Consider the following 72,089-nt stretch of genomic DNA (forward strand, 5'->3'; position numbering starts at 1 on the left):
ACATAAACCCACATAAAAGTCACTCAGGAATTCCAAGACTTTAATAAGGTCCTGGAGTTCACTCAAACATGTTCAGAATAACAGAAAACAAAAATGTCCAACAGCTTTTGAACTTTTTCAGGATGCGATTGTTTAAGAGAGAATCTGCAGAGCGCACGTCTGGCCAGACAAGTGCACAAACAAAGTGCGACACCAAACCACTGCAATCTTGTTATTGGAAATGCTCTCGAAAATCATCAGAGGTTTGCAGGCTTCCTCACATATCACACACTCACCGACGTTTCCTGCCTGGCCTGAGAAACATGCCGCAGCAGGTATCCGGGTTATCCTCCGAGGAACAGTGACCTGAGGAGGAAAGGGAAGAAGAAGTCCTGCTCAGGAGCAGATCAGGATGTCCCTCTGAAACATGATGAGTGGAAGCCGTCCTGCAGGCACAACACAACACACACACACACTACAACACCTCTACTCTTAAGTGTCAGGGTTTGACTCATCATGAGAGTAAAAACTGCTAAATTACTGTAGTTCTTTCGAAATGCCTCCTCATATAACGCAATGTAACAAACATAATGCATTCATTTGCGTCTCATAGCAATGTATACAGGTTTCCATTTAGTTAGTTAGATAGTTAGTTAGATAGTTAGTTGGATAGCTGGTAACTTTTATTCCAAAAAATTTGGGACACTATGCAAAATGTAAATACATTATGCCTACAGTATTTGCAAATATCATAAATCCATATTCTATGCACAATAAAAGCAAAAAAACCTTATAAAATATTTAAACTTTATTTATATACAGTATCTGTATATAAGTAAGTGTACCCCTCACCCCTCACCTCACATTTCAGTAACTATTTAAGTGTATCTTCTCAAGAGATAAAACTATAGAAATGAAAGGTGGATATATTTTAGAGTATCAGTGTGCAGCTGATTTACTGTCCTCTGAAAATAACTCAACATTCAGCCATTAATGTCTAAATAAATAACTAAAGTGAGTCCACCCTCAGTGATAACAGCTGTACGTGGTGTAAACGTGCACAGCTGCATGTTCTATTCATCATGTTCATGTTTTTGACAGAACCATACAAATGTGTGTATCTTGTAATAAAGCAGTTAAAATCTGGTGCTTTGAGTTCAATTCTCTCAAACTGACCACTGGATGTTCAACATGCACCTCATGGTAAAGAGTCTCTGAGGATTTGAGAATTAGAATTGTTGATCCCAACAAAGAGCTGAGACTGTAAGAAGATCAGTATCACCCTGAACCTGAGGTACAGTACAGTGTTCAGGTCCATACAGAGGTTTTCCATGAAGGGTTCCACTCGGAACAGACCACACAAAGGTCCATCAGAGAATCCTCGTGCTGTGCATCAGGTGCCAAAAAAAAAAAAAAAAAGTATATATATATATATACACACATACATATAGACATACACGTATATATATACAGTAATCCCCCGCTTTACTGCGGTTTGAATTTTAAGCCCCTGGTTTATTATGGAATTGCCTTTGCCACATAACTAATTTGTTTGGCTGATTTTCCCTTATAGGGAATTGTGTTTATGTATGAGTTTTATGTTGAAATAATGAAATGTATTAATAAAAATATAATTATTAATTATAAACAAAGTAAAATGTTAATACAGTACAGTACTGTATACATAAATTGGCTGAGGAAATGTAACATTTTAAGGAAAAAAATAGTTATTTCCATGTGTGTGTGTGTATACAGTACAGACCAAAAGTTTGGACACACCTTCTCATTCAAAGAGTTTTCTTTATTTTCATGACTATGAAAATTGTAGAGTCACACTGAAGGCATCAAGGGCTATTTGACCAAGAAGGAGAGTGATGGGGTGCTGCGCCAGATGACCTGGCCTCCACAGTCACCGGACCTGAACCCAATCGAGATGGTTTAGGGGTGAGCTGGACCGCAGAGTGAAGGCAAAAGGGCCAACAAGTGCCAAGCATCTCTCGGGGAACTCCTTCAAGACTGTTGGAAGACCATTTTTTGAAGAACCTAGAATATGACATTTTTCAGTTGTTTCACACTTTTTTGTTATGTATATAATTCCATATATAATTCCACATGTGTTCATTCATAGTTTTGATGCCTTCAGTGTGAATCTACAATTTTCATGGTCATGAAAATAAAGAAAACTCTTTGAATGAGAAGGTGTGTCCAAACCTTTGGTCTGTACTGTATATATATAGATATATATGACTTTATATGGCTTTATTTCTTTCCTTAAAATAGTACATTTCCTCAGTTTAAACATTCAATGTTGAATGTGTTATATTATGAATAAAACATGTTTTAACAAATCTTAAAAAAAAAATTCAAAACAAAAGATTGCATTCGTTTTCATTTACATTTTGCATAGTGTCCCAACTATTTTGGGAATTAAAGTTGTACCAGGATAAAACTCTCTTTTGAGATCAAATATCTTAAAAAAAAAAAAAAATAGGGTATAGAACAATGGGGTTGTTTGAGGTCCTTGTAGTTGAGTTAATTTTTTTATTCACTATTAAAAATCATTTTCTTTGGGCTTTCATATGTTTCTGAGCTCACACACACACACACACAAAAAAACAGTACATTTGTTATCCATTTCATTTAACTATAAAAAGTCTAGTAATAATTAAACTCTTATACCACCAAATATGATCAGTGCCCTAAAGTGCAAAATATTTCCAATTTAACACAATTTCTAACATCCAGTTCTAACCTCGAGGCGAAAGGGAATTTCAGTGGTGATCTTTTCTGAGGAAGAAATGTATAATAATATGATTCGAACAATAGCAACATATTCAGAGATCACATGCTATCTAGCAGAACATAGTGCAAGGTAGGGCAGGATGAGGCAGGATGGGGCAAGATTTTGTGCATGGTATAACACTGTAGGTACAGGACGTGTCAGATTTCGATTTTCTGTCACACTCGTTGCTTTTTAAAAGTGATCCATATAAACTTTTCAGCGTGAAGCCAGAAAGTTGATCCTCTGATGGATTATATGCTGATGCTTGATGGTTATTTTTTTGAAATTACTCAAAGTCAAACAATGAGATGGCAAGAAATAAGTCATAAATGAGGCGTCATTTTAATATTTAATATTTTGAGTAAAACATTTTTTCAACATAATTATTTCATTTGCTTTTTTCTAAAAAACAAACAAACAAAAACCCCACACACACACACACAAAAATCCAGAAGTAAGTTCTAGCATGGTTTAACTCACTCAACTCAAATTAAACTCAACGAGCTGAGTAAAGTCCTTGGAAAGGATGGAAAGCAAATAAAGAGGTAGCAAGCCACATACAGATTTATAAATAAAACAGCACTGGTGTGAGCTCTATTGTAACTCCAGAGGCTTAGCATCATAAGATCATGCTAAAGCTAAACTGTACTTTCGAATTTACGATTTAAATCTATATCTTAGGTCAATTTCACACTTTGGTCAATTTTCCCAGCTCCCCAAATACCTTTAAAATGTATGTATGAGCTACTTTTGGACTCCTAGATTAGCAAGTACAATCATTTTAGCCACACTGCAGTGCATGTTTTACTAATCGTGTTCTATTCATTCGTTAGCTAGCTCAGGTTTGGTGCTACGTGTTTCCTAGTTGCTTAGAAACAGTGCTCTCAAGACTTTCTCCAGTTGAGTGGTGAGCGTATCCTGTTTGTTGGAGCTGTGATAGATAACTGCAGTTCATCAAGGTTGCAGTGGTCAGCGGAGGAGACGGAGAGAAGAAAGCGTTTATATGTTCTTGTGAAACAAGAATGAACGACTCGTGTGGGGTTGCACTGTGAAAGAAAACCCCCACTTCGCTCGCAGTTATTTGTCTGCAATAACACACACTGTGTGTCCAAGATACACCAAGATTCATCTCCACTTCAAAGAAAATATTAAATCAGTGAACAAGAAGAACCTGATTGATTATGCAAAGCTGTGTGTGAAGACAATCGTGCATTGGAAAGATTTAATGAAATATTGTGTCGATTTTGGGCGTAGACTTTATATTCGTATCAAGTCTGAAAATCATGTTTATTAGCCAAACCTACATTATTGTACATGAGGATCGGCAGCTACACTCAACCAAATCTTTGATCTGTAAAGCCCTGATACTAGCGTTAAACCTCTGATTAGCAGCAGAAGCCGATAGGATCGAAATACTTGCTGTTTTCAGTGGTGTCAGTGGTTTTAGGCTGATATAATACTAGCTAAAACTAGCCGAAATGATTAGCTGCACTGCACGAGAGCCACTCAAGTGTGTGCTTGTTTATTTTGAGCAGGATTACGCAGTGTATTCAATGTGCTCCGGGAAGTGCTAAATGTACAGACGCCGCAATGTTCTTTACGTAATACATTTGCGTCTAAAACAATTCCTTTTCAGTGAATCAGCTGTTGAGTTTTAGACTTTTTTCAGTAGGTTGGAAGGCTCTACACGTTACACTCAAAGAGATGACATGCATTGTCTAGCGGTTGAGTGTTGAGTATTTATAGCAGGAAAAAAAAAACACCAGTCTAACACGTGAACGTGTGTCTCTGTAGTTTTGTGGCCTTGAGAGTCTCCTTCGAGGGCCCTGAGGAAACGTGAACACTTCGGCTCCGCGTTACGAGGGCACAGCGCCTCTTCAAACGACAATACCTCACTTCCTGTTATTGAAGCCTGCGTTGCTCACCGCGCGCCGAGAGAAGACTACGTGCGGAAAGCAGAGCTGAAAACAACACGAGTGACTCCAGGAAATGCCAAAAATATTTCCATACACTTATACACACACCTCAGTCTGGAAGAAGAAGAAAAGATAAGCCTTGAGTGCAGTTTACACCCTGCAATAATAATAATAATAATAATAATAATAATAATAATAATAATAATAAACTGAATATTTATATACACAGATATGGAATAATTGTGTCAGGAGTTTAAGCTCAGCTAGAGGATAAAAATTACATAATAAAACAAAAAAAAATCTAAAATATTGTAATCCAACAGAGGGATCATTAAAAAAAAAATTATAAATAATACATTTAGATATAATAAAATGAGTAATTAATTATACCATGAGTAATAAGGTTTTAATTGGGATTTTTAAATCTTTACATTTATTTAATGATCTTGCACTGTATATTTTGTGTGTCTTGTGATGTTGTCTGACTCGCACTTACTTTGTTTTACTAAAATTAGCTGTAGGTCAGAGAAAAGCATTTTTTTGCACTCCTTTGTGGCCTATTTTTTGCTCTCTGTTTTAGTCCGGACGTGAGTCTGTGGTACTTTTCAACACAGCCTCTGAGGTGTGTGTGTGTGTGTGTGTGTGTGTGTGTGTGAGAGCTGTGGAGAATTCCCAGTTTTTTGTGTGTAACTGTAGGTGAAGTTAAGATAAGATACACCTTTATTCATCCCACAGTGGGGAAATTTCTTAACTTAAATTATTAAGTTTCTCCTCACATTATTACCATCTGAAAATAAAAATGATCTGCTCTGCCTGATGTGAAAGACCAACATCGGGCCTATCAGTAAGGTGTACCTAATCACATAGTTCTCTGACACACCAGACTTCCTCATACAATACCACAACTCCTCTCTCAGCACCCTGTCATACGCTTTCTCTAAATCCACAAACACACAATGCAACTTCTTCTGACCTTCTCTATACTTCTTCATAAACATTCTCAAAGCAAATAATAATGCTCACAGATGATCACCTCTTCTCTCAGCCTGGCTTCCACTACTCTTTCCCATAACTTCATGGTGTAACTGATCAACTTTATTCCCCTGTAGTTACTGCAGGTCTGCACATCTCCCTTATGCTTAAAAACCGGTACCAACACAATCATTCTCCATTCCTCAGGCATTTTCTCAACTTACAAAATCTTGTTAAACAATCTTGTTAAAAACTCCACTGCATCTCTCCTAAACAACCGACTTTCCACTCTTCATCCTTTCAATCGCTGCTCTCCTTACCAATCCTATCCACTTCTTGCTTCACCATCTCCACACCATCCAACCTTCTCTCTCTCTCATTTTCCTCGTTCATCAGCTGCTCAAAATACTCCCTCCACCTTCACAATACACTCGCTAGTCAAAACATTTCCATCTCCATCCTTTATTGCTCTAACTATCCTTCACAGCTTGGGACAAAAACTAAACAAAATAAAAAAATACATATAATATATATATCCACACACACACACACACACACACACACACACACACACACACACACACACACACACACACACACATACGTCACCTCCATTAACTCCAATTAACGGTTTACCTCTTGTGCGCCCCCTCGCGGCTCTGTACTGCATTACACCACAGGAGAACGGGTAAGGAAGTGGGCGTGGCTTGCATTAGACCGGCTCGCGTGCGTGAGAGTTTTCCCTGAACTCCAGACTGAATAACGGGGGAGAAACAAAAAGCAGAAACTTTCTCTCTCCTAAAAGAAAGAGGAACAAAACCCGGAGCCGCTTCTATAAAGGTGAGTCTTTTATTGTCATTACCGTTTAACGGCAATGTTGGGTTTATTTCACTCTTGTCACAAATAAAACAACTTCAATTCGCAACGTTTCCCCTGCGTCAGACTGTGATCGGAAACGCTTGAAGCAAACATCTACTTACTGGTAGTCGGTTTCCATGGATACGCTCTTAACGATAGAAACGTCGATGTGCGACATTAACAGCGGTAACCATAGGGACGCTTTACGGCAGTAATGTGCTATAGGCATTTAATCAGTGATAATTATGTTTGTTTTTTTTCCCTTTAAAACATCGAGAATTAATCTTATTTTTCTCTATATATTCATGAAATTAGTCCATTAGTTCCTTATTAATCACGTGCATGTTTATATGTTTATTGATGTAAAATTTATTCATTTAGCAAAATGTTTTTTTTTTTTTTTTTTTTTTTAAGAGAAATACAAATAATTAAAGCAAAAGAAATTATAAAACGTTATCAGCAAAAGCAGACCACACACACACACACACACACACACACACACACACACACACACGTTCAAACTGACCACAGGTCTATGATCAGTATAAATATAAGAATATATAATAATATCCAAAAATCAAACAATCGCTGAACCAAGTCATCTTATCAAACACTTTATCCACGTGATCCAGTAGGAACTTTGACAGAACAATCCAAACATTGTTAGGGGTAGAAAAAGAGAACCGAGGCATCTTCTATGGTCACTGGCCAAAATGAGCCCCATGAGATTTCCCCTCTTTTAACGCCGCCTCCTTTTCTGCCCTGCCAGGAAGCGTCAAGGCTGGACGTGTGTGATTAGCGCCTGAAACACAACCAAACACACTCCTTTCTCTCTCTCTCACTCACACACACGTGCTTACACTCTCAAACACGCACAAAGCTGGAACCCGTGCGGTCCTCAGGTGCCGGCTGATAGAGGGATAAACTCCAGAGCGACTCTGCTTCCAGACATGAAGACCTTCAGCACGTTTTTGGCTTTGCTGATGATCTTCAGTGCTGCTGCAGCTTCAGGTAACACCGCCGTCCCGTCCTGTTTCGATCTGAGATGCAAGAATTCAAGTGCTTACACATTTATATCTAATCTCCTATTTTAAAAAATGCCTCTGGATGAAATTGGAAGCCTTCTGTCTAGGTTTCTTCAAAGACTGAAACCAAGAACTGTATGAGGTTCTAGGGTGAACTTCTGTTGGCTATTAGCTATCAAAAAAAAAATGTTTTAGAAATGACAGCTGTATTTATTTTTTGGTTTCGTGGTTATAGATATTAATGTTATAGAAGTGAAGATTCAGTCTCAAGAAGGGACACCTTAAATTCCTTGGAGAACGTTCTTCAGGGGGTTCATATATCAGCATGGTTCCTATAAGATTTCTGTTTGATATGGAACTGTACGGGTTCCTCACACACGGATGACTGAAGAACTGTTTTGGGATTTCTTTAATGATTTTATCTGATTGTGTGTTGTCATGAAAAGTTTTCTTTTTAATACTTGTAACGTTTGTTTTTCACGTTTGGTTTCGTTTTCTGTTCATATTTACACTTATTTGGGAAGAATTTAACATAATGTTTTGTATTTTCAACAACAACAACAACATTGAAAAAAAAAACCCAGAAAAAAGATATTACAGATATAAAAACCCCACAATCAGCAGTTAAACTGTAAAATAAAAGTAAATGAAAAGTTACTTTTGTTCTCGTGGAAGGAACAAGAACTCGATACTCCATAACCTGTCGATATTTCTGCATATTTCTTTCCATGTTGCTACCTGCAGGTTTACTTTCTTCATGTTTGTGGCTTTTATTTTGAAAATGAAATGCATTCTGGGACGAAATACTGACTATGGAATCTTCTGAAATACTAAATATTCATGTCCTGGTGCATGCTGTATTGTGTGCGTAAGAAGTGTTTGTCTAGAATTGAAACGAGTAACACGGTCTGGTGCTGAAGTGTGACGTCGTTTTTAATACGCCGATACGAGTCGTACCCTGTTAAGGTTTGAAGGTCAAATGAACGAAATCCGATTAGTCCACGTGAACGTATCACGTAAGGAAATCGTGTTGAATATGAGGAAGCCGTTGTTGTTATTAATACCTCTGCTGGCTGAAAGAACCCTCTATTCTTTCAACAGTGCGTGTGCATCACGCTATATTTTTTCAGGTTGGGATTCTTGAGCTCGAGCCAAACGGGGACATTGTTGCGTGCTTGGGAAAGAGCCGACATAAACCCGACGTTATCACGTAAACATGCTACGTGGAAAAATCTTTAGATCTCATGAACAACCTGGTGACATGCAAACTGCACAAAGACACCTGCTGTGATTGTACAGGGTGGTGAGATGAAGCGGAGTTACCGATGCTACTTCGCACATCTTATAAATCCTCTCGTTCCTCGCCGATTTTCCATAACCAACGTATTTATTGAAATATTTAGTTTCCAAAAAATCCGTTTCTATGTTTACGTTTCGTGATCTTGAACCCCTTCTGGACGTTCACTTCTGTTCTCACTATCAGCATTCCAAGTTTCTGAGAAATCACTCAGCATAAACACCACTGACACTGGAAACTCCTTCAATCACAATGAAAAGTCTCCTTACTAAAAAAAAAGATTTGACACGCCGCGTTCACATTCGATTCATTACTATAGAATTAGAAACGTAAAAGAACTAATGCATATATAAAATCCAGCGGTTATAGAAAACAAATTGAAGCCTTCTGACCAATCAGAGCGGAGAATTTGTCAACACCATGTGTTGGGCATAAATAAACAGTTCACTTATTCATTTTTTTGTTTGTTCTATAATTCTTACATTCTGTAAAGCTTCATTAAGACAGCATCATTGTGAAAAGCGCCACATACAGAAAAATCAAGGTACAGGAATGTACCTAAAAGAGTCCGAATGTTTTGTCGCTACAGCTGTACCTCAGCAGGGTTCAACAATGTACCTCTGAACATTGGTACATTTTTGCAACTATTAACAATTTTTTACTAATTTGATCAAATGTTATTTTAGAAGTACAAACAAGAAGGTGGTACAAACATGTACCAATGTTCAGAGGTGCATTGCTGTACCCTGCTAAGCATTTGTAGTTTTTTAGGTACATTCCTGTACCTTGATTTTTCTGTGTGTATAGAAATAAACTTGAATTGAATTATATAAAGGTTTATTGGTTTTAAATATTCAATGCGCATATCTTCTGTAGTTGTGTCTTAGCAGTACACACTGAAGGTCTGTGGTTAAATCTGACCAGCATGGGTTGTTGAGGAAGTGGCAAAGTATAGTGCTGACATAATGAGTTTATATCCGCTAATCAATGTTTTAATTGATTAATATATACCTGTACCCCTGATGCACTTGTTTGACCCCCTGCTGAGAAAACGTGTATGAGAGAAAAAGAAAGAGATGTGTGTGTGTGTGTGTGTGTGAGGGAGAGATAAAGTGAAAGAGAGATCCAGAGGGAGAATCAGCCTGTATATGAAGACAGAGAGAGAAAAAGAAGAAGAGCTGCAGTGGAGCCACAGGGAGCTATATCCTGAGGAAGAGCTAAGAGATCAGGGCGCCATTACATAACGACTGTAACGACTGGACCCAGCGGCCCAGCGGCGTCACCGGCCCACTCCAGCCCGCCGAGAAAGAGACGGAAAAAATAGGTCGCCAAGGAAGCAGACGGAAAGAGCCAGAGAGATGACAGACGTCTCCTCTGAAGTTAGACGGAAAAAAAGTCAAAAAACAAAATCAGAGAGAAAGACAGAGAAAATCCCCCTCCTGTAGACAAATAGAGCACTTCCTTTCTTTCTAAATGAGCCTGGCTGAGTCTGAGACAAATGACCCCATTCCCAATTGCCCTATATGACAAAGTTATTTTGCTCTAAAACTTCATTATCACACCTCCTCATTAAGCAAGAAGACCTGCTTCTAAATGCTCTAAAAACTTTCCACATTTTGAATATTCTACTGACTCAAATACCCAAATGTTTTTGGCCCAGTTGACCCAATATCCATGTACTAATATCCCTGGCCCTAATGCTCCAATGTAAAGGTCTCTGAACAAACACTCTAATTCAAACGCCTCCATTAAATACCCCATTACATTTCCATTTCCAAAGCCTCAGCCAATATCCCACTTCCACATTTGTCCTAAATGCACCTTTCCAGATGTCTCCAGCCCAAATGCCCCAACATAAATGTCCTGCAAATTGCCTCCAATTCAAAATGTCCCTGACCTAAATATTCCAACATTGCATTGCCCTAGGCCAAAAATTACCTGTGTCACTTTGTCCTTTGGCTCAGCCAAATGCCCCTAAGCTGATTGCCCTTGCCCCAAAAGGCCAAACCTCTGAAAACATACTCCAAAATCCTGCACCAAATATTCCATGTCAATAAGACCAAAAGCCAAACTCTAACTACCCCATTTGCACTGCAAATGCTCCCCAAATACACCTAACTGAATGTCTCTGGCAAAAATACCCCAGCTTAATTTAGCCAAATGCCCAGAGCTAATGCTCCTGATCCAAACTCATCAAGCTAAAAGTTCCACTCCAAATGTCCTTGGCCCGACTGTCTCAAATTAAATGCCTCTGAAAAAAGATTTTTTTTCCACACAAATGTCATTAGCCGAATTGTTTTTAATGAAATGCCACTAAGGCTGAATGTTAAATACCCTGCACCCAAATGCACCAGAATATATATTCATGCCCACCAAATGCCCCACACCAGCCAAATGGTTTCTTTGTAATGAGTCCTACATTACGAAAGGGAGGGCAGGACGCTAATTTTAGGATGGCTACATTAGCATATAGCACAAAGCTGTGTTTTTATCCCAGTGCCCAACTGCCCCGCCAGACAGGGTGGCAGGGAGACCCAATGACGCGACCTCGTGTCGCTTCTGGAGTCCGATTTTTATCTCCAAATTGCAATTAACAATCCCCATGTCTTTCCCTCCAGACTCCACTCGGCTGCCAATCCCCCTAACCCCCTCTCTTTTTCTCTTTCTCTCTTCACTTCAGCTGACCCTGTTTATGCTGTTTTTGTCTCTCTTCCTGTGTGTGACGCTTTTTTTTTTTAACCTCAGAGCTTTCTGTGTGGGCTGATGGAATATTTTCACATGGATTAAATGGAGCTTGTTGAAAATCTTCATCCGATTCTAAGTCCCATTCGATGCAACACATTAACAAGACACTTCTATAAAAAAGGAGAAGAAGATCAAAGCAGCGCTTGTGGAGATGTGTTAAATTCCCAGAGCGCTCCGTACTCGTAAGCAATGCCTGATTTTAATTAGGATTTTAGTGTCTTCAGTGTGGAGTTGAAATGCTTCAGCTCCACTGAACATACACTAAAGTCCCACATCTGGTCGAAAAAATAAAAAAGACCAATAAGGAACCTGGTATCACATATCAAGATTTCTGTGCTCTGATTAATCACGGTACGCTGTCATATGCCCGATATATTGTCTCGCTCCTACGCCAGACTTCCGAGAGCTGAATGGCTCATTAGCGCCAGGCTGAGATAAATCTCAGAGCCGCTGTTAGCACCAGAGCGGCGGCCGTCTGGACCGATAAGGATCGTCGCTTGCTGCATGAACCTCTGTAGTTCTCATTCTGTTGTTTTTTTGTGATTTTTTTTCTTTTCTTGAGAAAAGATATTAAGGCTTGAGAACGTTTAAGAGTGAGTTGTTGTTCCTCAGACTCCATTCTACATCTTAGAAACTCACTCAGTGTACACGCCACGTCTATCATTTATACAAGATTGTCTTATTGCAATGTAGTACAAATCCAATCCAGGAGGTTTCTTAAGATTTGACACCTTGCATACATGTAGGAAGTTAATTAGACACTTACTGGCTGAGATGATCCATTTCATTTCATCTTGAGAGCATGGAGAAAAAAAATATTTGTCAATGGAGCTACTTTGTTATAATTCAATAGAATTTTTTTGGATATAGGTTTCTATAATCGTAGTATATACTAGTGTAAGAAAAATAATATTAATATAGCTAAGATATATAAATAATAAATCATAATAATGAACATGTTTATAATATATGTTATAAAAATAAAGAATAAATTAGTTTATAATATATAAATAATAAATTAAACTAATACATATATTCATTGACACATGCTGGTGGTTGTAATTGTACCTGTTTTGCTTTAAACTTACTTGATGCAAAGTCCAAATTATAAATTTTCTCCTGGTAGCTCCATGGTTAAGGTGCTGGGTTCCTGACCGGTTTCTTAACCCTTTGTGCTTTACGGGTGCCGTATCATGGCTGACAAACTATTGTTGTAAATGTTTCAAAGTAATTATGGTGTTTCAAATTACGTAAATCATCAGGACACCAAACGGAACTTTTGCTATGTTTCCACACGGACGGTTTTAATTGCCGGATCTGTGCATCTCTGGGGATTTTGGTGCTTGGCGCATCAGTAAAACAAATGTTTAGTGAATAAACATAATATTTCAATTGAGTTTTTTCAAAATGTTTATATCTGAGTAAAGAAAGGACGTCGTGAATTAATGTGTGTTATGTTGAAGGTTTTAATTTCACCTTTTTTATATTTATTATATATTTTTATTTAAAATGGTCAGACAGAATCTATCTATCTATCAAACTTATTTTTAGATTAATTTATTTAAATAACTGATGCAAATCAGACAAAATGATGTTTAAACACATTAAATCTCATTCTAACACAGAGAAAGAAGCCTCAAATCTGAATGTGGTTTAACACACACCACTGTAACACACACCACAAGTTTATAGTAATGCGATATTTCACTAATGCAATATTATATGGTTTCTGTAGTAACAGTTTATTCACAGGAAAGACAAGCTGCTTAAACGGATTCGAAAGCACTTGTTCAAATGCAGTGTAGTGCTCAGTGAGGAGATGTTTGTCAAGGGCCTTGCTCATGGGTTGAGCAGTGACAGATTGGTGGTTCTGGGATTTAAACTTATGACCTTCCTACCAAAGTCCAACATCTTAACCACTGAGCTACTGCTTCCCCCTGAACGCTTAAACTCAAAAAAGAGGCTGATGAAGGAAAAGGCTGTAATGTAAATAAGAACAGGAACTGACTTTTTTTCAGCATGGAATGGTCATTTATGAATTAGAATTATGGTAGAAGAGGAACAAAATAATATTATTTCATAGAAAGTCATTGACGGTTACAGGATTTAAAGCCGATTAGTTCACCTTAGTGCGTTTCCTTTTATACAAATGAACACAAACCGGGTTTTTATCGAGTTTTTCTCATGGAAATGCTCCCGCTATTGATTTTGAATTAATTTGTTTGTATTCAATGCTTGGACTTGAATCTCCAGTGCGAAAAGTTCAGGAGCAAACTTTTAACACTGAAAATAAACATATCATTGTTGATGGACTACATCTGGAGTTATGTCCTGACTGTCCGGTTCCTGTGAGACAGCTGTTCTGCGTCACAATGAGGAACAGATTTTGGCTACACCACTGAGGTCAAAGGGAGCTTTTTGCAAATTCAGTGCAAATCATCACGGTGTTCGTTCCCTCCAATCATCCCTCACAAACTCGCACATAAATCTTCCTTTGGGTCAGAGTCATCAGTGGCGCCCGCTGCAGCGTTTGTCGCTTCCACGCGAAACATATGTTTGTGCACAGCGACATCAGCCTCGAATGATTAAGAGCACCAGCGCTTCCATCTGCTCGGCGGAACAAGCTAACAGCCTCGGCTAAACGAATCCTTCCTCCACGAGCCGTGGCGCTAATTAATGCAGCGAAGACGGATGAGCTCCCCGTGCGCGCCTCGCCTCGCCTCGCCACCACCACCACCGGCTCATCCTCATCCACTGATTCATTTGTAAACACTTAGCTTTCTGTTCATGCTGTTGTTCCTGACGATCTGTCATCGCCGTAAAAAGTGCACCATATGCCCTGAAGATGAGCAGAAACATCAAAGGGAGAAACGTTGTCGAGAAGCATGTTTGCGTTATTGGTTAAACATAATTAATCTCATAGTCAGTATGAAAGCGTTTGGCAAGAGGACTGTTCGGCGTTACCTTTAATTAAGGCTAATTATTCCACAGCAGTTTTGGGATTTTGGAATTTTTCAAGTCCCTTTTTTCTATGTATGTTAATACCATTTTTTTCTAAGTATGTTAATAAGCTTTAAGTTTACTGTGGTTACGGCTCCTTTACAGGAACATGTGTGGAGGACGACTTGCATAAACCAATTAAATAAAATGGTAGTGTTCATTTAAAGTTTATGGAAGGAGTCTCCAGTGTCGAGTGGTAAATATTTTACCTCAGGAAAGTTTTCAGGAGGGTTTTTTGTTGTCACATGTAACATGACAATGTTTATGTAAGGAGTCCTCAGCGTCAAAGCTCTGTAACAGTCGGAGGTGAAGCTATCACTTTAAGTTCTCCGACAGAGGAGGATGTAGGACGCTGTTCTTTGTGGTTTCACAGAAACTGCAACAAAGCCATTTAAGAATGAAAGATAGAGAAGTTTGGAAAGAAGTAGTGATCATTTCTTAGAAGTAATTTCTCTATGAACTCCAAAGTGGAACTGAAACTGTGCTGTCAAACTCTACATGCGTGGATCACATTTCCTGAATGCTAAGCATGGCTTGGTGCTTAAATTAAATGAAATTAACTTCTGTTTGCTCTCATAAAGATCTATACGTTTTGAAAATATGTATGATATTCTTGTAGTTGCTAATCTTATAATTTTACCTCCTCTTTTATTATTGTATTTCTATAAAATACAAAACCTGGACTTGGTGAACAGTGAACAGTAATACTTCATACAGACTGTTATAGTGATTATATGACTTTTTCAGCACAGGGGTTAAAGGTCACGGGACAGCTCAGGTCTCTGTGTGCCTCTGATAAGAGTTTGTTTGCCTTCCGGTGGATGGTTAGGCTGGGGCTGGCGGCCACAGAAGTACTGGGACAATAGGTGTGTGGAACGGAGGCAGGACTTTTCTTGCTCCCTCCCTTGTTCACTTGATCACTCCGTCCTCCCCTCACACAAACACATCTTAGTCTCTTTAGCCTTCTAACTTCTGGATATAATAGCATGCTGAAAGGTTCAGCAGGATCTAATCTACAAGCATTTACAGCCAGAAACATGTTTCCAATCTTTGCAGGGTAGCAATAGACATCTTCTGACATAATCCCTGACATGGCCACACATAAAGTGTTCAAATCAAATCATGCTGTGACCTTTACCCAAAGCTTGAGTAAATTTTGTGCATCTTTATACGTCGCAAATATTAAAAGTGAATTTTTTATTGTGTTTCCACTGTCAGAGTCAGAGCTAAAACTGTAACTTTTAGGACATAGGAGTTCTTTTCTTTGTCGCTCCCACATAAATAAGTTTCAATGAACCATTTATTCAGTATATACTCTATAATCTTTACTCTATAGTATATACTTTATAGTATACTCTGTAATATGTACTCTATAGTCTACACTCTATAGTATATACTTTATAGTATACTCTGTTATATGTACTCTATAGTTTACACTCTATAGTATATACTTTATAGTATACTCTGTTATATGTACTCTATAGTTTACACTCTATAGTATATACTTTATAGTATACTCTGTAATATGTACTCTATAGTCTACACTCTATAGTATATACTTTATAGTATACGCTGTAATATGTACTCTATAGTCTATACTCTGTACTCTACACTCTATAGTATATACTTTATAGTATACTCTGTAATATGTACTCTATAGTCTATACTCTGTACTCTACACTCTATAGTATATACTTTATAGAATACGCTGTAATATGTACTCTATAGTCTATACTCTGTACTCTACACTCTATAGTATATACTTTATAGAATACGCTGTAATATATACTCTGTAGTCTATACTCTGTAATATTCCAGGTTGCCTCTGATCTGCACTCTGTTTTTTGTACAATATATTATATATACTCTGTGCTATATTCTCTACACTCTATATTCTGTACTATATAGTCTGTACTCAACGCCCTGTACTTTATAATCGATACCTTACACTCTATTCACTATATGTCTATATAATCTACTATCTATACTCTTTATACCCTGTAGTCTATAGTAAATACTTTATTATTATAGTATTTATCATAGATTGCAGAATGTAAAATATATTCTGCAATCTATGATAAATACTCTACAGTCCACAATCTACACTCTATACCCTATGTTTGTCTCTATAGTCTATACTCTCAACGCTAACCTTTACAGTCTATAATCTATTCCCTATGATCTACAGTCAATTTCTTCTTCTCTAAAGTCTATACTTTATTTAGATTATTCCTTAGTCTATATTATATATTCAGTACTCTGTAGCAAATACTCTGTACTCTAAAATCTATAGTTTATACTCTCACTTACACTCTATACTCTATTATCTATACTTTATTCTGTATAGTATAGTTTACTGATCTTAACTAGAACCATTTTATGAAGCTTAGAACCCCTATGCATGTAAAGAACCCTTCTAGGGAATTTTTCTAAGCACGTTTTTTTTTTCTTGTAGTGGACTCATTTCATTCATCATTCACGGAGCATCTCATGAATTTCCTCATGGCCTGTAAACGTTAGAAGTTCAGTCTGTGTCACTTTGGCTCGATGGTGTATAACTAATAAAGCTTATCGTCAATAAACCAGAGCGTCAGCCACAACACTCACAGGCACGAGTTACACGGATTGATTAATGTACCGCACAGATAATTAGGTCCAAACGTTCGTATGCGTCCGTTGTAAGCATCTCGGTACACTCATCACAGCTTACTAACTATTCCTCTAATAATAAGCGTGCAGGAGAACCGGCGATCATACCGATGACAAATCGCTCCAAAGACATACCATGAAAATCGGAACACTAGGAAACAATAGCCGAGCGCCTGGTTTGAGGAGTGGCTCCGACTGTCTGACGAGACTCAATAAAGGAAGTCGCCGTTTCCAGGATGTAGATGTTCCCTGCCAGCGCAGGACGAGGTCTTTGCGGTTCAGTGCTTTTCTTTTTTTCCTTGTATTTTTGCTGACTGGAGGTCGAGTGCACCTCGGCTAAGCGAACTCGCAAAACAAGAAATGATTCTGCTTGATGTGGATTTTTAGGTTTCCGTTTTTTTGCAGCCACAGGTTGTGGGATTAGTTTTTTTCATCTTGCCACATATTTCAAACGTGAAAGTTTTATACCCAGGGCTCCGATTTAAGGGGCGATATCTTCTACCGATATTATTTTATAAAAAGGTTGATATGATTTAATATATCTTATAAATAAGGAAGGAGTACATGTTTTGTTATATTCTGTACTCTGTACTATATAGATAGATACAACTTTAGTGTAATTGCACAGTACAGATACACAGCAACGAAAATGCAGTTAAGCATCAACCAGAAGTGCAAATAGTAGCAATTGTGCAAACTGTAGGTAGATAAAAGAAGTGCAGATAAATATGGAAGTACTGTATAAATGTTATACACAGTGTATATACAGATAACATATACACATGTAGAATATAATCTAGGATATTCTATGAATTTACAATTATATACACTGTACTATTTACTTTAAAGTCTATACCATCTACCCTGTACTATATACTCAATACTTTGTTTTATATACTCAGTAATTGATATTGTGTACTTTTTACTGTATATTCTATACTCTTTATTTTATACTCTGTCCTCTATATTCTGTAGTAAATGCTCTGTAGTTTTTATTCTATATTCCAAACTTTATCCTATACCCAATAGTTAAATCCACACTCTGTACTTTGTTTTATTCGTGTCCTGGAGCTAATTTTGACCTCACTAAACGCTTCACAATGCACTGACACTGGAGACTCCTTTTATTAAGGTTACATAAATGTTATATGAATGTCACTGTATGGGAGGAGCAATAACATATTAGAACAGAAACAGATTACACTTCCTAATCATGGAAAAAAAATCATCAAGCTTCAGCAATGCAACAGTCATTTTGCATTTTCCACATAATGGGATGAAATTTATCACAATGGATGTGTGTGTGTGTGTGTGTGTGTGTGTGTGTGTGTGTGTGTGTTTGTGTATATGTAAGTGTGTATGTGTAAAAGCATCTATCAGACCTTTACGAATCTCTTTGCACTCCCTTACCCAGCATACGGGACTCCCTTATGAGTGTGTTTTGGCTCAGAGTGAGGTCTCGGGGTCAAACCGGAAGCTGACACATGGTCTTACTCTCTCTCTCACACACACACACACACACACACACACACACACACACACACACCCCGACCAAGGCACAAGCTCAAACCAAAAGAACACATCACAAAGTGCTCACAATGTTCAGTGACAGCTATGTTTTTTTTTTTTAGCCGTCGCTCCTGCTGATGAAAAATGAGACACGCTCCCGTAATTCCCAGCTGAATCCACGAGTGGATGGGAATCCTCAGCCCTGAGGCACAGTTTGCATGGGAAAGAGTCATTCGAGTTGCTGATAAAGTAGATTCTACCTCATTTAACACAGAAACGTTTAGCAGAGGCGTTTAGTGACATCGGCATTTCCGGGGGTCAGGTCCGTCGCTCAGCGTGGACGCAGCTGCATGTCTGATTCTGACGACTGATATATGACCGCATGGGGACTCACACAGCGGAGGCCAAGATAAACCCCCTCGCCATCACACGCCATTGACTTTTACAGAGGAATGAGGACTCGCTGTTAATGTTGCAGTAAACTCGCTATAGTATGTGGACTTTTTAGAACTGGGTGTGGTTTGGGTCTGGAATGTACAGGTAACAGTTAGTGGGCCGTGACATAACATAGCGCTTCCTGTCATGGTTGCAAATGTCCCGGCTTCCTTTTTTCCTCTTCTGCCTGCTGCTGGAGAATAAAAGTAACTCAGGCCTGGTATTGAAGTCAACCACATAGTAGACAGTTTATGTATGAATTTTGCACATTAGAAATTAATACTTAATAAACCCCGCCCACTGCATACAGTCTCTGCAGTTCTTTAATGTACTTTTAATGTGCTAATGCTTTTTTTTTTTATCAGTTTTGTTTTATTTTATAGTTTTGTCTTTATCTAAATGAAATATGGCAGTGTGTGTTGGATGAGAGAAGCTACACAACTCCCTCTCTCATTTATTTCTCTCCCTCTTTCTCTCTCTCGCCTTTATCTCACTGCACATCAGCCCTTTCCGGATGCCCTGTGCTTGTTGTAAAAGCATGAGGATGCAGTTTGCAGTTGAAAATAATAATTATATTGAAACTCTTACTCTAATACCTCGCAGAATAGGACCTATGTGATGTCCAGGCACGCAAACAGACACGGCTCGTCGTTTCAAAGAAATCAAGGTTGAACTCTTACCCATAAACCCCCTCTGTGCATCCTTACACAAATAAACGTCCGTGTATGAGTATAAATCAGCCTATAAATAAAAGTATCCTCCAAAAATTAACCAATGCTGTGAAAACAACAAATCTACTAAACATTTCCTCTATAAAAAAAAAAAATAATGTTTTTTTTTTTTGCGTAATTGCACTTATTTGCCTAATTGGGTACTAACAAGGCACAAAACTACACACTTACTAATTTTCCTCAGTTTTATTAAAAGCTAATTAAATTCTAGCAGCTAAATATTAAATATAAAAGGATTTTAAATCCTCGGGGAGCCAAAAGGATTGGGACACCTAAGTTTTCAATTTACATTGTATTTGGCAGACGTCCTTATCCAGAGCAACTTATAATTAATTTATTCATACATCTGTGCAGCTATGGGATTAAGGCCCTTGCTCAGGGGTCTATGAGTGTCAGCTTGGTGTGCGAACCCATAACCTTCAGATCCAAAGGCCAATGCCTTAACCACTACGCTACCACCCTCAATTGTATAAAAGGTCTTTGAATTTGGTTGCATTTAATTTTCCCTTAATTTTTACCAGGAGACCCAAACCTGTGTCCCTGTGCACAAATCCAACTCCATGAAGATCTGCTTTACATGGGTTGGAGTGGAACATCTCCAAAATCTAGTGGAACATCTACTTAGAAGAGTGGAGGGTATTATAAGGGCAAACACTAAATGTAAAATGGGATGGCATCATCCATGCATTTGTGTTTCTCCATCCTTTTAGAAGATTTGTATTATGTAGTCTACTCAATGCTCTATACTTTATATTTATAGAGGTTGCTAGCACCCTAATTGTACATCTTGGTGTCTTTGGGATGTGCTGTAACACCAACTCTGTGTGTGATTATTTCCCTATAACCTCAGCACACACTGTGTTTTATTCTTTTCATATCGACTAAGCATAAACCTTTGTGTGCTCTGAGCATATTCTGAAATTCCTGGTCATGGACTCTCCATCATGATGAAGAGAAAATGACTGTTTATAGTTGGACTGTAAGAAAAAAAGGAGAGGGAGACGTTGAGTCTGGACCAGCCTGCAAAAGCGTTCACGCCAAGACTTTTAAACAATGAAGACGGCTTGCTGCCGGTGCCACGGGGTTACACCTCAGCAGCCAATCGCTCCCTCCATCTTTCTTTTCAAACATGAACCGAACCTTGCTGCTGATTGGCTAGGAAATGACACCTGACCCGTCATTTCCCGAGGAAAGACTTAGTTTACTTCTGGGAAATATTCATTGACCAAGGCGCCAAATAAAGACTCGGATAAATCATCTGAAAGTCTCGGGAAAACAATATAAGATACACACTTGCCAATGCTACGTCAGGGGTTTATAGGAGATCGGAGTATCAGTGTCCCGCGGTTTTAATAAATCAGCAGACCTTGTGTGTGTGTGTGTGTGTGTGTGTGTGTGTGTGTGTGTGTGTGTGTGTGTGAGGGACCAATGACCTGCTAATTTAATGAGATTTAAAGTAGAAGTGTTTCTAAAAATGGAACAAAAAAGCAAAAAGATTTTGTAAAAGATTAAAACAGAATAAAAAAAAAGTATAAGGTCATGATATTAAAGAACAGAGATGAGCGGGTGTGAGCGGTGCACATTCCACACTAACCACCACATGATCTTAAAACAAGCAATTCTTTCTTGTCTTGTTTCAGATTGTGAGCTGAGGGACATTTACAGAGTCGAAAACGATGTCATCAACGTGGACGATAAAGGAGACTGTTGCTGGACCAATTTCGCTATGACGAACGGGACCAAAGTGCACATCCTCAATCTGATCTTAACTCCAGATGTAAGTCCAATATTCACATTCACAGTATAAACTCGTAACCATGGAAAATCCTGCTGTCAGTGTTATTAATGAAATAACGGCGTGATTGATGATTTTTAACAGTTAAGTATGAACTTTTGGAGACTTAATTTAATTTAACTGGTATTTTTTTTTTTTATATCCAAACACTTTCCTGTGAACCAACTGTTACTATATATATCAGAGCTGCTGTTATAGACAATTAATTAACACCTTCTGACCAATAAGATCACTTTGGTTAATTAAATATCAGAAACTGGATATAATGATACAAAATAACACAGGATCATTGCATGAACTTAAGTCTTGACCAGGGATTTATTGTTATTTCTGATCCATATATTTGGATTGTGATTTTTTTTTTATGCACCATTCTGCACCTGTTGAGTTTTTACCCTCAGTCAGATGAACTTGTTGCAGAAACGCAGGCAAAACCAGACAATGCAATTCATGTCGTGAGATATTTATGACCCAATTTATTCTCGATAAAATAGGAAAAGTGGGAAATGTGAAATATGACTAATCCCCTTCTGGAGAAACAGTCTGCTGACATGTACCACTATATCAGCCCTCGCCGTATAAATCAGACCCTACAGCAAAATTGAACCTAATTTCAAGCTCCCGAAAACCTTTAATCACGACTCAGAGCGAAATCCCAAACCTAATACCCTCCGTACGAATTTCTAAACAAACTCCAACTCGAGCGTTTGCTTAGACTGCTCCGCTCCTGAGGGGCCGACTTTGTTTTCTCAAAGCATGCCGGAGTCAGATTGATGCCAGATGACCAGCAGCACTGAGGCTCCCGTGGGGGCCGGAGGAAAACGTTCTGGACATCTCATCCGAGCGGCCACGAAAAATCTCCGACACATGCCAGGCGAGTGACAAACGGCTCCCAGAGGAAATTCTGCTTACATCGTGAGGGTGAGAAGGAGTCAGTTTGGGATCTCTACAGGGAGTCAGTACGCTTTTCCCATCAACAAGAGTGTGTGTCCAGGGTCAGAATCAGTGTTGTCTTTGTGCTCTCTGCCATGTTTACTAATGGCAAAGACAGGACGAGGACACAGAGTCCAACACCCTAAAAAGTTCACCGCTGTAAAATGCTTGGATTTTATCTGTTTGATTTCAAAAATGAATGCTGACTTTTACATTTGTCAAAACGAACAACAGGCTAAGGTTTCTTTTGCTCAAACTTCATCTACCCAAGCTGGGGCTTCTGCTCAAGATGAGGCTTTTCCTGGCAAAACTTGCTTCTTTTGCCCCAAAATATGTTTTCTTCCATCCAAATGTGGCTTGTTCTGCTTAAATGATCACTTAATTTTCCACCCTGAAGTTTGTTCCTGAGTTGAGGATTTTTCTGCTCAAGCTTAGATTGCATCTGCTCTTACCATATCTTGTTCTGCCCAACCCTTTCATGCAAACTGAGATCTCTGCTCAAGCTGAGGCTTCTTTCTTCCACCCATGAGCCCAAGCTAAGCCAATTTTGCTCAAATAATGAGCGTTGTTTTCATCTTGGGTCTTTTTCCCAATCTGAGGTTTTGTCTGCTTCTTCCATGACATCGTCTGCCCAAAACCAGGGCCTCTGCTATGCAAACTAAAACCTTTGCTCAAGTCAGCACCCCTTTTAAACAAACCATGGCTTCTTCCATAAAAATTTTCATGCAGTGTGGTTTCTTATGGGAAACTATTGGTTTGCTGCAGATCTGCAGGATTGTGCTGGATGTTATGCATTGTATCAGGTCCCAAAGGAATCATAGAAATAAAAATGTGAAACCACGTTTGTGAAATCAGTGACGTTTAAGATGGAAACAATATCTGTATCATGAGAAGTTTTGATCAGCAGTGGGAAAAACCACATTTAAGCAACCTTCTTACTTGTGTTCAGTTGAGAGAGAGAGATAGAGATAGATAGATAGAGAGAGAGAGAGAGAGAGAGAGAGAGAGAGAGAGAGTGAGAGAGGCCGGTGGGAGTGAAAACTCGAAACCCGTATGGTTTCAGTTTGGACCTTGCATAAGAGCTATATGCTTGGGTTAAAAACAAACACACACGCATGGGAACACAAAAGAGTTGGAGCATGTGTATCCTGTTCCCAAGTGATTCTGGCAGTGGTTTTGGATGCCAGGGTCATGATGTTTCAATCAGAACTGAGGAGAACTGATAATGTAACCTTGGGATTTTTGTGTTCTAACCACAATATCAGTTTCACAAGCAACATGGAATGAAATGAAAAATTAGTTGATTATTTTCCTTTTTTTGGAACAGTTGTGCAGTAAATTATAAGTTAGTGGTTTACACATGAAAAAATAAACCTAAGGGATGTTCTGTTCTCAGGTTTTTAGAGATCGCCTCAGGTCTGTCGAGATCACTTCAGGTCGGTAGAGATCAACACAGGTCTGTAAAGATCACCTCAGGTCTGTAGAGATCACCTCAGGTCTGTAGAGATCACCTCAGGTCTGTAGAGATCATCAGGTTTGTAGAGATCATCAGGTTTGTAGAGATTACTTCAGGTCTGTATAGATCACCTCAGGTTTGTAGAGATCACCTTAAGTTTGTAAAGATCACTTCAGGTTTTTAAAGATCACTTCAGGTTTGTAGAGATCGTCAGGTTTGTAGAGATCACTTCAGGTCTGTAGAGATCACCTCAGGTTTGTACGGATAACTTTAGGTTTGTAGAGATCACTTCAGGTTTGTAGAGATCACTTTGGGTTTTTAAAGATCATCTCAGGTTTGTAGAGATCACCTTAAGTTTGTAAAGATCACTTCGGGTTTGTAGAGATCACCTCAGGCTTGTAGCGATTACCTCAGGTTCCACCTGGTCTGAACTTGTTAAGAACACTTCTTAACAGCTACTCTATGCTTGTTTAAAAGTTGAAGGCATCGCATCATTTTAATGACTTGGTTCTTCGAATCTCGTTTATCAAAATGAACAAATCTTTTTTGTCATTTAGTTTTGTTTCATTTTGTTCCTTTGATCATAAATAATTGATAAAAAAGTAAAACATTTTTCAGTAAGCAGATCCCCAACACATCTACATACATGAATTTTGACCATAGTTCCAATAATTTAAATATGTATATTTAACTGCATAGTGTCTATGGGAGTCACGTGATAAAAGAACGAGCGACTCGGACTAGAAGATCGAGAAGTAAATTTCTCAATTCTGTTTCCTGTACATAACCTGTAATCTGTACCTGTCCCAATGAAGGAGGCATGGCCTTTGTACCTGCCAGTTAAAGAATCACTGGATTACATTGTGTAAAAACACCAGTGAATTTATTCATATCCATTGAATTACTGAATGCTTTAAATCAGATCATTGATCATATTTTGAGAATATGAAATCATTTCAGAAAGTTAGATGCTCTGTATGGAATGATAAGCTGAATGAACTCTCGCTTGCTTGTTTCTCAGAAGGAACGTGACACATCAAACCAGCATATGGAAAAGTTTTTGGAAGAGTGTGGGAGAAGAAGAAGAGGGAGATTAAGATGTTGCTGTGATCACTTTCAGTTTTATTAATGATGAGCTCGGGAATCGGTCAGAAGTAGCCAAAAAATTTGAACATGCTTAATCTTCAATAACACTTTAGTCACATTTATGACATATATTTGGGTTTATGCACATTGACAAGTGAAAGAGAGAGAGAGAGAGAGTGAGATAAGAGAAAGAAGCTTGAGCTAAAGGGCGGTGCTTTCAGACGTTCATTGATGTCATCGTTTGGCTCGGCGCCGAGACTGGAGCGGTGGAGCCGACTCGGCTTAGGGGGAGAACCAAAGAATAACGGGAAACAGTTATGCATCAGCAAAACCTTGGAAAAAACTGCACTCAAGAAAAAAAGGAAAAACAATCATATCTTGAAAGCACAGGAACAAAAATAGCAAGGGCGACTGCTCGGGCACTGGTAGGGACATTGTTCAATTTTGAGTGAAGTCAACTGAAGTACATAAAGAGGTACAAGTAGTCTGTACACTTTACTCTAAACAACATGGAGGTCTCTCTGTCTCTTTCTCTTTTTTTTTCTTTTTCCGTCTGGTGGTTTCCGTCCACTTTCGGATTTTTCCTGTAGTACAAAAACATAAATATAGACACACAGTTTAATTAATGAATAAATAGTGGTCTAGATCAACGTGAAGCTCAAGCATTGTAAAAAATAATATCCATTTGTGTTGTCGTGAATTGCATAACACAATTAGGCTGAGGACAATCTAGATTGTGTTATATTAAGAGTTTACAGAGCCTAAACCAAAATTGTTCTTCTCAGCCCATCTTTGAGGGCTTCTGGTCAGGCTGAGGGCTTGGGGTTTGCTCCTACTTTGGCTTTTTTGCTCAACACTTGAGCCTCTTCTATGCATACTGCACATAAAACCTCTTCTCAAGCTGAAGTTTCTGGGGTTTCTTTTATAATATTTTATCCAACAGTATGTAAAGAACGTTTGGATAAATCCTGGTCTCCAAGTGGACTTTCTGTCTGCATGGGGTCCTTGGTATTATGCGCACACTTTTCATCAACCTTATATTAATCTCACAAGAAGGACTAGATTTTGCCATCCTGTCTCATCCACACTTCACCTAGTTTGACAGTAAAAATTTAGACTCAAACTCAAGTCCAGGAGCTATGATATGATGATCATCAATGGTATCATTTCAGTTACAATATCGCTTCACTACTGTCCTAGGAATTCTGGTATCACTTGGGTATCCTTGAGCAGCTAGGGGTTAAAGTCTTTTCTCAAGTTAGATTTGAAAATACATTCTCAAAGACTGAAGAAACCATTATCCATCCAGTTGCAGAGCCACTCTTATTAGGCTCTGCCATTTCTAGGACTTGAATTTCCAGACCTTTGCTCAGGGGCATAATTTACTTGAGTGGCTGGTGACAGACATATGCAGTCTGGTGATAAATTGTAAATTAAGCTCTTTCTTTTGGTGGCCCAGTGAGGTTTGGTCTCTTGCCTTTACCCAGACATCCCAGATACTTAGAAATTTCCCTGGGCAAAACACAAAGGCTTAACTTTTTAAACTGGAATGGACAATTTGTCCCATTGTCAAGATTCTTGAGAATAAAAATCCAGTTCAGAATTATTTCAATCCAAGCTTGCACCAGTAAGCTCTTTAACCCTGGCCTTCTCGTATGGTAAAATCATGGTATGATTATTCTGTGATTTCAGAAGCCCCAATTCATTTGATGCAGCCAATCAGACAGTTTAGACACAGCCACACATTATATTATCCAGATTTGGCATATGTCACTGCTAATGTATAACCTGTCAGATCTTAAATTAAAAACCATGAACATTCTCTGCTGTAATTCCATGCAATTCAGACAAAAGCCGGATGTATTTGACCCCTGTCTTGGTTTACCTCGAGTTGCACTTCTTTTAATAAGCATTCTCTTACATGCTCTTTGTGTGAGTGATCCTTTCTTTCTTCATCCCATCTGGAATAAAAAAGCTTTCTGATCAAACGCGGAAATTATCTTTTGGAAAGGTTTTTTTTCCCCCCTTGTTTCTTTATTATGTACCCTTGGACATGTTTGACAACTTGGTTCCTGCGAGACTAATTAAATGTAAGGCAGCTTTCCAGCTCAGAGATAATTCTCAGCGCTCGCAGACGTGCCGTCTAAAATAAAAAATGTGGGCTTTCAAAAATGGAGGACCTCTGGGATCGTTTGACCAGGCATCAAACGTCGGCAGATGTCATGTCCTGATGAATTTATACACTCAGGTTTGTTGTCTGCCTTTAATTTCATGGATATTTACTAAATGCAAATCCGAACAAAATGCATGGAATATATAATTTTTATATTATATTATATTATATTATATTATATTATATTATATTATATGTAATAGATGTATATCCAAACATGCCAACAAAACAATATTGTTTTGAACGATATTTTATCGTTCCGATGTGTGTGGAGTGAAATCTGTGGTACTCTTTTTAGATTATGACGATTGTTTTCACATGAAGGAGGTAAAAACATGATTAAGAATGCTTTTATAGGAAAATAATCAATAATTGGGTGCTTTCATGCTGCCTGAAATGATTATTTTCCTATAACGGCACGTCCCAAAGTGTTTAAAAGTAACGCTATAGCTTCAACCTGATCTGTTAGAGCTGCTGTTTTAGAAAACGAACCAACCAATTAGAATCAAGGATTCAACCACACTGTGGTGCAATTAAGTACAAATCCACTGAATTTGATATGGAAAAAAAAAAAAGGTTTACACCGGCATACGAGTGCCTTGGGACACCATCTCGTGCAGCTGGTTTAATAAAAACCTCTGAGACACAATGAATATTTTCTCCAAATTTCGACGTGCATTGAGACAAGAAAGCCAAGAGCACAGATGTGAGGATTACAAACTAAAAAGTCCACTTTCAACAGCGATTCTCAGGATTAATTAGACTTGCAAATGGATGCAATTCCCTTATTAGCGTTCAAAGCCGAGCAAACCGAAGCAGCAGCGAGTTAATAAAGAAGATATGCACTGTACTTCCTGGGCAAAATTTTTGTAATATTAATACTGATAATAATACTAATAATAATAGTAACATTTTATTTATTATTTATGATATTGTCCATAATGAATAATTAGTCATCTGTTATACCGGCCAACACCTGAGGCATATGTATTTCATCCAATATGTATTTCACTTCTTTTCCAAAGCCAGTGCGAGTAATTCGTTCTCTAATCGCGGCCCACTAATATTTTGGTGGGGATCGGTGCAAATCCTGCCCCGGTTGAGCCCCGAAAAAAGATTACAGCGCCAGTCCAGATGGGAGTATTTACACTGCGGTTAGCGGAGATTAGGAGTGGATTTGGCAGGATAAAGTTTCAGGCTCCGTTTCGTCTCCAAAGCTGGAAGAAGGGAACTGATGAGGGATTCAGTTCACATTTACACACCAGCAGGAGAGAACATCTTTATAACACATGAGCGCTAATGAACTCACCAGCGCCCCCTGTGCCACTGCATGGCTCGCAAACTCATCCTGTTCCTGCAGTTATTGTATGAATATGCTAAAACGATTTCATCAAAAAGTGCAAAAGAATCTAAATAAAAACATTATAATATAGCAAAGGCTGAGTGATAGGCATGAAGACGACATTCACATCGGTTTATATTTATTTATATTTATATTCAGAGTATTTTCCTAAACTATCAAATTAATGAACTAAAAGCGTGGACCATAAATTCTTATGTCATATTTAATAAACTATTGTATTCACTGTGGTTTTTATGTAAGGAGATGTTTAGAAGAGTATCAGCATGTTTTGCAACAGTCAGTGGTTAAGCTGAATGTTTTCCAACATCTTCAAGATGCTTCTTTGTGGATTCATGGCGCGTGACAAGATAAATATTTTAGCCTATAAATTACAAGAGAGAAAAAAGACAGGGTGGAAGAATGTCCATTTATAGCTGCTATAATGTATATAAAGTAACATTAGATATACAGAGCCTGTGAAAAGTGTGGAAACACTAAGCCTTTTTTGGGGTTTGAGAGACACAAGCATGTTCCTTTCCTTTATGAAGATTTAATTTGACCAAACAAATCTATAAATGTACAGATGTTCCAGTTTATTTTCATTGAAAGATCCTCCTTTAGCATGAAGAACCGCTTTACACACTCCTGGTATCTGGACAGTTAGTTTCCCCAAAGATTTAGCTGAAATGCTTATTCACTAAAAATAGAAAGCTAGTTGGAGATTTCTTTCTTTCTTGTGATGCAGTTCATCTCAGAGCAGTTCAGTAGGATTGAGGTGCGGTGACTGGGCAGGTGGTTCTATGATAGATATCACTCCAGATGTCTGTTTGCTCTCTAAATAACTCTTACAGAACTCAGACGTGCGCGTCGGCTCATCGTCTTGTTGAAGTCGGTTCCAATGAGCCGCAGTCCAAATGTTACTGCATGGTGTTGAAGTGTGGAATTGGAGCCATTTTGGTTCACTTTCCTGGTCCAAATCAACCCCATTAAACCTCTATGTGTGAGTGTGGGGGTTCCTGTATATTTTAATGTGTTTAATAGAAGTTAATTCGAGTCAGAAGCATGTAGCGGATTAAAACAAACCAGCTGAACAGTTGTGTAGTTGTATTGTGTTAGCCAAGGCTAGACACTAGTGCAGATCTGTCTCTATGATGTGTCTATAAGGCTCCTCGTCTCGCATGAGAAACAACAAAATCGCAAAGAGGACGCCAAATGTTTATAACGCTTGTTTTTACTTCGCTTCCTAATCACGAGAGACTGGTCCTCTGGGAATTTCTGCCTCCTGGTCTCACACTGTGCCTCGTACCGCTGTGGATTAACGCTCAGGCCAGAATGTAAACATAATGCAAACGGCCTATGTTGAGGATGAAATCACAGTGCCGCATGAACTACAGCTCTACAGTTTCTGTAGCTTATAGCAATTAGCATTAGGTTAAGTTTATACACACATAAATATAGTGTCTTTGTTCTTAAAGTGGACCTCAGGTTCCCAAAAGTGATGGATAATATGTTTAAAATATTGTAGCATGATTTATTTAAAATATTGTAGCACGAAATGTTTCTTTGATACGGTAAAAAGAGGGGAAAAAATCCCTTAAAAATAAGTTTGAAATAAATTTGAGAAATCAGAAATGAATAAATGAAATCAGACAAATTAAAAAACATTTTTTCACAGCACTTGGTCTGTTTTTGAATGAATACATTATTATATTTATTTCACTTCGAATCTGCTGATTTTACAGATTTGTTGATTTGTATCACAAATAACTAAAAAATACATGATATTATTTAGTTATTCATATTTTATTACATGTTAATATATTATAAATAGATACGTATGTGTGATAAATATATAAATATTATGAATAAAAATTCTAAATAGCAATAAAAGCATTTTTTTTTTATCAGAATATCAAGAATGTCTTCACATCGCCCTAATTGTTACAGAAGTAAATAAATAAATAAATAAATAAATATGTATTTATTTGTTTAAAGTTCTTTTTACTATTTGAACTGAAAACTGATCTGGTATGATTTGGTTTGATGATGACACTCTTTCTTGCTTTATTACAGGCTGATTACGCCATGATGGAGGTGACTTTAGCCGATCCGTCCATCCTGATCATCACCTGCCCAAACACGAACGGCAAATCCGTCTACATCACTTTAAATCCACCAATTCGATGCTACTTTACGTAAGTGTGCGAGGAAGTTGTTCTGACACACACACACACACACACACACACACACACACACACACACACACACACAATTTTTCTTTATTCTTTCCTGTGAAGAATCTGTTATTATTTAAACGATTGTTCGTGTAATTTTCACTTATTTTTAGCTCTCAGTCACAGCGTTCCTCTTAATCACAGCCATGGAGATCTGCGTCTTCGTTTTATTGTCTCCATTCTGATTGTTTTATTTTCGAGGTCACGCTCGAGTTCACGCCGAGTCATGCGGCAGGAAGGAAGTCCAGCCAGCCAGAATTCTGGATTAGGACAGTCCGGCTCACGCCGTTTCCCCGTTATCAGTCTAGAGAGAATACATAACTGATAGAGAAAGCTTCTCTTCTTCCACTTCTCTTCTCCATTCTAATCTTCTCTCTCTCTCTCTCTCTCTCTCGCTCTCTCTCAATCCACTCCCTTAATTCTTTCATTGTGAGCTAATTTTTTTGTCTGTGCCATTTCCTGTCTTTCTCTTTCTGTCCACTGTGACTAAATAGATAAGTATGAAAAGGGCGAATCAATCACAAAAGTTTGTGCCCCCTAAGGACAGTATAAACAAGTCAAAGGTATAATCTAATAAAAACATCAGTTAGTTCAAGCATAGTTACTGGTTCTACACTGAATTAGTATTTTCGAATAACAGCATGTCTTGAAGTGTTTTGTGTGACTTCTCTTATAACACAGCAATTTGCCAGCAATTACAATTTGCAATTTGTTGCATTGTCACAATGTACTTTTAGTATTTTTTTTTTTACATTATAGCAGCTATGAACAGTCGTATCCTCCGTCCCACCCTCACTCTTTCTCATGAATTCAATAAGAAACTTTATAAAAAATTATATCAGTTCAAATAATATCAATTCACAGTTGATTTATTTTGTAAATTCTTCTTCCTAAATCTAAATTGTGGGGCTTCCGTGTTACACTTAAAAACCAAGGCGGCCAAAACGTTTGTACACAAATAAAGGCATGTATTTCAGTTGTGATCTTCTTGAGATGATTTAGACACACTTGTGTTTAAAACATTTGTTTTCTATATTTTTCCAGTGGAAAAAAACTTGTATAAACATTTCATGAAAAAGCTCAATCTTCCCTCATGATGTCCAGTTTTTCTTCAAAAGTCCGTCTTGTAAATGTCCTTGTAAGTGTATCTGCAACCGAATCAAAAAAGCAGTCGTTGTGAAATTAAAACACAGCTATTAAATCCACATGTATGGATTTCAGCCTGTGCAGTTTACTACAGGTGCGGTTTGCGAGCTCTGACTGGTGCGCTTCCTGACTGTCCAGTCAGCAGGGCATGAATATGCTGATGTTTATGGATGCCTTCTAGGTAGCTTGGTGCCAGCTCACAATCGGTTAAAGCAACAGCCTCAAGCAAAAGAGATTGTAAGCTAAAAGAGCCCTGCAGTTTCAATAGTGAAGCCTCGAGGCAGATAGAAAACTTGTCCATATTCATGTACAAAAATAAATTAAAATGTAATTCTGGCCTAAACCGCTCACCAAGACATTCTATACATACATACATGCATAAATAAATAAATACATTATTTAATCAATTAAATCATTAATTGTATTATATATGTATATATGTAATATAAAAAAAAATATATATATATATATATATATATATATATATATATATATATATATATATATATATATATATATATATTCACTGGAATTGTTGGTCCTGCGTTTATTTTTCCGCCACGCGGGGGAACGTCTCGTGTCGACAGTGTTGTGTGCGTCCATATTTATCCTCACAACGAGTCAAATTCCAGCCAGCCGGACTGACGCACACAGTTAAAAACGTCTCATTTCCTGTCCCCAGCCAGGAAGTGAAGGAAGCAGCGTGGCACCAGAGAGGTTGTACAACTCAGCGCATGGACGCTTAACCACAATAAACACAGAGAAAAGGACAGACTGAGAGAGAGAGAGAGAGAGAGAGAGAGAGACACAGAGAGAGAGAGTGGGAGTGGAGACTATAATAAAGAAGATTATAATATTCGATGCTAAGCTGTGGAACCGATTGCTCCTCCTGGGAGGCTCAGAGGAAGTCGACTCATTGTGTAATGCTAAAAGTATGAATGAATAGAAACATGAATCAGTCGAATTGCTAAATTTCGCGTCTACTATTTCATATGTTTCTGCGCACATAGCAAATAAAGCTTGTCATCAAATATGAGTGCAGTAGATACTTTATCTACTCTGCGTTTTTCATTTCCTTTATCTACTTCATGCGTTCTGTATAATTACACTACTGTATATTCCACCCATATTTACACGGTATATACTGTATCATACAAACATTCATAACATTCAACATTCATAACAGTTGCACAGTTATACTGTGTATATATATATATATATATATATATATATATATATATATATATATATATATATACACAGTGGCGGGCCGAGCATTTGATACCTGGGCCTTCAGTAAGGAACTTCCCCCAACTGAACCCACCTCTTAATACCACCACTATCACGCTGCAATTATAGAAACCATCAATACTATACAAAAACGCAATATAACAACGCACGGCATTACAGAGAGAGGAATTTCACATATGGAAGGTGAAAAGCATTTTACTAAAACAAACTCCAGACACTACAACCGCAATTGTGCACCTAGTTAAGTGTGAAGCGAATATGAAATCTGATTGGTTTAAGAAACAGATTCGTTGGTAATATTATTTATGGTAAAAGGGCCAGCAGTACTGACTCTGAAGGCTCTGGGCAGATTAGATTGACATGGCAGCACATAGAGACTGAAATCTGATTGGACAAAAAATCTCAAATCCACATACACGTACTGGAAGCAGTGCAGCCGAGAAACACTACGAAATAAAGAGAATAAACTGTTGGGAATAAATTAATACAATCTCATGGAACAAATATTAGAATTTAGGTTGTAAATGTAGGTCAGTGCTTCTGATAGTGTTTAGACCAGCAGAGAAGGTTTTGCTGGCTCTGAAGGCCCACCACTGCTATATATACACCATATCTTATAACCTACTGCACCTTCTCTACTCTCAGTCCTGTACATATGGACCCTATACCCTCATTAAACATATTGCTATTTATTATAAATACTCCACTTATGAACTTTGTTGTTTGATGCTAACTGCATTTTATTGTCTCTGTAGATGTACCTTGCACAATGACAATAAAGATGAATCTAATCTAATCTAACGCAGTAAAACATAAAATCACGTTGCAATGTATACTACATGAAAAGAGACATACTCCATCTCCGCTGTCAGTCACAGAGATATCCGGCAGTCGTCTGCATCTGTGAGCTCATGTATGCAGAAGAGGGCGGACAGCGCTTTTCTTTTGAGTGTGTTAAGATGAGAAATCTTGCAGGAGAAGATGCAGACAATTTGCAATAATGTATGCAGTTTATATTGATTCAAAACTTTGTTTTTAACCTTTAGGCATCAAAGAATATTATGTTGATCCAGCAACAGTCTTCCATGGCTCCAGACGCTCAAGGCAGCGAGCTTGTATCATGGGCAACGGCACAGTTCGGTGGAGTTTCATCATTTACCACAATCAATAATCCATCCAACATCAGTTTCATTGAGACTAAAGGTATGAGCCCAAAATACTAAAAGAATTCTTTTAAATAAATGACTTATTTACAGTTTATTGCTGCTACTTGAACAAGTTAAAGTGTGATGCTGTAGTTAAATATGTGACCAGGATTTTTCCCTGCTCGTGTCTCAGAAACTCCGTCCGTGTCCATCTGTGAGCTGAAACCGGAATCAGCGAAGACGATGAAGTCACTGAGGTTTATTTCTGAGAATAAGGGAGTTAAATCCTGCCGGTTTGAGGAATCAGAGGACGAGGTTCACATCATCCACATTCCGGGTCACCTCGGCTCCAGGTGAGCAGTCTCAGGAGTGCATCTCACACCTCATCACTGCAGGCATTCTGTGTAGAGTTAACACTGACTAATCACACTCGTACTCATGGATCACAGGAACGTCTTTGTGGATGTGGATCCAGCTTTCGTGAAGCTAATCCTGAGGGGTCCAAACGGAACGGTCTGGACAATCAATTCTAACAATGTCTCATTCAAAGTGAGTGAACAACATGATGGACCTCAATGTTTATTGCGTCGATCATAATTATTACATATTAATTTATAAATGTAAAAAAGTCCTAAAGTTCTTAAAAAGAATCATGTTACTTTCTTGTTGACTGAACAGAGGAATTACTTTATTTGAAATTTTTTTTATTTGATTATTTTATAATATTTAATGTAGTTTTTTGATTATGAAATAATTTATCTAATAATTTATTTAAATTATAACGAATATTTTACTTTGAGATTTAATTGCTAAATTATATTTCAATTAATATATTTCAGTTATATTTAACACATTAAATAATCAGTTTAAAAGTTGACCATCAACAATTATTTAAATCACAAAGTAAGAGTACAGTAATAAACTATTAATGAATTCATGTTTTTCCCTGGTGAAATTTATTGCATTGTTTATGGTATTTAATTACAATTTAATTTTATTTATTATCATAATAATAAATAATTCATAATTTATATTGAATAGTTAATGAATAATTTTTTTAATTGGAAAAATTACATTAATTAATTTCTGAAGCAAAAAATAAATTAAGTAAATAAAGTGTATATATACAGCGGGGAAAATAAGTATTGAACATGTCACAGTTTTTCTCAGTAAATATTTTTCTTGTGGTGCTATTGACAAAAAAAAACAAATCATAGATGTCCATAGATGAAGTTATGTGCAATTATGTGAAATGACACACGGGGAAAAAGAATTGAACACGCTTACTGAAATGTATTTATTCTGTATGGAGAATCTCGTTGCATTGCTCAGGTGTGATTTTGGCCCATTCTTCTACACAAACATAATTCAAATCTTGAAGGTTCCATGGGTCTCGTCTATGAACTCTGAACTTTAGTACTTTTTTAGAGATTTTCAATTGGATTCAAATCCGATAGCAGCTTTATTTTCTTTCTCTGAAACCAATTGAGTTTCCATGGCTGTGTGTTTGTGATCATTGTCTTGCTGAAATGTTCACCCTCGTTTCATCTTCATCATCCTGGTGGATGGCAGCAGATTTTTATCAAGAATGTCTTGGTACATTTTTCCATTCATCCTTCCTTTAATTATATGAAGTTCATCAGTACTGTGCTGAAAAACAGCCCCACTCCATGATGTTCCCACCTCCAAACGTCACTGTTGGTATGGTGTTTTTGGCGTGATGTGCAGTGCCATTAGTCCTTCAAACATGGTGTGTATTATGGCATCCAAAGAGTAAAATGTTGTTCTCATCTAACCAAATGAGTGGTGAGCATGCACACAGTCTATGGTGGTTGAATGCATTATTTATTGTTTTCTTTGAAACAATTGGACCTGCTAATACCAGGTCTTTCTGAAGCTCTCCACAAGTGGTCCAGAAGCCTGTTGGGCAACTCTTCTGAAGTTCTTTTCACTCCTTTGTTAGAAATCTTGTGAGGAGCACTTGCTTGTGTCTGGTTTATGGTGAAATGAGGTTCTTCCCACTTCTGGACGAGGGGGAGGACTGCTTTTTTATTACTGACTGATTTCAGATGGTGTATTGGCTCCTCATGCCTTTTTTTCACCTCCCTTTCTTCACGTGTTCAATACTTTTCCCCTGTGTCATTATACATAACTTAATGTATGGACATGTATGGTTTGATTTCTTCGCATGTTTTTATTGCATGGGTTGTAACATCTGGTAAAAATTTGATGTCAAAAGCACCTTAAGAAATATGATTACTGAGAAAAATGGTGACGTGTTCAATACCTATTTTACCTGCTGTTGATATATATATATATATATATATATATATATATATATATATATATATATATATATATATATATATATATATATATATATAACAAACAAACAAAACAAACAAAATGGCCTATCTAATATATGTACATACTTTCCTTTTTGTGTAGTCCAACAATGTAATTTCCCTAAACGGTATGACCGTGACCCGGCTGAGCGACCTCTCTGACGACGACGACGAACTCCGGAATCAGGCACTCCATTACTTTAGGAGCAAATCCATCAAGAGCTACACAAAGATTTACCTGAAAGGCCCAATAATCCAGGTCAAGATTCTGAAGAAAAAAACAAGTGAAGGTAAAAACCCCAGTGATAAGTTTAACTATATCATTTTAAATGTACCATCTGTTATTTTTTTTATATTATACAGAACCCCAAATCCCAAAAAAGTTGGAACACTGTGTAAAATGCAAATAAGAACAGAATGCAGTGATTTTCAAATCTTATAAACCCATATCTTATTAAAAACTTTAAATTCTGACTCTGCACAGTGACTGAGAGAAGTAAACCTACAGAGGCGCCCACGTCTCCCACCTGGATGAAGTTGTTCACGTCTCCTGATTACTCAGTGCAACTTGATTCCAGCACCAAAGTGCCAACCAACAAGAGGCTCTATGCTCAGGTAAAAACCCGGAAAAAAACAATTATTTTGCATTCCGATCTTGATTTTGGAGCTATTGCTAGAAAATTCAAACATTTCCCAGCTGTAACCTCTTGGCAGAGGCAGCCAAATCTTCATTACCTTGTCCTTTGTCCCTTGTACCTTGTACACTGAGGTACATTTAGCACATATATGAAACACAGCCTTATATTTAACCCTGTTTTTTTATTCTTCTAGGTCTGGAGTTTGCTCCATGGAAATGTGGACTTGAATATCAAAGTGACGTCATGTTATGTGCACTCCAAAGGCCTCCAGCCGTTGGAGAGGAGCGTCTCATTAAAACAGGAACCGTGCTTGGCATGTTATAATAACACAAGGTTCAGCTTTTTGCTTGACACATTGCAGGATCTGCCTACCAACAACTGGGAGCTTCGGTGTAACGTCACCCACTGTATGAAATCCACAGCAGTCGTGGTAGGTGGCTATCAATTAGCAGAATGTTATTGAGTGTTCACACAGTGCTTGTAGGCGTGGCCTTTCTCATGATTAACTAAACTTGAGATTTGTTTAGCATGTTTGGTGCTTAGCTTTGTGTTAGCATGTTTGGTTTTGTGAGCTAGCTACGTGCTAGCTACATACACTCACTTATTTTGCTTTATAATGACATTATAAATGTTTAATTCTGTGGTTAGGCAACAAACAGGAACTAATGGAACTAAAATCTTGGGTCAATTATTTAAAAAAAAGTCACATTTTAATTGTCTAGCCTGAACATATGATTATGTATGGGGTTGATAAATAGTGGTAACGGTAGATGTGGCAGAAATACTTACCTATGAAATATTCAGAGGTAATGTTTCGGCTTTGCACCGTTCCAACAGTAATTTCTGTTTAAGGAATTATTCTTCAAGCTCAGAAATCAGACTTAAGAGCTGTAAATCATCAAGTACATAAATGGCACTGAGACACGAGACATAAATTGGCCCAAATTGAACATAATTATAAGAGTGGATCAAGGCAAAGTTTAACAATTCGTCAAATTGTTGCAAAGTGACCTGAAAATCAAATCACATTTGAGACCCATCATTCAGGATTAAAAGTAGATTTAGGCGTATATTTTTTGCACAGCTTTTCACAAACGAGTGCTTTTAGTGTTTTTAATAAGCAAAGGTTTTTTTATGATACCAGTGTATGCATTTTATGTTATTTTCAACACACAGCTGTTATTCCTTAATGTTTGTTTGTAATGCAGTTAAAATGTACCAAGCAGACCGATCAAAAATCGGCTCAAAGTGACATGCTATCACTTATTAATTTTTTTTGTTTCCATGGTCACCACCTTGATTAATTCCATCCACTTTGGTGAGATTTTGTGCTCAGGCCACTGCTGCTTTCAGAAAATAGATAGAGAGGGAGAGGGAGAAATAGAGAGAGGAAAAAAGAGAGAGCGCAGTGACCAGAAACAATTACTTCAGACGGCTATTCTCATAGAATGAATGTATTAATGCCCAGCACTCAGTAATCAGCAGTTATTCTATACAAAACAAAACCCCAGGACACCCCCTGACCAATCAGAATCCAGCGTTTGATTATTGGTAGAAAAACGGCGAGACGTGAACACTGATTGTCTCTGATGAATTGACTCACTGACTGATTAAACGTTTTTTTCAGAGTTGTGCACAACCGGAGCTGGTGACGGAAAACGTCCAAGTCGTCCCGTCGCTCGTCCCGTCGACGCCGAGTGAGTAAACCGACTGCTCCAGACACGCTTAACTGTTGCTCCCATCTCCCACATCGCTTCATTAAATGTTGTTTGGGATTTGTTTTTCTCAGCCATTATATCCGCGCCATTTGCTTCGATAACAAACAGACAGAGATCGCGTTCCAGCGCTAATCAGGCAGTTTAGTGAATTTCCATCTTGTGGAAAAAAATCTGTTACGCACCAGAAACCACCTGGGAAAAAAAAAAAGATAAATCTCCAGGAGAACATTTCCACAGATTGTAGTGAAATAGAATTAACTGGGGTAACTGGGTTTGCTAAAACTACGGAAACAGCCCATAATAATGAATAGCAGAAAACATCTTTCCAAAATGACCAATAAAACGGGTTAAATAAAAGTATTCACACCGAAATTTGTTGCCATCAGAAGTGACGTAATGAGGTGGATAAAGTCGTAAAAGTCGTGCCTGTAATTGAAGTGTCACATTTCTCCTGAAAGAAACCACAATTAATACATGCATAAATAAACAGCTTCAGGAAAAACACGTCTCATTTAAAGTTTTGGAAAATGAATCAGGGTTTGGTTTACAAATAAATCTGAAAAGTCCCCCATTAATTTTATTAATTGTAAATAGAAAAAAAAAATAAAGCACAAAAAAATTGAAATTGAAATTTTCGGCATGATGCTACTAGTGGTGGTATTTGGAAATACAACTACATTTAACTACATTTTGCAAAATCTGTGGTTCCTTTTTATTTATGAGGATAAACGTAACTGGTCAAACACGCAGCGAGTCACCAATCAGGGTTTTAAACTCAATTCTGATTGGCGCTTGGTGTATCTACTGATCACCAACATACAATTCAGCATCAGTTCAACATCAAGCAGAACATTTAGAGAGGATTAAATAATGAAGAAACTCCAGACTCGAACTCGACACAACACACGTGACCTCATTTACACGTTTTCTTTATTTTTTTAGAAGGTTATTAAGACTCATTATCATTCTATTAATAGATTGTTGTGCTGAGAGTCACAAAGTTGATTAAGCAAAAGTGATAAAAATGATAATAGGAACATTATAGTTATAATAAATCATAGTACTTTGGATACTTAAGTACATTTGAAGGAAAATACTTTTTGTACTTTTACTCAAGTGAAAGTTTAAAAGGACACTTTTACTGGAATTACATTTTACTGAGTGAATCTCTACTGTAACTACATGGTTTGCTACCACCACCGTGCTTCACAGTAAAAATGGCTGTCTAACAGCTGACTTTTTTGATGACATTGATAACCAAATTACACACTACTGCTGTCAGATTTATGCTCTTACCCAGTAAAATATACTCAGTGATGCTGCTTAGTGATAGAGAAGTATAACGAACCAGACAACCCTACTGTGTGTCATTGCATTCTGCTCAGATACAAGACTGAAAAGCCTACAAACCTTAGACTCTCTCCAACACACCGAGCATCTGGTTTTATTCAATTCTATACATCGTAACCACAAAAAAACCCAACTATTTTTTTTTTATTCTGCTGTGAGAGGCTTGTGTTTTCTCTCAGACAAGATGCAAAACATATCTTGAATTGTTAACATCATGTATAAAGATTTAATCTTTTCTGGAGGAGTTGTCTTTGATTGCCTTGAAGAACTCTTTGAGAAACTATGTTTTGTTCTAAAGTCCTTCGTGATACACCAGTAGACAAGAAAGTGGTTCTTAAAGGGTTCATTGGATAATCCAGGTTCTTTTTGGAACTTTTTGCGATCCAAGGAGATTCTACATTCTTTTGTAATGAGGAACTTCTACAACAGAGGTTTCTGTTAAAACAACTTGTCAGGAACTGATTTTCCCAGGAGATCATGTGTATGTTCTTCTTGAACCATTATAATCCTTAATGGTTCCTGGATGAAGACAGGTTGGTATATTTATAAAAAAAAAAATAAACAGGATTAATAGGAACCTCTAAGTGTTCCTGCTGAGGGACAACAATCCTTTAGTGCCCTTTAGGGCAATACATTTTCCGTGAGTGTAATAAAGACACTCCTGCTGTAGAAAATGTTTTAACGATCCACTAGTGGGACAAATTAACGAAGGACAACGTTTTATTTCAGACAAATCGTTTCGTTTGTACAGCCGACAGAGCGTAAAGAGTTAAAGGTTCTCCCCTGGTGCTAAAACGCTCCAGCCACTGACGTAAGCAGTCGTCATGGAGCTGAGGTCAGGATGTGGCCGGGTTCATAGGAAGGCCTGTTCGCTGACCTTGTGGCTGTAATCAGAAAATAATGAGTCAGTGGGGGATTTATTGTGTCCCGAGGCCTGGAGCGCGTGGCTGTCCAAACACATGCTATTGTCAGAGATGCACAAAAAGCTGGATGCTGCTGTTCTTCAAAGCGGAAAGAGGCCACGGGTAGACGAGTCTGGACCGAGTGGTGCAATCCTCACCTCTATCCAGGAGAAAAGTCCATTATATTTCACTTTGTACTTTTATTAAAAAAAAAAAAAAAGAGGACTGAGAGGAACTGAAATAGGGTCGTGTCTTTTTGTTTTGTTTTTTGCTACATGAGCGAAAACCCTCAGCTTGGCACCGTTTTTATTTTTTCCTGCTGTGTTCTCATTTTTAATCAAGAAAAAGGAGTTTCATCACAATAGCTTGTGTTCCGCACGTCATGTCCTTCCACCTTTATGGTCTGAGGATGTTCCATGTAAGACAGGAGACAGGAGACATGACCAGACACATTCGTCTCTTCTCTCGTTCTGTCCACAATCCTACAAATCTTCAGGCCATCATTAATAATTGAACAAACAGCACATGACTACCTACATTTGCTATTTAGAAGTGTTTTTGACAGGAAGTGACTCTGCACTGACTGTCTTTCCTGTTTGGACTCAGACGTGAACTCGTCCTGAACACCTGCACCATTCTTTCCTGCCTTTGTTTTATCAGCTTTGCTTTATTTATTTTCTTTTTTTTATTCAAACAATACTTTTTTTTTTGATGGTGCATCTCAAATGTTTCAGCAGAAAAAACAAACAAGCAACAAAAAAGAAAAGGTGTTGATTTTAAAACAAAACATTTCCGGTATCGCTGTTCTTTTTTAACCAATCCGACGTCACCGCTGCTCATTATTTATATTCAGTTAATTCCTTAGAGCTTCCATGAGCTCATCTATATTATACAAATAAGATCACAAAGAAAAAGGTTATATTAATCTTCTATAGCCCTGCCCACTATGTAACTCCACCTCTGAACAATTCTGAACAATTTGTACTAATTTTTGATTTGTGGTTAGAATTAATTTGAGTTCATACAATCTACCCTCTACCCCACCTTACCACACACCCATTTTAACCACACCCAGAATCTACCCTCTACCCCACCTTACCACACACCCATTTTAACCACACCCAGAATCTACCCTCTACCCCAGTCTTACCACGCACCCATTTTAACCACACCCAGAATCTATCCTCTACCCCACCTTACCACACACCCATTTTAACCACACCCCAATCTATCCTCTACCCCACCTTACCACACCCATTTTAACCACACCCCAATCTACCCTCTACCCCAGTCTTACCACACACCCATTTTAACCACACCCCAATCTACCCTCTACCCCACCTTACCACACCCATTTTAACTACACCCCCGATCTACCCTCTACCCCAGTCTTACCACAAACCCATTTTAACCACACCCCAATCTACCCTCTACCCCACCTTACCACAAACCCGATCTACCCTCTACCCCAGTCTTACCACAAACCCATTTTAACCACACCCTCTTCTGTAACTCTGCCCCTGTTCTGAAACTTTCAACATGTGTGTGTTAGTGTTTTTTTACCTTTAAACACACACCATTTACTTTAATATCACTTCTATCTCTGTACACTGATTGGTTTAATTCAGGAACTACTTAAAGAAGTCACCAGAAGTTTACCAGAAAAAACTGTTTAACTCTGCTGTGAGGGCAAAACTGAAAACCCGGCAAGAACCAGTGCGCTTTGCACTATTGCTTTGTTTTGTGTTTATTCATTTATTTTTCCTGACTGAAGCTCTGAAAGGAAGAGTAATCAGTTAGTGCAGGTCTTCAGGGAGCAGAAGCTGCTGAACCTGCTGACTTTCTTCACACTGCAGGTGTTAAATACATTATTTCTGCACACTGGACAACACATTCCTGTTTTTTTTTTTTCCTTCCCTTTTTAAAATCTGCAACCTTAATTGTAAAAAGACAAAAATGTCTAAAATTATCATCTCAGCTGTCACGTGATAAAAAGGAATGAGCACGCAAGTGCAAAAGCACAAAACAATCGACGTGCAGTCACTGTTCATCAGCCTCACATCCACAGAAGTTCTACCTGTTTCTTATTTACTTTTTCTGCAGTCAGTGGAACTGGAAAGGAAACATCTTAGTCTTTTAAAGAAATCACATATGACATTAATTTGATCATTTAATCTTTTTTTATATAATTTAAACAGAAAATAACAAACTGATGACTTTGAAAACAATTTTCTAATAATAAACGATCATAAAAACTGCCATAAATAATTAATCATGATTACAAAGAAATAATATCCTGATGTACACTGATTAATATGTGATTTTCATTATTTAAAACATATAAAATGTTAAACAATTCTTAATCATTTGTAAAAAAAAAATTATAATAATAAAATCATAATTAATACAAATGATTAAAAGTGGGTGAGGTAATATGTGTACAGAGCCTCGGAAAAGTGTGGAAACACCTGGTCTTCAATGGTTTTTCATGCATGTTCCCTTTGTTTCTATGCAACATACTAGTTAGAAGACGAAAACACACAGGAACCGATCAGTGAATGAGTGAAAAAAATGTTCTGTGGAGTCCAAATGGGACAGAACATCATGTATAAAGATGAAGAACAGGAGAGAAGATGTGATCAGACTCCCTCACCCCCACACTCACACATGGAGGTGGACGTTTAATAGTTTGGGGTTGTTTTGGAGCAGGGAATGTTGGGAACTTATTCCGGAAAGTGAAAGTGAACCAACACGGCTCCTATTCCACACTTCATCACCGTGCAGTTCCGTCTGGACTGCGGCTCATCGGAACCGACTTCACCGTACAACAAGACGATGAGCGCACATCTGAGTTCTGTACGTGTTATTTAGAGAGCAGACAGACGTCTGGGGTGATATCTATCATAGAACCACCTGCCCAGACACCACACCTCAATCCTACTAAACTGCTCTGAGATGAACTGCATCACAAGCTCAGGAAGAAATCTCCAACTAGTGGGGAACATCTTTGGCAAGTTTTACAAGAGGCACATGTGTGGAACATCTGAACATTTATATTCTTGTTTGATTTAAGTACATTTTCATACTGTTACATTACCAGGTTTCTTGCATAGAAAAGGAAAATGCATGTTTCTTTCAAAATCCATTAAAGACTCTGTGTGTCCAAACTTCTCACATGCTTCTTTTTTATTTTTTGCTCACATTGTGTTATGATATTTTTGTGTATGTGTGATGTTATTAACAGTATTTCATGTCTGGTCCTGTTTCAGATCAGTGTGTAGATTTCAGCCTGCAGTCAGTTCTGGGCATCGCCTTCGGAGGTTTCCTCATCGGCGTCCTGCTCATCGGTGCTCTCTGGTTCATCAAAATCCGCACAGGTAAGCAGAACCGGTCCTCCCCACCCCCCTGTACCCCGCCGTACGCATTGCTACTGATTATTAGAGAAAGGCAGTGTGACGAGTGTGTGAGCGGGAACCATCTCTGCTCCTTTAGCATATGAGGGAAGAAGTCTAAAGGGCGGCGAGGGCGACCTTAACAAGCCTCGAGATGATTTGCCCCTAGAAATAAGATGAAACAGTTAAGTAACAGCAAAACTTTTTCATGGGATTTCACCTACTTGTGAGAAAATGGAGGTGTTAATGTGTGTGTGTGTGTGTGTGTGTGTGTGTGTGTGCATGGTGATGTGTCACTCACGTGTGCTTTGTTTCGGTGTTGCAGGTTATCCCGGCTCTCTGGGTTTTGGCTTGTCAGAGACCTTCTTCTCAGGTACAAACACAACACAAGACACCATGTAGCTCAACTTACAGCACAGCCGCTGAATTCTGGCTTCTGATTGGTCAAAAAGAAGCGATAAGTTTATTTATCGTCCGTGGAAGGAGTCTCCAGTGTCAGAGCGAGTGTTTTTTTGTTTTGTTTTTTTATCTCTTGTCACAAAGTGTTGTTTTATAAACATTAAATGCAACTATAAAAGGCTCTATCTCTCTCTCTCTCTCTCTCTCTGTCTTGCTGCAATTGTCTCTTTTGCCTTCTCTTTCTATCTCTCTGTCTGTCCATCTTCTCTCTCTTTCTTCCTCACATTCCGTATCTCTGTCTCTGTTATTCTCTTCTCGTGATGATTTCTCTTTTTCTTTCTTTCATCTTTCTGTCTATTATTCAATGTCACTGTCTCCTCTCTTTCTCTCTCTCTCCTCTCTGTATCTCTCTCTCTCTCTCTCTCTCTCTCTCTCTCTCAGGATGTCCATGCGGTCTGACTAAGCATCATGCAGTGCCCACTAACCCGTCCCCCTCTGAGAACAGCAGCGCCAACGGCAGCATGAGCAGCACCCAGAGCACGCCGAGCAGCAGCATGGCATGAGCATGCTCAGACACACACACACACACACACACACACACACAGAGACGAACAGGGAAGGGCTTTTTTTCCCCCGTCTGAACTGGGACCTTTTGTAAAACTCCGCCCCCTGCAGCCACCCAGCATCAGGAAGTCAGCGGGACAAAAAACTCAGCCTCAGTCCGAGACAGGAAAAACACAGCATATCCCCCAAGAACTAACAGGAAATTCACAGCATTCCTCTCGACAGATCGGAGGCACAATAAGACCTGAGGAGAAAAACACACATCAAACCGCTGTGACCTGCATCACCCCCGCCCTAACCAGCACCACCCCCAACCCCTATTACCCCTCACTCCCTTATCACCCCACCTCCACCCCGCCCATGATCCAATTAACACAAAATAATAATCGTCCAGTTTCACCGTTTCTCCGCTATATAAAACATTCCTGCCTCGCCTCTCTCCAGCCTCCGAGGACACGTTTGGGAAAAGGCTACCTCTTCTTTTATTGCGAGTACAGAAAAATAAGTAGCTCCAGTTCCTGAGGAATTGGATTTTCTCTGCAGGAACCACGTGATATTGTTGGACTTTACTGTTCTCCACCGAGACACTATCTTTATTTTTAGTTTGTATTTACCCAAGAACGCTTGTAAGTTTGTACACCCTCTGCATTCTTTTTTTATTTTATAAATTGAAAAATCTTTTTTTAGCAGAATGTCTTCATCGCTTTTCGTTCATCCTTCAACAGATTCCAGGAAAGCGTTTTTTTTTTAAATTTTCACAAGAAACCACTCATTCATAAATAATTAAATGATTTATTCATAAGTGAATTTATACCTAGATGGGCATTAACCTCCCCTTTTTTTTACATTTGTCCAAAAAAAAAATTTGTAAAGACTACAAACTATTTTTTATTTTTTTTTTTTAATTTGATTGTAAATCAGCAAGAACCCCCAATCTGCCCAAACACCCCGAACCAACACACTGTTACACTTGTACACACACACACACACACACACACACACACACACACACACACACTTAAACACTCTCACACACTTGGCAGGGGGTTCGACTGGCAGAGCCAACTCAGTATTTTGTATTAAAACTATGATTTGTTAAGTTTCCAGGTATTGTGTTACAGTAATGAGCCTGTTTAAAAGCCATGTAGTGGGGTCTTTGTGACAGAGGTGTGTGTGTGTTTGTGTGTGTGTGTGTGTGTGTGTGTGTGTGTGTGTGTGTGTGTGTGTGTGTGTGTCACTGCACCAGTGAGCCCGTAATATACACTTTGTAGAATTGTAAAATAAGGTTTAATTTTTTTTCAGTGACCTCGTAAAAAAAAAAAAAAAAAAAAAATATTAACAGATATCCCTCATGTATAGAGCAAGGAATCTGGTGTGGTGTGTGTGTGTGTGTGTGTCTGTGTGTGTGTTCACTTGAGGATCCATCATAGAGGAGTGTGAGAACCAAAATTTTTTTTTTTCCTGTCAGAAACTTGTAAATCTTTTAAATCATGTTTCACTTGTTGTCTTATTGGCAGTTTATCACATTTATTTTTGTAAAAAAAAAAATGAATTTTTTTAATGAAATTTTAATGAATTTTATATATATATATATATATATATATATATATATATATATATATATATATATATATATATATAAATATATAAAAAATCTTTACGTTTATGAAATTTTTATAATTTTAGTGATAAAGTGATTTTAATAATAAAGTGATAGTCTTTTTAAAAAATATATAAATTAAGTTTTTTTAATTCTCTGTGTGATTCAGTCACTCAATCCACTGTGTAGCTATTTTTTATATATAAAAAAACAAACAAAAGAATTGAGATTTTGTGAATTTGTACATCGAGAAAAGACTTTCTGTGAAGGCCAGTAATAAGCATTCATAGCACATTTATAGAGGATTATACATACTGTAATTCTTTATTATAAGGTTTGACATGCTGGTGTGTCTTACAGAAATGCGACTTTAAAAAGATTTTTAATAACCGTGTTATTTTTATCAATTTTTTTATCAATCAGAACGTCAAAAACAAATTTATTATCAAAAGCATCAATACAAAAAACAGAGTTGACCTCAGACAGTTTTATCCGATTTTTATATTAACATAGCAATGAAAAACCTGTCACACACACACACACACACACACACACACACACACACGTATGTATATATATATATATATGTGTGTGTTAAAAATGCAACTTTGGTGTGCAATATTCAATAAAAAATTTAAAGTGTGTATAATACTTTAGGAATGATTTATTATATTATCCTATATATATATTTTTGGCCTTCAGAGAACATTATGAGATTTTTTTTTTTTTAACTATTTCTTCCTTTTATTCCTCAGATGTGTGTGTAAGTGTGTATGAGAAACTGCAGGAGTGTGATAATGAGGGTATTATCAACACTTAAAGGAACAGTTTGGTGAAATTTTTACACAATGTCTTATCTAATTGTTTCAGACTTCATTTTCAAGCTCTGTAATATTATATATATATAATTGTTATTGTTGTATTTAATAATGGTTCAAATGTGTTGATTTATCATGTGCCAGCTACCAAAAAAACCCAAAAAACTGTCATTCGTCTCGGCTGATGTTGTGCATGTGAAGTGTGTAGAAAATTGTGTGATTTTTCACTGAAACGATCCTTAAAGTATGAGAAAATTCCCCTTTGAGCTGTGTAACGTGTTTGAATGGTATTTTTTTTAGATAGAATCAAATCATGTATTTTATATTCTTTTCGCCCTCTTTACGAGCCATTGATTCAAATTAAACAAAACGGAATAAAGGAGTCTGTGTGGTCATTACATCACTTCCTGCCAATGTCATCATGATCTAAAGAAAAAGATATTAAGTGTTTTTTGGCCAAAAAAGCCCATTAATCTGGGCTTAACATTGCACTTTCAAACAAAAAGTCACATAATGCACCCTTTAACCAGAAATATATGCACCCCTGGCCTTCACACACACACACACACACACACACACACACACACACACACACACACACACACACACACACTCTCTGTATCCTGTAATGTTAAAATGAATGAATAAACTAAGAGAGACCCCAAAACCCTGCTCCTCTTCCACCCTTTTTGTTATATAAAAGGTAAAGACACTGTATCAGGGTGTAAGTCAGGACTCCAGTAGGGACTCGCTATGGCAGCGTAACTAAAAGTAAGAGTCAAAAGACAACAAAAAACTACTGATAAATGACTAAATGACTTATTAAATAGGTTTTCATTCTAGACTTCAGCACTGAGACTGTGTCTGGGTCTTGAACACTATTTTGAAGGCTGTTCTATAACTGCTGTAGTATTTATTATTTGAGGTACCAACAAATAGCCTGCACCCTTTGACTGAAGTAGGTGTGGTGGATCATAACGGAACACAAAGATCATTAAGACACTGCAGCGTGAGACCATTAAGTTTCTTGTGGAGTCAATGTAAGATTTAAATGGGAGCCAGTGTGAAATGATTAAAGAGACATAACAAAACTTGTTTTTCTGCAACCTGTAACAACATAAACATTTCAGATTTTAGCAATATTCCTGAGATAAAAGAAAACTGCAAGGAAAAAATGTTTCACTGAGCTACAACTTTGAAAATAATATATAAGATGAACTCTGGCAACATTCATTTGAATGTAATGTTTGATAGTAGGTTATGACTTCATGTCCTTCATAGGAAAAAGCTTGGGCACCTCTGCCTTAATACTGACCTTAAACCCTAAACCCTAAACTCATAACTCCATCACACACAATAAAATAAAATCAATAAATAATCTACAGACAGCAAAACCCTTCTGCCTGATCGAGAACATGGCTTTTGAGTAACTGGAATATTTTGATATCTTTGGTTGTTCAAAGATATGGATGGAAAAGGAACTTCACATTTCTCCAGAGACATGACCCTGAACCTCAGACAGTCCTGCCTTGTCCTTATGGGAGGAAAAAAATGAGATAAAGGTTTTAACTAAATAAATAAAGTGAGACAGAATGTCAGAATGTAATCAGGCTTCAGATTAAAGATTCCTCTAGAGGCTTGGAGACAGAAAGCAGAGATGTTCAGTATGGTTGTGAAGGACGTTTCTCCTGTTTCACATGCAGATAGAGAGCTGGAACCGACCTGGGATTGCAGATAGACACTCACACCCAGGACACAAACATGACACTATTATCATTCTAAAGTATATTTAAACAAAAATATCGCTCCCAGCCAAACGTTTCTGCAGCTCTGATCATCACACACATACGTCCTTGTTGAAGATCTCATTCCAGATTTATTTCCCATTTGCTGTTGCACTTATCTCTTCCATTCTTCTGCAGAGACTTTCCACTAGATTTTGGGTTGTGGCTTAGAGGATTTGTGTTCATTCCGATACAGGAGTTTTAGTGAGATCAGGTTCAGATGTTGAAGGACGTGAGGAGACTCAGTGGTGTTTAACAGGGTTGAGGAGGTCAAGGCTCTGTGTGTGATTTTCTTCTTCAACCTTCACACCATTGAGCTCACATCTCTTACTTATATCTTATTCTAGAATGTTACTAAGCACTAACACTCATTTTGTTTATGTGTGAATTTTAAAAACCTCCTTGGAGCCTTCACTCCTGCCGAAATCTCTGTTTTACACAGCAGACTTCTGGATTTAGTTTTTGGTGAAGAATTCTGAGTGTAGGGTTTTTGATTTGAGATGCAGCTCTTGACACCAATCATGATGACAGCAGAAGACTTTAAAGGGGGTTGAGATCGTCAGCTGAACCTAAAATCATAAAGCATTTCAGTCGATTTGGAAACCTGAGGATGGTTTGGCTTTTAAAAAATATTCATGATGCTCATAAGACACACAAGGAGTGTGTAAACAAAATCACATGGGCTGCTGCTGGCAAAGATAAAAGCTAAAAAAGAAGAAGAGGAAGAAGAGGAAGAAGAGGAAGAAGAAAAATGGCTTTAGAGCTTGAAAGACTTGATCTGTTCTTCTTGCAGATGTTTTTATTCAGTCGAATGGACGAAGGTTAATTTTCTTTCTTTCTTTCTTTCTTTCTTTCTTTCTTTCTTTCTTTCTTTCTTTCTTTCTTTCTCTCTCTCTCTCTCTCTCTGTCTCTCTCTTTCTCTCTCTCTGTAAGTGATTTAATCATGCACACAGACTGATCTCTGAATGAGTCTCACCTGAATGAGTTTTTCTGCCCTCGTGTGGTGGAATTAGGAAGTGCAGCTTATTCTGCATCTTGAGAAAAAAAAAAAAAACCAACAATATGAAGCATGCTTGATATGAAATGGATATTTAGACGTTTATAAAAACAATTAATAATAAATAATAATATTACTATTAACAACAACAACAACAACAACAACACTAATAATTATAACATTTCTTTATGCTCAGTGACTCAGATGTAAGTTGTTTGAACTGAAAAAAAGGTTAAAAAGGAAGAAAAGCACGAAAGCTCACGATGCTTATGCTCAGCTCATTTATGTAAAATCATTCACACTGACATAATAAATATAACAAAACAAAATGTGTAAAAATTCTGTATATAGGCATGTCCACACTAATAGGTTTTCGTTTGAAAACGCATACATTCTCTCTATTCTGGACTTCAGTCCACACTGAGACAGATTTTTGCAGTCAACAAGCACAAAGCTTCTTTTGAAAATTGGGATAAATGTCAAAACCGTTTTCACATCACAGTGTGGACTGTAAAACCAGAGGCTTTCGAAAGCGATGATGCATTTTTATCATTACTGCCATGTTTCCATGAGCCTCCAGACGCAGATGATGCAGGTTGAAGCATCTTACGTCATACTGATGCGTAGAACAGCGTTTTCACACGTGTCCAGATTAGTGAAGACACGCGTAGCCTCAGTACCAAATGCATCGCAGTGCCGAAGTGTGTGCATTTATTTATTGATTTTATTGTATGAATGTATTTATGTAGATATTTATTCGAACAAAACGTACACTATATCGAAATATTTCAGTCCTGAAAGAGTTGTAACTGATTTACTCGTAAATGTTTGTATTTTTTCCTCATTGACGTGTGGATGGTAAAAGTTTGTAAGTGTTTTATTGAGATCAGGGGCCGTGTGTTCCTGCATTCAGAGCTCCTTTAGGACTTTCTTCATTTTAAAGGAAACAATAAATGTGATCTGTAATTGGTGTAAACTCCTATAGCTGTATGTGTTTGTGTGTTTGTGTTTGTGTGTTTGTGTTTGTGTGTGTGTGTGTTTGTGTGTTCTCTGAAAACAGATGGCTGTGTGAGAAGCTTGCTGTGTGAGTGTGTTTTCTCCCTGAGCTCTGAGGTGTGTTTTGTCTGGTGTGGAGTTGCAGATGTTTCCCCCTGTGTGTGTGTGTGTATGTGTGTGTGTGTGTGTGTGTGTGTGTGTGTGTGTGTGTGCGCATGCAATAATATACAACGTGTTGTCAGTATTTCAGCACAAAAGTTAAATTTGCATGTTACCTGGAATCTCCAGATGTAGCAGATCAGCCACTACTTTAGACCAGATCGGGATTTGCAGCCTTCTTACACCGTTACTCGCTACACCGTTACTTGCTACACTGTTACTCGCTACACCGTTACCTGGTACACCGTTACTCACTACACCGTTACCCGGTACACCGTTACTCACTACACCGTTACCCAGTACACTGTTATTCGCTACACCGTTACTCGCTACACAGTTATTGCTACACCGTTACCCGGTACACCGTTACTCACTACACCATTACCCGGTACACCGTTACTCGCTACACCGTTACTCGCTACACAGTTACTCGCTACACCGTTACCCGGTACACCGTTACTCACTACACTGTTACCCGGTACACCGTTACTCACTACACCATTACCCGGTACACAGTTACTCGCTACACCGTTACTCGCTACACAGTTACTCGCTACACCGTTACCCGGTACACCGTTACTCACTACGCCGTTACCCGGTACACCGTTACTCACTACACCGTTACTCACTACACCGTTACTCGCTACACCGTTACCTGGTACACTGGTACTCACTACACGTTACCTGGTACACCATTACCCGCTACACCATTACTTGCTAGTTTACTTATTTTTTTTTAAAGCTAGTTGGTTGTAGCCACTTTGCTGTCGTTTGCTAGTTAGCTTTCGTTCCAGGAACTCGTCTACAAAATTAAATACAAACCTGAACTATTTATTTATTTATTTATTTATTTATTTATTTAATATGCATTTAAAGGCTAAATCCAGATTTGCAAGAGGTGCAAGAAATTTCCTCGTGTTTGAATTCTGTCCTCTTGTATATTAAGGTGTCTTTCTTTCTTTCTTTCTTTCTTTCTTTCTTTCTTTCTTTCTTTCTTTCTTTCTTTCTTTCCTTCTTTCTTTCTTTTTTTCACCAGTAACACATAAACACAGTTTAATTTTAAATATGCCAGACTTTTTCACCCATAAATGAACTAGCGGATGGTGTGTTTGCTAACGCTAATTGAATAGAGTACGTTTCTCTCTTCCTGCCATCTGCTCGCTCGAAATATTGGCTTGCTAACATTGTTTAAATTTGTTCTCCTCTGTTTTTTTGTTTTTTTTCAAATCATAAAACCTTGTTAGTGTGGACATGATTGATTTAACTGTAGCTCGTATGTTTTCCTCCTTTTCACCACGCCGCGGCCGATATGGAAATAACGAGGCGCAACATAAATGCAGATTAGCCGGAGCAGCTTCAGGTAAATCTCGCCTCAGTGAGCGTGTGTGTGTGTGTGTGTGTGTGTGTGTGTGTGTGTGTGAATACAGCTAGCTTCTCTTTCGGAATGCTAAGCAGCGACAGCTTCTTCAGCAACAAGGCTCGTTTCTATTTGATTTCAATGGCTCTAATTAGAATGAATGAGAGGGCAGCTTCTCGGAAAAGGGCGCGAGACGGACGTGTGGACGGAGAGATAAAGACACGTCCGTGAAACCTGCGTTTGGAGTGACTGAACTCATTACGGCAGAGACAGACGACGTGATAATGAGTGAGACAATGAAATAGTTTTTCTGATGAACTTTTGAAGCCCAGGGATTGGATCTCGGGTATGCGCTTTTCGAAACACTTCTGTGATTGAGTTACGGCACTGCAGGCTACACACACACACACACACACACACACACACACATACGTGCAAATGCATTCCTCACTTAGCATTCAGGCGACGCTGAGCAAATTTATGCTATGAATAAATTTAATTAGATCATCCAGTGTCATCCTACACGCCACGAAAAGTTGCATGGTGGCTAACAGGAAGTGCTGAAAGGAATAAACTTCACGTTCACCTCGGGGTAAACCTGCTCCTTTTCCACTCTATATTAAAATGTATTTATGGCAGGTTTATTACTGTTTCATATCGAAAAAAAAAAAAAAAACTTGTGCAATCTGAGTGAACTGACAGGCACAAAGACCACAGCCAACTTCTTATTCTTACAGGCCACACATGTTTTAATTAACTTACAAAACACACACACACACACACACACACACACACACACACACACACACAAACAGACATACAGGACACACCTCATTAACATTCACACTGGTCACACCTTTTTTATAATGAGTTTAATACATATAGGCCACACCCCTTTCTCATTCTAATCAGCCCACGCCCCTTTCAAACCACTAATTGATGAAGGCCACGCCTTTTGTATACACGCCTTCTTTAAAATGGGCCGCATACAGAAACCACACCTCCTTTCGAATGACTCATAGTGACAAAGGCGACACCTCGTTATTATTGACACACCATACCCCCGTTACAGGAGCCGATTCCGATCAGTTATTACATCTTCATCCTTACAACACTGATAACGAGACGCAACACAAAGGCAAATCTTACAGCATTAAAACATTAACTGAACAGAATTAAACGCTTATCATATTTTGATCATATTCAAAAATAAAAATGATAATTTTCCCTCACAACATCAGATATGAATATTTAATAGTGGTTCAGATCGGAGTCTCGGTTCAGTTCAGCAGCTCAGAGTTAATCGATGCTTCTGTGTCCCTCTGGGGTTTTATTTCAGCTCTGCGTTGGCTGCATGGAGCCTCAGCATGGGATCTTGGCAGCGATTTAGAGCTGAATTTAAGGGCCACGTTAACAAAAAAAAAACCGCTTGATGAAGTTGGACGCCATTAATTTTGCATTAAATCAATCGGGTGAACAACACGCAAGTGTTTAAATATTCAGGCACGGTGTATTAAAATAGCATATAGTCATGATTATGCCAGGGTGTGTTATAAATTGGAGATGTGGGGAGCGCTTAGTTTTCCACTTAGAACTGTATAAATTGCAGCGTATTAATCAGGTAAAGGAGAACAGGCCCGGAGAGGAAGGACGAGATGAGGCGCTACACACAGCAGTAAAAAAAAACCCACTTTATCAGCTGCTCCTGCTTTCTAACTGCTTAGCAGTTGCTTTTGGTTTTAATAACCCACATGCCCAATACACTCAATATGTTTATAACTGGAGCCTAAAGTGTATCAGGTAGACCAATCTGGCAACCCTAAGTTCTATATAAAAAAACACTTCCTACTTTTCCTCCTCTTCTTCCTCCTCCTCTTGCTCAGCCATCCTGAGAGGACAGTTTGTACACATTGAACATTGATTTAATTAAAATCTTGGCAAATGCCAATATCCTTTCCACAAACTCAGGGCCGATTTTACAAATGGTTTCAACTTATCTGAGGACTAAGAATGATTTTTGGAGTACGAACTCCAAGTTGGAAATCTGGGAAGCATCCACCTTGGATATATATATATATATATATATATATATATATATATATATATATATATATATATATATATATATAGAGAGAGAGAGAGAGAGAGAGAGAGAGAGAGAGAGAGATGTAGTATATTAATTCTAATACCGACAAAGTAGTAAATAGCAAGTGACAGTTAGAAGCTAGTAAGTGAACAAGTCAAGTCAAGTCAAGTTTATTTCTATTGCGCTTTTCACAACAGACATTGTCTTAAAGCTGCTTTACAAAAATCAACAGTCAAGGTGAATGGTGTTTGTTTATCCCTGATGAGCAGCCGTGGAGACTCTGGCAAGGAAAAACTCCCTTAGATGTTATGAGGAAGAAACCTTGAGAGGAACCAGACTCAAAAGGGGAACCCATCCTGGAGAGTGGGAACTAACACTGGAAAGGAAGAACTAACACTGGAGCACTGGAGTGTAAGATAATAAGTAAATGTTCTTTCTACAGTCTTTGGTATAAAAGTAGGAGCTACTGAGCTCAACATTTGTGATCATCACAGATCCAGCAACAGCTTCTCCATGCCGGAGCCAATGTAAAAACTCTACACATGTAGTGGGATCCAAATGGCACTGGTACGTCTCTAGATGGTTCAGGATATTTGCGAGTTCGGCATCTACTTCTTTAAAGTCCATAATCTTCACGAGGTGGGACGTGACTGGAGCTGGCCAAACCTCAGGAAGCCTCGGGATGGGGAGAGAAAGAGAAGCAGAACAGAAACTCAGCTAATGCAAACTAATGAGTATGCATGTTCAAGCAAGTAAAGTTATTGGTATAAGTAAATACTAATTACTTAGTGATTGCTAGCTAAAAAAACAAACAGATTCCTCTTCTAACATTTACTTTTGTTTTGACATTGGACCTCCTGGAGTGTTTAAAGGCTCTGGCATGGAGAAGCTGATGCTGGATCTGTGATGATCACAAATGTTGAGCTCAGTAGCTCCTAGTTTTATAACCATAATGACTGTATAAGACTGTAGAAAAAACATTACTTATAATCTTATACTCCAGTGCTCATGTTAGTTCTCACTCTCCAGTGTTCTGTATTGTTGAAAGATTTATGATCAAACTCTTGATGTCACCCAAATGAGGATGGGTTCCCCTTTTGAGTCTGGTTCCTCTTAATATTTCTTCCTCAAAACATCTAAGGGAGTTTTTCCTTGCCAGAGTCTCCACGGCTGCTCATCAGGGATAAATACACATTGTTCACCTTTATTGTTGATTTCTGTAAAGCTGCTTTAAGACAATGTCTGTTGTGAAAAGCGCTATAGAAATAAACTTGACTTGACTTGACTTGACTTAAAATTTGACTTTACTCCATCTGTGGATTTATGTCTTGTGAAAACATAATATTCATAAAATAAAGCCAAACTCTAAATAGCATGGAAGCAGGGAAAACTAAACAGTTAGGCTAGCAGGCTAGCAAGTTGAAGAAAATCTACTTATTGAATGAAAACTAGAAAGGGACAGTGAAGTATCAAGAAATAGAAACTACCAAGCATGTGACTTTTTGTCTTGTAAAATTACAATATACATATATTATCTACAATGTATCATGCTAATTTTGAAAACTAGCCAAGTACCAAACAATAGATAAAACAAGGAAACAGGGAAACTAATATGTGTGGGCAAACTAGCAAGTAAACACATGGCAGTGAATGCTAACTAGCAAATCACTACTAAAACACAAACTAGCATGTAAATGCTAATTATTGAGTGACAGCTAACTGAACAGCCAGACAGATTAACTTATTTACAGAGGATAACTAGTAACTGAGAGTGGCAGGTGAAAAGAAAACTAGCGTGAAAAGCTACACTAGTGAGTTAAAATAATAAAATAATACAAATGAATGCTAACCTGCAAGTGTTAATTTAATTAGCATTGATTCACCACAGAGAGCTGAGCAAAAGTTAACATGCCCCCTCGTTACTTAGTCAGCTCTCCTCATCTTTGTGATGCTCTAATAAACAGAGAGAGAGAGAGAGAGAGAGAGAGAGAGAGAGAGAGAGAGATAGAAGCAAGAAGCAAGAAAGAAAGAAAGAAAGAAAGAAAGAGGGACATGGAAGGAAGAAATCTCTGGAGGAAGCACAGAGAAACTGTGTTCATCCCCAAACTCTCTGGAGATCATTGCGGATACTTCAGTTGTATCTTGGATCTGGTTCTTCACTCTGATAGGAGAGAAACATTGAGGACAGAAACCCCACGTTTCATGTTCATCGAATAGAGAAGTCAAGGGTACAGGTATAAACCAATACAAACCAAAACATTTTTTATTCGCGAGATCCACCAGAAATCGGAACACAAATTTATTTATTTTTTTAAGTAAAACTTTTGTATTCTTATTTAAACATATTGATCTAATGACCGGATCTGCTAGATGACCTAGATTTTTTTTTTGTTTTTTTTTTTACATGCTTTTTTTATTAGTGTTTATATGTTATTTAATTTTATTTGATTTTTATTCTCAAAAAACAAACCACAAACACACACTGGCTATTTTTTTTTTTTGTAGGTATATTCTATTTATTGATTTATTTATTTTTTGCTTTTTTAAATAAACAAATAAAACAAATATATACAGTGCATTCCTACAATAGTTCCAATTTTTTTTATTTATCTAGACTCTGTATCCTACAAAGACAAAGTGAAAACAGAATTCTAGAAATGACTGTAATTTATTATATGAAATAAAAAATCTTTTTAACCTTTTGCCAATTAATCTAATTAGATACAAAAAGTTCTTCCAGCTCTTTTTTGTTAGTACTCCTTACTCTTTCAGCCTTGTTTTGCCTCTGTCCCGACTTTTTTAGAAGTCCCCCCCATTTAGAACATTTTATATGTATTTATAATCACACTCTTGATGGGTTCCCCTTTTGAGTCTGGTTCCTCTCAAGGTTTCTCCCTCATAACATCTAAGGGAATTTTTCCTTCACCACAGTCACCCCAGACTTTATCATCAGGGATAAAGACACATCATTCACCTTGATTCTGAAATTCTGTAAAGCTGCTTAAGCAAACTGATTTGTTTAATGGTGGCTCATCGATAAATCTAAACTAAGGTAATTATAGTATGGTTTATCTAATGATGCTCCTTGTCATTAGTTTGAGGGTCTGATTAAGAGTAGTTTTTTATTGAGGGTGATTTTATGGTGCATAACTGGCAACCCTGCATCCACAATAGTGCCCTGATGGTGGATGGATTTAATTTGTAATATTCATCTGAGTTTAAAATGCCCACTTATGTGAAGTTTCATGTGGGAAATTGGCAGTTGATAAAAGTGTGTGTGTGTGTGTGTGTGTGTGTGTGTGTGTGTGTGTGTCACGTGTATGCATCACGCCTCTTCATGAACTGAAATGCCAGGAGACTGACTCAGCAGTCGATCTGTTCGTGGACTGAGTCGCTTCTTGCTTATTAAGGATTTCTGACTCATCTTAAACCCACAGGATTGTGATATTTGTATGACTTCAGCCTGGTAATGAGCTTGGTGCACACACACACACACACACACACACACACACACACACACACACACACACAAACCCTCGTCTCTATTAAACGTCACATAAAAGCACGTGTCATTCCAAACGGCACATGAAAAGGCTTGTGTGAGTGCTGATCCATTGTGCTCTAATGTGCTTTGAGTCCGAAGGCTCTCGAACGGCTTCTTGCTTAATTTAAATTCTCACGCTGGCGTATTGCTGCTCTGTTACTTCTCAGTCCATGATGAAAGAACCAGAAAATGGAGGACGGTTCAAAGAGTGCTGAAAAGACGAGTATCTGCTCGCTGAGGTTTATACGAGGGGTGGAATGGTGTGATAACTTCAGAGTAGGATATCCGTGAAATCCTGTACTACAGGTTTATTTCGCTGGGACTCTGTAAGCCTGTTAGATTAAAAGAAAAATACCGTTTTGCGTGCGTATAATTCTCTGAAAGACATTCGAGTTTTCTAGATGTACTGATAGTGTTGAAGGTATTGAAGTAATTAAGGGTCCAAGTATTGAAGGCACAGGAGCCATATACTTATAATATGCTTTTCATTGCTCTAGCACCATCAATTGGTCCAGGTTATATCATTTGGTTTCTTCTCTACAACATCAGAAGGATTTAAGCGTTTAGATCCACACGGGCAGATTGGGTGCTTGTTCAGTCTCTTGTCATTTCGAAACTGGACTTCTGCACCTCTCTGCTTTCAGGTTCACCTCTGAACAATATTGTCCTTTGCAAATGATCCGAAATGCATCTTACTTGTGTTCAACCTGCCCAACCTGCCAACCTTCTCCCAGACCCCACTTCTGTGCTCCCTCTACCGAGCACCGGCTTCTGCTAGCTGCATTCACACATCAGATTAAATACACTGATGCTTGCCTACAAATCCAAAAATGGACCTGCTTACCTCTCTGCTCTGATCACTCCTCGCACTGCACCAAGCTACCTCAGATATTCTAGCACTGCTTGACTGGTCCCATCATCTTTCAGGGTATGGGGTAGGTTTACATCAAGACTCGTTTCTGTTCTCGCACCAAGCTGGCGGAATGAACTTCTGTTAGATCTTCAAACGACGGCTCAAGACCTACCTTTTTTCCCTGTGTTTTTGGTGTTTCAAAGCCTAATTTGAGCTCTTTCTTCTTTTTACCGACATCGCCAGACACTGTCTGTCTTCATCCTGCACTCGCAAACCGCCACTCGTCCACACAAGATGAAATGGTATGAAGAAGTAACCTTGAGAAGAATCAGACTCTAAAGGGAACCTCATTCTCATCTGGGTGACGCCGAATGTGCATTAAAAAATCCTCTTGTCTATAAAGGTTTTATAGTTATATAGATGCCAGATATATTAAAATGGCGGCCATTGTGAAATTTATTTTTATCGTTACTCCTCCTGCCATTTCAGTATGGAAAATGTATCGATACAGCTTTAACTTGGACTCTATTACAAAGTGCTGACACTACAGACACGGCGTCATCCCTGTGAACGACCCGTTACTCAGAACACCTATTAAAAACCAGTGCATTAATAAAAACCCGTCAGAGCTACTGTTCTTGTGTGTTCTAGCATGTTAGAGCCTGTTTTGGTCTCGGGTGTAATTAACTCTCGGCTTCCAAACCCGTGAGCCCTTTCTGTTTTGTTGGTGAGAAGTGTCGGTTAAGCACCTCGGCCCCGACGCTTTTTACGATCCCTCGGCTCCCTCCGGATCGCCCTGCCGGTCCATTAAGCGTGAAGTGGAATGTTTTTTTTTTTTTTTCTCCCGGCAGAGGCCCACTCCTGACATCCATCATGTCGCGCCTTAACAATGCAGTCTGCTCACACGCTTTCCTAATTCCAGCGTTTCCTGAGGTGGCAGCCGATGCCTGGTGCGTTAGAACATGGCCGATCCGACTCGATCTTTCCAAGGGCGTGACTCCTGCGCAGCTTTCTCGCCCGTGGTGCGATCTCGGTATTGTTGGTGTGAAACTGCGTTTGACGGCGGCTCGATAAAGCACAGCTGCGAGAGTCAGTTGGGGAGGGGGGAGGGAGGGAGCTGCGAATGGCTTCAGAGAGCAGACGAGTGATAATTGCTCTGCTGCACTGCTGAATGACCTGAACTGCTTTTAGCTGCTTTTTTATGGTACTTCTGACAAAAAAAAACTCTGATGCAACGATGTTGGAAAAAATAAAGAAATCAATGCTTACACTGTATGGTCTAAAGTATTAGGACAGCTGACTTTCCCATCTCTACATGTTTCTTCTCCAAACCATACTACAAAGCTGAAAGCACACAATTGTAAAGGACGTATTTATATGTGGTCTTTTTCTTCTTTCTCTACACCCCCCTGTCCTCTACATCTGGTCTTTCAAACCAACCACCAGCGTCTTTCCTCACCACATCCCTAAACCTCCTGCTTGACCTTCCACTTTTCCTTCTGCCTGGTGCCTCCATTCTCAGCATTCTTCTACCGATATACCACATGTCCCTCCTCTGCACATGTCCAAACCATCCCAATTTCTCCTCTCTCACCTCATCTCCAAAACATCCTACTCGCACGTCCCTCTAATAAACTCAATTTTAATCCTGTCCATCCTCGTCACTCCCAATGCAAAGTTTTTGGATGTGGTAGAATGCAGTTTTCATGCTGTTTCAGCATGATCTACTGGAACATCTTCCCAGAAAAGTGGAGCTTATAAAAGTAAATGGGGACTAAATGTGAAATTGGATGTTCGAAATGAAGCTCAGGTGTCCACAAACATTTGTCCACAAAGTGTTTGTAATACATCAGATTGCTTTTATTTGTTTAATTCCTGTTCCATTCTTGACCATTTTTTTTTTTTCGTGTTACAGTATTTCTGATCAGGTTTGTCCAAACGTATCGGAAAATCATCACCCTTCGAATCCATGTCTCATTAAATTCCACCGAGTTGGTTTTTTTTCTTTCATTTGCAGCAGCAGCAGGAGGCCGGTTATTTTTTATCCTCCTAACAAATAAGTTGGTGTTTAATTAGACTCGTTGTCATACGACCCCTGGAGTTTATGCAGCATCGTTTTTCCTGGAGATGTTAAATAAACACGGCTGTCCTGCGAAGACAAGCTTTATTTGCCATTTGTCGCAGATTGGACTGTGTCAAGGACAGACGGTGCTCCTGATTTCACATCCCATCTCTTGCTCTCTCTCTCTCTCTCTCTCTCTCTCTCTCTTTCATTCTCTCTCTCTTTCTCTCGAGCGCAAGTTTTTAACCGTGGCCTCCGATTAACCAGACAGGTGGGAAAAAAGCGATTGCTCCGTTGCGGACGAGACGAGTACGGCGACATTCTTTCGCCTACGGGCCTCTAAAACCGAATTGACAGAAAGAGAAAGAAAGGAGAAGAAAAAAAAAGCATCTCGCATCCCAGGTTTCCCGTTTTGGCGCGCATAGGACAGCAGAGCTGCTCATTAGAGAGACGTCCAGAGCCGAGAGCTTCTTATCGGTGGGAGGCCGAGGCGGGACGGCTTCAGCTCGAACACTAATGGGCGCTAATGGCTTCTGCTCCAGGCTGCCATGGTGCCGATGAGGAAAAAGACTGCAGTCTCTCCTTTACACAGCCATCTGCAGCAGCAGGACCGATGAACACAAAAAGACATGCGATCGGGAGCAAACCAAAGGTCTCGGGGATGTTCGCGTGTTTGCTTTCACCACAGGGTTTCTTTGTTTCTCACCCAGCAGCGGGGTTTGCGTTTGGCCCTCGTTATTATGGTGGCTCATTGTTGTGTAAACTCTCTCGCGCACACACACACACACACACACACACACACACACACACACACACACACACACACGCACACACGCACACGTTAATGCCAAGAGTATTAAATAGGAAAGTTTTGCAACGTAGATACAAGACTATGTGTCCCATCCCTGTTTGATAGAATTCAGTGCTCTATCTGACCAATCAGTTGCTATCTTTCTGACCAATCAGAGATGAATCCTCAGAAGATTCTTTGTTTTTTCCTTTTTTTTTCTCCTTATGTTTGATCTCGAATCGTTCCATTGAACATCATTGTAGATTATCATTGTTGATTCTATTGATCATTGCTGTAGATAACATGTTTTTCTGCCAGAAGAATTTTCTTTGGATGTGGTAGAATGCAGTTTTCCTTTCACTTCAATCTGTTTCAGCATGATTTAGTGGAACATCTTCCCAGAAAAGTGGATCTTATAAAAGCAAATGGGGACTAAATGTGGAATTGGATGTTTAAAATGAAGCTCAGGTGTCCCGAGGACATGGATGGAAGGAGTCACCAGTGCCAGAGCTTTGCTACAGTCCTCAAAGGTTGGAAGTTGAATTTTAACTACAAATAAATAACAATTGACTCATTAACTGAAAAAGTTCTAATCGTCGTGATATTCACAGGTTTTCTTTTACAGCAACACTGAAGAACACTTTAAGGACCATTTAAAGAACCTTTGAAAAACCCATGAAAACTAATGAAGAACCCATGAAGGACCCTTGGAGAGCTGATGAAGAGCCCATGAAGAACCAATAAAATACCTCTGAAAAAACTATGAAAATCTACTAAAAATCCCCTAAAGAACCCCTGAAGAACCTTTTTTTGGCAAATGGAGAATTGTTTCACAACAAAACACCTAGACTCGTTACTTATGGCCATTTTATTACTCTTTTTAAAGATTCCATACCTCAGAAAGAGGGTTTAGAACCATCGAACCCCCTAAGAAGTTTCTATCGTACAAATTCAGAGAAGTTTTAAATAAAGTATGCGCCACAAATATACAGTAGTGAACCTCGCATGTGCGTCTTCTGGCGGGGCAGAGCTCCAGCGGCACGTGTTCCCAGTAGTGAAAAGGAAGTTGTGTTGTGCAATTGTTGTTGGAAATGGGTCTCTCGACGGATTAAAAAGTTTTCATAGTTGAGTATTATTTCCGCTCATACGAAAGTGGTCGTGAAGGCGGACCGAGTATAAAAAAGGTGGTAGAACAATTCCAAGAGCGATTTAATAAGACGGCACCAGTTACACAGTAATGCTGTCTATTGTTAGGAGATTTCAGCGTTCTGGTAGTGTACTGTGTCAGTGGGAGTGTATCAGACCCCTGTTTCATTAAGGATGAGGAAAGCAATGCTCTTACCGTCACCCAATAACGATACAGGAACATGGTGATCGGATATTTCTTCAGGATTTGAGAAGGTTCTGTTGTGCAAGGAGCCTTCACATGAACAGACAGTGGTAACAACTGGATGGGGCGACCAGCCATACCGCTCAAGAATCTCTAGCCATGACGCAGGAAAACTTTTCAAGATGAAACATTTCACATGGTTCTGATTTCCTATACCGTCCCATTCCCCCGATCTTACACCACCTGATGCCTACTTGAGGGGAATGTTAAAGGAGAGTGTGTTCAACTGTGAAGATCCACCAAGAACCCTGCCTTCATTACAGGAACAAATCGTCTCGTTTTGCTGTTATGATTGTGTGTGTGTGTGTGTGTGTGTGTGTGTTATGTGGTTAAATTATTCCTCACTGTTTACTTGTCTGATGTTTAACATTTAGGTAAATGAAAATTTCATGATCAAGACTGGGTTATTTAAAGGTTCTTCAGCTGATTATTGGATCGTGGCCTGGTCCAAGGCTTCTGCTCCTAATCGTTCATCATCATTTAGAATATAAAAGAGTTTTGATTGAACCCATTTCTTGGTGACTGCATGATTATTTGTGGGATTTTATGGTTTCCTCATAATGATGCGTGTTTTCTTTTCCCGCCGTGACTCCAGCACAGTGCTAGCGAGTGACATTTAGCGCTGACGGTGATGAACGACTTTCCTTTAGCTGAAACACATTTATCACATTGACTCAGGAGCAAAGTTCTTACTATGAAGGTTGCACTTCTAACTTTTATCCATGACTTTTTTATTTTCTCTGTGTGTGTGTGTGTGTGTGTGTGTGTGTGTGTGTGGAGTTCTCCACAGGCGAATTCAGGTTAATCTGTTTTCAGGTGTCGAGTCAGCAATGCCACACCACTAATCGACATGGTGAAACAGAACCAGGGCCTTTTTCAGAACATCACACCGAGAACCATAAAGTAGAGAAAACTTCTTCGTTCTTCTTCTTCATCGTCTTCTTCTTTCTCATTGTCTTTCTCCTCTTCCCCCTCTTCCATCTCCTCTTTCTCATATCTTTTTCACCTTTATTTTTCTTATTTCTTTCCCTCGTTATTCTCCTACTTTTTTGCTTGCTCCTCCTCTCCTCCTCCTCCTCTTCATCCTCCTCCTCCTGCTCCTCTTTTTTTCTTTTCACCCGTAACTCTCTTTTCCTGTTTATTATCTTACTCCTCTTCACCCTCTACTACATCCTCTTCCTTATAAATTCCTCCTTTTTCATCTTCATCCTTTTCCTCTTTATTCTCCTTCTTTTTACTTCGTTCTCTCTTCTCCTTCCCCTACTCCTCCCTCTAACCCCTCCTCTTTTCTGTCTTCTCCTCCTCCCTTCTCTTTTCCCCTTCTTCTCCTCCTCCTCCTCCTCCTAATCTTCATCCCTCTCTTTAATCTTCTCTTTCTCTGCCTCCTCTTTCTATTTTGCCTTCTCCTTTTGTCCTTCTCTCCATCGTGCTCTTCTTCCTCTCTGTCTTCCTGCTTTTCCACCTGTGAGCACAAAATGCTCTAAACAAGGTGGGCACTTTTGGTTTGAAAGCCGTTTGTCAGCATTATTGATTCGTTCCTCATGCGAACCGAATTACATTCGATCCAATTTGCTTTCCAACACACACACACACACACACACACACACACACACACACACACACACACACACACACTCTATTTCTCTCTCTCCTTTGTTCTCTCTCTCTCTCTCTCTCTCTCTCTCTCTCTCTCTCTCTCTATCTGCAGCTGTGATTTGCATGCCAAGGTGAAGAAGAGAAGCGAAGAGAAGAGAAGAGAAGAGAAGAGGAGTTTCCTCATCAGAAGACGAGTCACACAATCTGAATTGTCACTACTGGGAATGAAGCATAATTTGGAATGCTGGGAGTCGAATTGTGGAATCTCAGATGGTTTTAATGATAGTTACTATTTTTCCCTGTGCACTTTTTGCTTTATAAGGCGAGTCATGATAGATAACCCGATGCTCCACTGGAGGGCAATGCTGTATGAAGGATCACAAGGTTCTTCCTGTTCCTCAGTCATGTGCTATGGTGCAAGCCTACAGTGATCAGTTTTAAGCTACCAGATTGTTAAATGGTGGTTCATACTTCTGCAGAGGACGCAATTTTACTTTGTTTTTTAATAAATACATTTTTTTTTTTTACAAACCCACCAATCAGATGCATTGCTGTTACCATAACGATATGTGGATTTTAAGACCGAATCATTATCATTTGCAAGTCAAAAAGACTTGCATTATGGAATATTTTTTGTTGAAAAGACCAAAACACACTATTTTTCCAAAATTATTGGGACACCCTACTTTTCCAGCCATATGTGGTTCTTCCCCAAATGGTTACCACAATCTTGGAGATACATGATTGTAAAGGATGTGTTTGGATGCAGTAGCATGAAATTTCCTTTTCACTTGATTGAGAATATCCAAACCTGTAACCAGCATGCGAGGCAGAGTTCGAGGAGCTCATGGAGGTTGTGATTTGTGCCGCGGCCAAGCTAGATCTACATTGGTCAGTCGATGAGCAGAAAGCTGCCTCGTCCAGTAAGCTAGTTGAGTGCTTTATGCGACCCATGTCACAACCTCCACGTTGGGGTCTGCCGTTTTTCCGGACCTGCACACCGAGGTGTCCAGGGCTTACACCTCAGCAGGTCAAGCCGGTGCGTGCAAAGAGACTCACCCTGGGGTGGCTCACCCTGTCGGATCTTGAGTCGCAAACAAGTCTACAAGTCTAACTGCTACAAGTCTAACCTTAATTGTACGGGGAGGATTGCCCCACTAAAAGAACCTTTGGACCTGGTATCCCTTTTAGAACACCCTCCCTGGGAGATTCCTCTGAGACACAATAGTTCACCCCCGCCCAGAGTTGTGAGACTGTAGCTGACCCTGAGGGAGCCACAGCTCTGACGCTCTGGTCTCTCCCCCGAGGTGGTAGAGACCATTCTCCAATCCAGAGCTTCCTCCACGAGGATGGCACCAGTTCACTGCCCGGTTGGTTTAGTGTTGGAATTCCTTCCAGAGCAGTTCACTAAAGGGTTGGCTCAGTATGGCCTTAAAGTCTACGCGTCCACCATTTCGGCCTACCATGCTCCCCTGGCGGGGCAATCACTGGGCAGAAACCTGCTGGTGACGCGTTTTCTACACAGCACCCGGAGACTGAGGCCTCCAGTGTGACCTAGAGTGCCTGCGTGGGCTTTGGCCATTGTGTTGGAGGCTCTATCTGAGCTCCCCTTCGAGCTGCTGGCTGAGACATCTTGGAGGTTTTTCACAGTTAAGACTGTGTTCCTCCTGCCCATTTCCTCTCTTAATAGAGTTGGGGATCTTCTCTGTGGATACTTTAATTATGGCCAGTGCCTCCCTGTACTTTAGAACAGGGTATGTTCCCAAGGTACCCTCTGTCGTCCCTAAACTTGTCATTCTATCCTCCTCCTTTTTAGGCCCCAGACCAGGAGAAGCTGAACCAGCTGTGTCCAGTTTGAGCACTGGACATTTACGTCCACAGGACGAGTCCTTGAAGGAAGTCAGAACAACTACTCATCCGCTAAAGCACTTTGAGGAGAACAAGCAGATGCTTAGCAGATGGATTGTAGATGCTATGACATCCTACTATGAGTCCACTGGTCGCCCCGCTCCTTTCGGCGAACTCAACACGAAGTGTGGCAGCCTTTAAGGCTTGGTCCTCTGAAGGAGGACAGTCCTGGTCAGTCTGTCGGTATTGGACTCTTGTTTCCAAAGTGTTTTGATGCTGCTCGAGTTCCTGATAGGGAACATCTACATGTTTAGTATGTAACCCTGGTTCCCTAAAGGAATGAGACACGAATAAGTGTGTGTGATGATCTATCATGGGTTGGTGCCCGACTACAGTATTCCCATCTTGTGCCAAACATTCTCAAGATAAATGTCAATATCTTTGTAGCTGTACATGTGCACAAATAAACAAATATAGACTCGACAGCCGGGGGCAGAAGTTGTACGTAGACTATGATCAGATGAGTTAACAGCAAAGCGAGAAGAAGAATAACAATAGAAGAACACGCATTAACAATAAAAAGAGAGAACAAAAAACGAGAATGGAAATGGCAAGACTTCACCAGGTAGCACTGGGAAGTCTGGGGAATATATACAGCGCTAATTAAAAGTCATGTTGAAAGCTGACACATTCAGTCAGAAGATGAAGTTGGAGCTGGAAGTTTTATCCACATATAAAACAGAACCTCATTTCATGTCTGTCAGTTATCACCTTTTATTTTTAGTCTGACGCCCGACAGTTTTAAAGCTCTTTCTCTCTCCGACTCCTGTCAGAGCGGCTTTTACAGCTTTTTGACGTCTGATGAAAACATCAAGCTATTACTTTTAATAAAGGAGCACACACATGTAGAGGAATCATATCAGAAGAAGAACCTTCGACACCAAATAGTCTGGTGTTAATCGTTTCCATTAGAAGCTTCATTACTTACATGGTGATTCATAAATTTGAGGAACAAATTTCAACCTGTTTCACTTTCGTCATTATCATCATCATCATCATCATCATCATCATCATTTAGGACATGCTGGAACTTCGAGTCATAAAAGTCATAAAACGAGCAGCATTGTGGATGTGGCACTTTTTCTCAAGCATTAGCCAAATTTTAAATCCTTATAATTGTAATGATTTCTCAAGAACTCAAAAGTGACCAGCTGTTAAATATCTATGTTGGTGGAGCGACAGGCTCATTAATGATCACCCAGAGTGGCAGAAGCTTCACTCCAGATCCCTTGACCTTTAACTCTGGAGGGATAAGTCAATGAACCGCCACTGCGCTTCCTGACGTGGACCTCAATGTCTTGCTGGTTCAAACAGCTCAAACGGATACACCCAACTGTAGCATCTATTCCTCATGCCGTCTCTTCCGTACCTGTGTCAATATCTTCATAAGGACTCTCGGCAGTGGTGGGAAAATCATCCTTTCGACGGTGAGTTAATGACAGGAAAGTGCTGCAAGGACAGGAAAATGACCTGGGATTTGGAATTTTGGAACTAAAAATTAATTATAAAAAATCGGTATTCTGAGCATCTCTCCAAATGAGTTGTCTGTAGAGCTCCAAATATCTGTTTCTTAGTCAACATGGTAAATGATTTTACAGTTTCTCATCCTAGTTATTTTGTTTAAACCTACAAAAAGCATTTTCTCACATAGGTTCTTTTCTGGGATTTTTGTCTGAATTCCTATCCACCAGCCATTTACTCTTCCACCACACTCTTATTCTAAGACATGTGAAGCCAGACAACCATGTCTTTTCAAACTGCTGCTTATGCCTGGTTTAACACTCTCACAGGAAAAAATAAAACTCATAGGAATACCTCAACTGAAAACCTCAGAGAAAACCCCAGAGGAAACAATGAAAAACCTCTTTGAGAAATTCCTGAAAGGAAACCCTCAAATCTAAACCTCATAGAGAAACCTTTAAATAATCTATCAAAAGAAACACCAGAGAAAACCCAAAGAGAAAACCCCAGAATAAACCCTCAGAGTAAACCCTTAGTGAAAAATCTCAAAAGGAATCCCTCAGGGAAACCCCCAGAGAAAACTCTCGAAAACCCTCAGAGAAAACCCTCAAAGGAAAACCTCTGAGTACACCACCAGAGGTAACTCTTCAAAAATCTCTTCTAGCAAACCCTCAGAAAAAACCCTCAGATTAAACCCTTAAAAAAAAAACTCAGAGGAAACACTTTAGAAATTGTCATAGAATATTCTCAGAGGAAAACCTCAGAGCAAACCCTCAAAACAAACCCTCAGCGGGACTCCATGGCAAAAAACCCCAGAGTAAACCCTCAGAGAAAACTTAAAATATCCACCATCTTCCAAATACATGAGCTGTCTAGTGTCATTTTTGGAATTAACACCTTTTGATTTGAATAAGTGAAAACTTTGGCAGAGCTCGCGAGCCAAACTGACAAATGAGCTAATGAACTTGCACCATCATGGTGATGTTCCTATTATTACAAAAAAAAAGTTGGCATTGGATCGGATGATTGAAAAGTCATGAATTCAAAGTGCAGACCTGCCAAAATGCCACGACCTGGTCCTTAAACAAGGCTCTTAACCAGTCAATTGCTCAGTTGTAGAAACCAGATTATTGTTAGAATCTCTGGAAAAGAATATTTGGCGAACTTCAGGTAGGTACATGTATTGCTTTCCCAGTGCACACTTTCAGTCTTAACTTTTCTGGCAAACTTTTTAAAGATAAGTTTATTAACGTGAACAGAACCCCTCCATTTGTATATGTTTTCATATATGTTAAAAGACATTTTCCCTCCATTCTATCCTTTCGATTTATAAATGTTAGTGTACATCCTTCCTGACTGACTTAGCCTCCATCTTTAATCGAGTTAAGCGGCACTGAAACGGTGGAAGCACGATACGCTCTCTTTCCGCCAACACTCTCCAAAGTGTGAAAGATAAATCTTGCTTTTACACTTTTCCTGTCACCAAATATAAGTGTATGTGATCTATCCATCCACCGCTGGTCCATTTACTACACCGGATTTAACAGCTCTGTAATCTTCTGAGAACATGTGAGCCGACAGGTCAGATTGTGCAACGGACCTGAGAAAACTACGCTACATCTGCTGTGATTAAGATTAAGCACAGGTGCCTCCAAGCCTTTACAGAGCTCATTCAGCCATAAACGTATCCTTGGGGAAAAAAAAAAAAATCACATTTTTTATGTTTTTTTTTTCTTCAATTTTTTATTTTTTATGCTGATGACTCTCAAAGAACGAACCCTTCTCTTGATTGCTTTAACAGAGATTTATGGATCAAAAAACCAGCTCGAAGATTGTGTAATTAGGTTCATTTTAATGATTTTCGAATGAATTATTTTATAATTGAGAATCGTTTTAATATTTAATTTCATTTTATTCATATCGCAGATTTTAACAGGGACAAAAAAAAGTGTTAATAATCGTGTGATCCTCACGAACTCCTTACACATAATCCTTACACATTAATTAATTTATTTCCAAATCATTTTGAAGAAATTTCAGCGAGAAATTAGCTAGTGTTTTCTTACAATTTTTCCCCAACCAATATACAGTATATTCCATGTGTGTTATCTCTGTATGCCTTTTAAAACTAAATCTTAAGTATTTAATTTTTAAACTATTTCAGAAAAATAACACTAAAATCAACAAACGAAGACCATACGGTTAACATCAACATCTAACAGCACTATATAAATTAAACCTCTAAAATAAACGCAAGGAAAATAAGAAAAGGTGGAAAGTTCCCATTAAGCGTCAGACTGATGGCCGGCGATGTCGGCCAGACATGATCGCATCAGGGGATTTGTAGCAGAACAGCGGAGGATTGTGCAAATAGCGATGGAGATGAATGTAAACCTTCACCCTGTTGTAACACATCCTGCCGACAGCCTCCTAAAAGAGCGTCTAAATGATGAAGCCCTTTTAGTCAAATCGAATTTTGGCCCAATCACGGCGATGATGCGCCGCTATCCGAGTCTCGGCGGACCGCGATGGATACAGACAGCTAGCGTCTGCCGAGTTGACTATAATGGAGCAGCCACTTAAAACAGGCCGCCTCATTTCCCCGGCGGATCCGACACTAATCTCATTGGAGCGAGTGGAAAGCTCGTGAAGCTCAGTGCACACCAAATGAGAGAAAAGTCCAAAAGCTTGGTTTTGGAAATTTGACTTCTAAATTCTTTTTCCGAATTTGATTGTGAACATCGTCAGGATAATTGAGGGATCATTAGCGCAAGCTGCCAATGCGTATCCTAGCAACATGAACTTTTGTTGTCATGTTATACTTTTCACATCATGAGATCTTTCTCCTTTTTGGTCTCATATGACTCTTACACATGATTACATTTAGATTTTCTGCTTTAATTTTTAGTTATTAATGTATA

The 72,089-nt window shown here is 38.7% G+C and overlaps 1 protein-coding gene across 2 annotated transcripts; it reads left to right on the forward strand.

The window, feature by feature from the left end:
• Window positions 1-6,353: 6,353 nt before the first annotated feature.
• Window positions 6,354-46,519, forward strand: eng (endoglin). Of its 2 annotated transcripts, XR_006924349.1 has the most exons (15): window positions 6,354-6,489; window positions 7,277-7,518; window positions 21,539-21,675; window positions 30,757-30,878; window positions 34,361-34,517; window positions 34,653-34,812; window positions 34,909-35,008; window positions 36,908-37,094; window positions 37,289-37,419; window positions 37,636-37,872; window positions 39,070-39,139; window positions 44,682-44,789; window positions 44,905-44,988; window positions 45,130-45,177; window positions 45,645-45,734. XR_006924349.1 is itself a non-coding variant. In XM_046838898.1 (14 exons), exons 4-14 carry the CDS (start codon window positions 30,867-30,869, stop codon window positions 45,764-45,766), a joined length of 1,332 nt encoding a protein of 443 aa, XP_046694854.1. In that variant the 5' UTR covers window positions 6,354-6,489; window positions 7,277-7,518; window positions 21,539-21,675; window positions 30,757-30,866; the 3' UTR covers window positions 45,767-46,519. The 2 variants fall into 2 exon arrangements, 1 of the variants encoding a protein (XP_046694854.1); XM_046838898.1 differs by lacking the exon at window positions 44,905-44,988 and having other exon boundaries at window positions 45,645-46,519.
• Window positions 46,520-72,089: the final 25,570 nt, after the last annotated feature.

Source organism: Silurus meridionalis, chromosome 25 (genome assembly GCF_014805685.1).
Source record: "Silurus meridionalis isolate SWU-2019-XX chromosome 25, ASM1480568v1, whole genome shotgun sequence".
In the NCBI taxonomy this organism is placed as follows: domain Eukaryota; kingdom Metazoa; phylum Chordata; class Actinopteri; order Siluriformes; family Siluridae; genus Silurus; species Silurus meridionalis.

Bases quoted from the DNA above. Each gene is read 5' to 3' on its own strand.
- eng (XM_046838898.1), top strand. The intron at 35,009-36,907 runs GTGAGTGAACAA...CTTTTTGTGTAG, and splicing joins CTAACAATGTCTCATTCAAA to TCCAACAATGTAATTTCCCT. The intron at 39,140-44,681 runs GTGAGTAAACCG...GTCCTGTTTCAG, and splicing joins GCTCGTCCCGTCGACGCCGA to ATCAGTGTGTAGATTTCAGC.